At 46.4% G+C, this 62,936-nt stretch overlaps 2 protein-coding genes across 2 annotated transcripts; both read right to left on the reverse strand.

Annotated features, from left to right (window-relative positions):
• Positions 1-6,947: 6,947 nt before the first annotated feature.
• On the reverse strand, positions 6,948-31,339 carry LOC115459571 (testis-expressed protein 47-like; the record flags this gene model as incomplete). Its single annotated transcript, XM_030189382.1, has 6 exons — positions 31,256-31,339; positions 23,435-23,507; positions 18,553-18,656; positions 16,559-16,623; positions 11,523-11,724; positions 6,948-7,110 (listed from the first exon to the last, which is right to left on the reverse strand). Coding segments are annotated over exons 1-6 (691 nt in total), but the record flags the coding sequence as incomplete, so codon positions are not given.
• Positions 31,340-46,285: 14,946 nt separating this feature from the next.
• LOC115459570 (sodium/myo-inositol cotransporter 2-like) lies at positions 46,286-59,047 on the reverse strand (the record flags this gene model as incomplete). The annotated part of the gene is made up of 7 exons (XM_030189380.1): positions 46,286-47,001; positions 48,295-48,463; positions 53,544-53,759; positions 54,225-54,393; positions 55,050-55,200; positions 57,950-58,057; positions 58,912-59,047. Coding segments are annotated over 7 exons (1,164 nt in total), but the record flags the coding sequence as incomplete, so codon positions are not given.
• Between the last annotated feature and the right edge of the window lie 3,889 nt (positions 59,048-62,936).

Consider the following 62,936-nt stretch of genomic DNA (forward strand, 5'->3'; position numbering starts at 1 on the left):
ACATGTAGACATGTTACACACGAAAGAGGTAAAGACAGCTGGTCCCTCAGTGAATGATGTGAACCCTAGATCCAAACGAGGACTCCTGTCCACTTCTACCCACCACAGAACAGCTGTAATACCAATATCCGGCTTTTTCTTAATAGAGAGGCATTCTCGTTTAAAATTGGAAATACACACAATTTATGTTCTGCTCACATCTGTTCCTTTTACATGTGTAAATGGTTTCCTAAAACTGTGATTAGCACATGTTGACCATGACTTCTATGAATTGTGCATAAGCCTTTAAAATGACCTCCTCTATCTGTAACAGGTTATGCTCTGTACAGATTTGTAAATATCCCACCCTCTCTTGCTTTGCTTGCCATTATTATGTGGTCCCCCCCCCCCCCTTCAGGGGGTTTAATATATCCAGCTTTTAGTTAAGCTCACTAGGTTAAACTGCTGCCCCTGAATGAAGACCAAGTAAAATGATTTTTCTGCCACAAAATGTGCTGTGATCAGCAGCAATGTAAAACTTCACAAAACACACCAAGTTATGTCTGTTACTTTTTGTGTTATGAGCAATGCAAGGCTGGGGTGAAGAGGCTGTACACATGTATACTCGCTTCCTTCACCTCTCTCCTGTCACCGAGAATGAAGATCAAACACACTATATGCATTTGACTGTGCTTAAGCTCAAAGACAGCAGAATGTACAAATGTTAAGCTACTTTTTTTGCAAGGGATAAAGGCAGTGGTGTGCTGGAGCAGGCTCTCACAGACTCGCAAGAGCCGGTTGTTAAGTTTTTAAGAATTTTGGGAGCCGGTTGTTAAAGTAGGGCCCTCCATGGCTACTTTAACAACTGGCTCCCAAAATGTGGGCTTGGGCCCCCTGCTGAATTCTTTTTTACTTTGCTGGTGGGATGCTGAGCCCTGCCAGCCAAGTAAATAGACTGCTGCTGCTCCCAGCTCCTTGTTTCCAGCTCTGAGCAGCAGGCTGGGACTTCTCAAGCATGTGAGAGAAGTTCCAGCATGCTGCTCAGAGCAAGGACATTGGGAGTGGTGGCAGTCCATTTATTGGTTGCCAGCAAAGGTATACCTAGCGTGCCCGCACGAAGGGAGGGAGGAGAGAGAGGCAAGCGTTGCTACCCCCCCCCCCCCCCCCACCTGGCCACCCCTGGCCCTTTCCAACTGCAGAGCTGGCTACGTCCGGAGAAAGAGCCTGTTGTTAAAAATTTACCAGCACACCTCAGAGAGACTGCACAGTATTCTGAAGCATGCTTTACGTGAGTACATGTCCTCACCCAAGGGAAGCATGCAGAAACCTGCCGTCCTTGCAGGCCATGAGAAAATCGTTTTTACTTTTATTTTTCAGTTAATTGAAGGTAAAATTTCCTAAAAATGCACTGATCATACAGTTTTAGGAGTGTAATTGCTGTTCAGTGCGGATACAAAAAAAACTGAATACCCCAGAATAAAATATTCTGAAGTTATCTAAACTCTTTATAGAAAATGTAACAAACTAAGGAGCCAAGCGAGCTGTCTGTCTTTATTTCACACGATGCTTTCTATTAGTTCTGTTACGTTGCACCTCTTACCAAAAAGGTGACCAGGCACAGGCCAAACATCAGCTGAAAACAACAGTAAGAAATGAGAAATTGATCCATATGCTTGTGACCTTGTCGCTACAATTCTCCTGCTCCCTCCCTCCAGCACCTCTTGGGCTGATGTAGGCCCTCTAAACTGCTTTTCCCTTACCCCACTCTGATCTTCATTGTCGAAACCAAATTTAAGCAGTACCAGAAGAGCAGAGGTAGCCAAAAAGAAAAGGCGCGACCAAGAGATGTCTCCCAAAGTTTTATTATGGACCCCAACTTGACTAGGTTTTGGTACAAATGCCTGCAGCAGGGGTCCCACAGTTTCCCAAGGATGTGTATTTGATCTCCAGTGTTTAATGACAAGTTTCAAACAATGAGGCAAGAGTGCTGGTCTTGGCTTAACCAGCAACTGCCCCCTTCTTTTTTGACCACCTGCTCTTGTGCTATGGGTGTGGAGGTTACTTTCCTGTTTGTTTTGTTTTGCCAAACCATCTTTAAGTTGTTTGAAAGCAGATAACACTAAGAACATATGCAATTTTTTATAACCCCTGCGTATATAGCCGATTCTGCTGGAGAAGCAAAAACATATCAAAAGATCAAAAGTGCATCCCCTTGCACCTTAGAGAGAATTCAAATCAAAGCATTAAAACACAAGTGTATAAATTCAGCAATATTAATTACCTAGAATGTCCTACCATCTACCTGTGAGTACTACATCAGCTTTGGTCAAACCAGTGAAGGACATGTGTCCACAAGAACCTGCTATAAACTTCTTTCTCTTAAATGAGATTCACTACCTAACAAATGGCTGTGACACAGATGTGTGAATTATCTATTGTACAATACACAAAGCCCAGCTGTGCAGACTGAATTGAATCCCTGTCATGGTTATTCTCCTCTTCTTCCTAGAAAAGGTTCTGGTATCCTGCTCAGGCCTAGATTTAGGAATAAGTGATGTAGGCAATGGCCCTCTGGTGCCCAATCTTTATAGGCCTGCTTCTTCCATTCAGGTCTGCCAATAGCACTTGAAGAAAAGCCAGCATGAACATTCACGGGTCCTTCAGTAATTACTGTTTTTGTGATAACGAGGCACCTGTGCTTGGGTGGACTGGATTTATACACTCGATACACCACTTACTACAACTGTGTTAAAGCGGTGTGCAATAAAACAACATCAGTAATAATAAATTAGACACAGTGTTTGAGTTCAGCAACAGGTTTCATAATCGAACAAAAGCAAGGGTTGCAAATCCAAATTTTCAGCACTTTCTGAAAGCCTTGTAATGTGTTGCATAATGAAGGTCCACTATAGCTAAAAGCTCTTTTCCTTGTGGTAGACAGCTTAACAAACGGTGCTGAGAAGAACTCAAGAAAAAAACACTGATTATCTTGCGATACTCGGGTAAATTGAAAAAGAGAGCTTTAAACCCAGACATAATATTTTTAAAACCAATTCTAGCAGAGAGAAGGCAGCCAATGGAATTCTTTCAAAATGGGAGTTATGTGATCCGTTCTCCTTCCTTGCTGCGTTATTCTGGACAAGCTGTCGGACTATTCAGAGTAAGTCCATGATACAAAGGAGGAGGTGAGGCCACTGCAGGGCCTAAGACTAGAATATGTCTGCTGGCTTGTCTTCAAGTTGCACCTATTGAATATCTCCCAAGGTAAGGGAAAGAAACAAAACACCCCTTGGTCCTCGCCTCTGGGCACCTAGTTCTTAAATCCAGCCCTGAACCTGCCTCTCAGATAATTCCTCATCTCTTATTGTCCAGCTAGACCAGTCCACACCACCTGGTTATATTCCTCTGACCAACAGATAGAGGTAGAGAAACAGATTAGTTCCAGTGTCCGTCGTCATATAAAGCGGGTGCTGCCTGTGCTAGTCAGTATTTCTCTACCCTCCAGCAGGTGGTGCAATTTGGACTGGTACAACCGTTCCTTTTCTTTTTGTTTACCTGAGCTACGGCCAGTGTCTTGCTGGTCAAGTCCTGTGGATCATACCTTTCTCCTAGGGCCAATCAGAGCCCAGAGCACAAACTTTGAAAGTATCTGGCCAATGGCATTGCAGGTTGTCTTCCTGTAATAAGCCATATGCGAACAGATTGATGTGAACATTGGACACTAAAGGGTTAAATTACAATGACTTTAAAACAGAAAACAACAGCACCTGCTGGTCAAACAAAAGAAATACACTACACTGAAACATGAATACAGTTGACAGGTTTGCAAACCCCCTATTTTGCCACAATTGTGGATTAAAAACTGGTTAAAAGATAGAAAACAGAGAGTAGGGTTAAATGGTCAGTATTCTCCATGAAGAAGGGTAGATAGTGGGGTTCCCCAGGGGTCTGTGCTGGGACTGCTGCTTTTTTAATATATTTATAAATGATCTAGAGATGGGAGTATGTGAGCTTGATCATCCTAAAAGTGTCTGTGACTTGCAGATCTCATTTGGATGGTACCCAGGCCCAGTCGTTCTGGAGGACCTGGATCCCTTCTGGTTAACAGCATAGCATGGCTCTTGAAGGGTGAGGCTTGAGGCGCAAGGGCTATCCAGTACAAATGGTGAAAACCTTACTTTGAGCATGGAAGGTCTCACTTCTTGGCTTTATGTGTCAGTTTGGAGGATCTTCAAGGTTGGTGTGCTCAGAGGATACATTCTCCTTGGAAGGCAGACATCCCCAACCTTCTCTTCTTTCTCCATGAGGGTTGTGATGGAGATCTGGCTCTGAAATGTCTAAGGTTCAGGTGGAAGCTCTGCCTGGGAGGGGGCCAATCCTTGGTGTCACTGCCTGTTGTCATCTAGTTCTTGTAGGGGAGGGGAGAAGCTTTGGACCCCACTTCAACTACTTTTTCCTAGCTGGCGCCACCCCTTTGAATACCTCAGATTAGCATCTCTGAAAGATCTTCCTTGAAGATGGCCTTTTTGGTGGCTATCTGTTCAGCTTTCCTATAGGGATCCTTACTTATCTTCTATGGAGGACACTGTGACTTTCTTTCCTTTCAAAAGTGGTAGAGTGGAGGAGTGGCCTAGTGGTTAGGGTAGTGGACTTTGGTCCTGGGGAACTGAGGTCGATTCCCACTTCAGGCACAGGCAGCTCCTTGTGACTCTTGGCAAGTCACTTAACCCTCCATTGCCCCATGTAAGCCGCATTGAGCCTGCCATGAGTGGGAAAGCGCAGGGTACAAATTGTAACAAAAATAAATAAAATAAATATCTTCATATTATCAGCTTATCTCTGCTTTTACACAGGAGTCCAGGAAGGGGGCAGATTCTTTGTTACAATAAATTGGATGGCTGCAGTGTGCTGGGCTGTCTCTGCAGAAGACATTTGCTGTGCAACAACATAGTCTTGTCTTAATTCCTTTGTGAAGCATTACAAATTGGATCTGTGGGCTAGAAATGATAGCCCTTTGGTAAAGTTATGCAGGGCGCTTTCTTCCTCCTGTCCAGATGGATGAGCTTTGGCACATCACACTGGTGTGGACTGGTCTAGCTGGGTGATAAGGAAGATTAAATGTATTCTTGCCTGTTAATTTCCTTTCCTTGAGTTCTGCTAAACCAGTCCAGCTTCCCATTCAGAAGACTAGGTATCTCTGTATTCTATGGTGGCAGCTTGAGTAGTGGCAAGTCCGTTCTATGTTACATTACATTGGGCTTATATTCCACTACCACTGTTTTCACTTCTAAGCAGTTTATAAACAATCCAAGAGAAAACAACATAGTAACATAGTAGATGACGGCAGAAAAAGACCTGCATGGTCCATCCAGACTGCCCAACAAGACAACTCATGTGTGCTACTTTTTGTGTATACCCTACTTTGATTTGTACCTATGCTCTTCAGGGCACAGACCGTATAAGTCTGCCCAGCACTATCCCCGCCTCCCTCCACCAGCCCGCCTCCCAACCACCGGACTCTGGCACAGACCGTATAAGTCTGCCCTCCACTATCCCCACCTCCAGCCCCGCCTCCCACTACCGGCTCTGCTATCCAATCTCAGTTAAGCTTCTGAGGATCCATTTCTTCTGAACACGATTTCTTTATGTTTATCCCACGCATGTTTGAATTCCGTTACCGTTTTCATCTCCACCACCTCCCGCGGGAGGGCATTCCAAGCATCCACCACTCTCTCCTTGAAGAAAATACTTCCTGATATTTTTCTTGAGTCTGCCCCCCTTCAATCTCATTTCATGTCCTCCTTGAAATCCGATTTCAAGAATCGGAACATTTGCTCTGAGGATTCCAATTATTACTTTGGAAACGGCAAAAATCAAATCATAATACATATTTCTTAAATAGGAAAGTTTTTATCTTCTTTCAAAACAAAAGATATTATTGTGAAAGGGAAAGCATTCCAGCAATATCTTTCCAGAGTCCCGGCTGTTTGAGTGGCAAGAGATTTGTCAAAAAGCACTAGGTCTCTCCTCATACCCTTGGCAAAAGGGAAAGTAAAAAAAAAAAAATAAATAAAGCAGCTTCATGTCTCCTAGTTCTGATAAGTTGCAAAGCAAAATGAACTAAGAAATAACTAGGGATCAGTCCCTGTAGTGTTTTAAAAAGAAAGCATGCCAAGTTAAAAAAAAAAAAAAACCCAACTTTTGCCTCAAAGGGCAGCCAATGGAGTTTAATGTAAAAAGGAGAAACACGATCCAATTTTGATAATGATTTCTCTCTCTCTCAAGTAGAGGAGTGTGGTAGCCGTGTTAGTCCACTCTTAAGGTTATCAACAGAAATCAAACAAAATAAAACATGGAAAGAAAATAAGATGATACCTTTTTTATTGGACATAACTTAATACATTCTTGATTAGCTTTCGAAGGTTGCCCTTCTTCCTCAGATCGGAAATAAGCAAATGTGCTAGCTGACAGTGTATATAAGTGAAAACATTCAAGCATTACTATGACAGTTTGACCTCCCACCCTGTCAGACTGTCATAGTAATGCTTGAATGTTTTCACTTATACACTGTCAGCTAGCACATTGGCTTATTTCCGATCTGAGGAAGAAGGGCAACCTTCGAAAGCTAATCAAGAAATGTATGAAGTTATGTCCAATAAAAAAAGGTATCATCTTATTTTCTCTCTCTCAAAAAAGCCTTCTTTATAGAGACCATGAAAAGAATGAAAGTATAGCTGAGTTTATGGGTTTCCTGGTGAAGTTTCAGAGGACCATTCGGGGTCTTGGTTCGGTTTAGGGTTTGTTAGAATACTGATTAGCTCCAGGCTACACGTGCTATTGTACTGGTGATGTCTGTTTCCTCCTCCTTCCATCTGTTGGGCACTGGATCTAATCATTGGTGTGGATTAGTCTAGTGAGATTTAAGGAAAGGAAATTAGCAGGTAAGAATAAATTTCACCTTTACCTACCTGAGGCGTCAGAAACCTGCAGTGGCCTGTTAAATGCCTGCAGGAACTGTTCTGGTGTCAGTAACTCTTTGGATTTGCATAAGTAGCGGATGACATCCTCCCGCACAAGAAGGTCTGGGATGAGTGCATGCAGGTTCTCTCCAGGGCCCTGCCTCCCTGGAATCTGTGAGCAAGAGAGAGACACGCTTGACCGTAGTTCCAGTACATGCAATATCACATGGTGGCCTGTTTCTGTGTGTTAAGTGCTTAACTTCTGTTAGTAAAAGGGCCCCTGTATCTCTTTCCACCATAGGCCTGATCATTGGTATTTTTATCTTGGGGGTTTTTTTTCTGTCCTATATCTAAGGAGAGGATAAGAATTTATTAATAAATAAAATTATCCCTAGAATATACTGATTTGGTGATACTAGATAAATGGTCTGATAGCCATGTTATGAATAGAAAATAAACAGAACCAAGAAAAAAAAAATATTTTTTTTTAGTGGACAATACGTTTTAATTAGCTTTCAAAGGCAAAACCTTCTTCCGATCGATACCACTGTGGATGGGTAGACTGGTATAGGCTATAACATCCTTTTGTGTTCTCATGTTTCTTTGTTAAACTGCAGCTCCTCTTATCAAGAAAACTTCTCACTTTAATCTTGTTCAGAGTACTTTAGGTAGAAGCAAAGACAATGTGGTGCCTCCCTTGATTTTTGCCCGTCAGACTCAGTAAGCACTAGCGATATCCATTCGTTTCAAATGACCTGTTATTTAATGCTGTTTTGAACCCACAACAAAGGAAAGCCCCCTCTAATTTGAGGTTTTATTACATGTTGTTGGTAGTGTCTCTTATTGATGACATTACTTCCCCCCCCCCCCCCCAAAAAAAACTAAAAAATCCTGCAAATGATATGGGAAATGAAACAGAATAAAAATTTTGGCCAGCATCCCCATCCCTACATCGTCATTGTGGGCAGGAAGGGGGGGGGGGGAATTACCCAGTCTAACTTGAGAAAAACTGCCCTAGAGGGCAAAGGAGAAATCGATTCCTGCCATTTTATTATGTCATAATAGACAACACACAAGTGGTCACAGATTTTTTCAGAAGATACCTAATCACACACACATATATCCAAACAGAAGAGCAGGTAAACTCTATCAAGGAGCTGTAATGAGACATTCAAGCACCACACTGAAAGGTAACTTTAAAACCATACAAGAACGTAAGACCTTTGAAGTCAGAATGACTGAATATTTTAACACCCAACAGAAAGGACTTAACAAGGATCTGGGGTTCCTAGCCCATTATAAACCATAAAGCTGTATGTCTCTGTTGATCACCCCACCCCTCACCTATCCACACCCATCCTGTTAGAATATCAATGATATGCTTTGATGTCCCCATGAATACCTCCTACCCACCCCCATCCTCCCACCCTGTCAGACTGTCATAGTAATGCTTGAATGTTTTCACTTATATACACTGTCAGCTAGCACATTTGCTTATTTCCGATCTGACGAAGAAGGGCAACCTTCGAAAGCTAATCAAGAAATGTATTAAGTTATGTCCAATAAAAAAGGTGGTATCTTATTTTCTTTTCCATGTTTTATTCTGTTTGATTTCTATTGATAACCTTAAGAGTGGACTAACACGGCTACCACACTCCTCTACTTAAGCACCACACTTAAACTTCATCGGTCCGTTTTCTGTTAGCAAAAAATTCCTTTTCTTCAGTTCATAATTCACAAATAAACTTCATAAACTTTTCAAATCTTTAATACTGAGTAACCAAGTACCTTAACTTTTTCAAATTTTGAGCAGTTAGACTGCCAAGAGTCATCTCACTGAACTGGTATCTGCCAACAGAAGATTATATCAGCTGCTCTTGTATCATAGCTCCAACATAGCACTATGTTTCGCTATGCATGGATACCTGCTTCAGGGTTTTTTTGGTCAAAAACACTATGGTGCTGAAAGCTGAAAGAATGGGCTCTTGGTGGACAATTTGGAGGTTTGTAAAGCAAATTGAGTGTGTATCTGAGCCGGCCTATTTGAAAAACCCGCCAGTCAGAGGTTAACAAAAGGTCACCATTGGTGAAAAAACTTTAACCTCCCCCCAACCGGCAAGTCATCTGGGATGGACACTTTTACTGTGGCTATGCTCTGCTGTAGCCAGACAAAAGCTCGTCCCTTGCTTTTGCTGGGGAGCGGCAGGGGCCTTGGGTGCACGCTGCTGACGAGAATGAGCGCACTGGGGAGCCTGAGCAGGTTGGCGAGCCGCAGGAGTGTACCTACTCCTAGAGTAGAAATAGGGAACACTTTGTGACTTTCCAAATACCTCCCGGATAAGGAGACAGTTGCAGAAGACTCCTGCTGGGAGAGAGAAGACATTGCATCAGTATGCTTCTTGATTTGGTCAGTGACCGCCTCAACCTTCTCTCCAAAAAGATTATCCCCCTCCCCGCCCGACAAGGGGCATCCACCAACCTCTGCTGAACAGCATGGTCCAGGTCAGAAACATGCAGCCATGAGAGTCTGAGCATTGCTATACCTTGGGTAGAGATCCTGGATGCCACATCAAAAGTGTCGTAAATGCCTCTGCCCAAGAACTTGCGACACACCTTCTGCTGCTTGACTAACTGCCGAAACAGCTCGGCCTGCTCCGGAGGACGAGCATCGGCCAAGTCTGACAGCTATTGTACCGAGTTCCACAAGTACATGCTCGTGAAGAGCTGGTATGATTGGATACGGACTATGAGCATAGAGGCCTGATACATCTTTCACCCAAAAGAGTCCAGGGTCCTAGCTTCTCTGCCTGGGGGAGCCGAGGCATAGTCCCTAGTACTCCTGGCTCTTTTGAGAGTGGAGTCCACCACCATGAATTTGTGGGGTAACTGAGACCTCACCATTCCAGGTTTCCTGTGGATCCGATACTGGGTGTCAATCCTCTTGGGGACCAAAGGGACAGAGGGGATGCCCAGTTCCTAATGAGGACTGCCTTGAGTACCTTGTGGAGATGAGCCATCACTGCCTCCTTAGGAGGGGAGGTGCAGTCCAAGGCCTCAAGCATCTTGGCCCTGGGCTCATATTCTACTTCTACAGGGAATGGAATGGCATCAGCCATTTCCTGTACAAAAGAAGTGAAAGAGAGACTCAGTCTCCTCTCAGGTGGAGGGGAGGACTCAGAAGGAATCCCATCGGACTCATCGGAGGAAAAGTAACTGGGATCCTCTTCTGATTCCCATGAATGCTTCTCCTTGGTGTCGGACAGCACCTCCCTCAGGGAAGTTCGAAACCGGGCCCGCCTCGATGCCGAGGAACCATGTCTTCGAGAGCGGCATTGAGGAACCGTCTCATGCCTCAACTCCAGCGAATCTTCCTCCACCGCCATTGCGGAGGTGCCGGCTTGGGTGGCAGTCGACACCGGGGCTGCAAACAGCACCAACATCGGAGGCTGCACGCTCCGGGCTAAGGGCCAGGTGGGGCCGCAGTGGGAGGTACAGTAGGCATAAGCACCCCCAATACCAACTCACATCGCTGCACAAGGCCATCCAAGAGCTCAGGGAGCAAGGCCCAGATGTGTTCATCGAGGGCCGTCATCGAGAAAAACTACAGAGTCAGCTGAAGCGCAGGCTACAGAATTGCCGGGGCCAGTGCGGGAGCAGCATCTCGGCTGCTTGGAGACGCACACATCGGCACCTCCTGGATAGAGGGAGAGCGGTCCTCTCAGCAACGCTTCTCTGGTGCCGAATCTCTCAGCGTCCCGGAGTTCCTAGCAATGAAGATCGGTAATGGTGCTTCTTGGCCTTCTCCCGATACACATCACCCATGCTCCTCGGTGATGACAATGTTGAATCTTCATGTCACCCTGGGGTTGGGCCCAACAATTGTCAGTCCCGGGAGGCCTACATAGCATTGTGGAAAACAAGTAGACCCCACCGGAGAAAGCATTGTTTGCTGCTTTTTTGAGCACATGCCTTTTTGGCTGCCTTGGTTGCACTACAGTTCTTTTGAATCAGCAACAATAAAAGTATTGCCTCACACTATCTCCAGTGTTGGATTCGTCTTTTGGTCAGACTCTGCTCCTGCTTGCTTGGATTTCTTGACGTAGAGGTTCTTCTCTGCTTTGGAGTCCCACAATCCCCATTCCCCTTGCAGCTCTCTAGTTTCTATAGCTGAACTAGCCCATTTCCCTGCAGGAAATTTAAAAGAATGTTGAGGGTTGAGAGAGCGCATGAAAAATATAAAGCAGAGTCCGTGAGACAAACACTTCAATGACGCTAAATGATTGAATCAGAAGTTATTAGCAAACAAGGTAACAAAACAGGCCACCTGAGCAAGCTAAAACCATGATGGTTTCATAAGGCCAGCTTGCCTATAGTAATGTAGGTTCAAAGCATAATAAATAAAATAAAGGAAGGAATAAAATTAAAATGTTTCGGGAAGATACTGCTTGGGAGCTAAACTTAGAACTGAAGCTTGAATGTCGCAGGTCAGCAGAAATGTGAGGTAAATATCAACGCTTTGCTATGCTAGCATCACACAATACACGTCTAAGAGCAGCAAAGGGCAGATTTGTCTCTGTGCCTTACCTTAATCATCTTCGATACATACACTGCCATTCTGAGCATCAGGGTGAGACACTCACTGAGCACAGTCTCCAACGGCTGCTCATGTGTCGTGTCCTCCAGATACAGCATTGGAACATCTATAATTCGGTATGACCACTGTGAGAAAAGTCTGGCGGAGATGTTGTGTGAAATCACAAGAATCTTTATATCCTTTAGCAGGGAGCTGAATGAGAGAAAGGGAGCTGTCAATGATGTTGACAATCCAACGATCCTTGCGTGTAGACAGCAAGCTCTTATCTGGTTCCTGTGTAAACTAACTCTGCTAACCTGCTCTTGGCCTCAGCCACCACCAATAACTCTCATCATGATTAATAACCATTCTATGCAATTTATAATCGTGTGGTAAAGAAATGTGTTTTAAATAGAGAAATCATGTCGAATTAGTGAATCAGAATAGGTTAATTTGGTCTCTGAAACAGTACATCCTGTCCCTTACAGATTATCCTATATGTGTGAGGATAGATACGTAGCTGCATTGGAATCAGTGTGAGTTATTTTATAAATCTGTATTAGGTGGCTGATGGTGGACAGTCAGATATGTCTTTTAGAGTGCTGACTACTGAAACATAATGAATATGGATGTAGTCACTCTCTGAATTTAAGCAGAGAGTGGTCTGTATCTGGAACCAGAGGTACCCGGCACAGTTAAGAACTGACATTGTAGTCCTGGAAGGAGTAGAACCATTCCACTGCATCTACCAATGTAAAAAGAGATTTCTTTATTACTTTAAAAGTTAATACATAGACATAAAAGAAAACAAAGAAAAGAAAATAAGACGATACATTTTTATTAGCTTTTGAAGATAACACTTCTTCATTGCATCACTTTATTACTTTAGAAAGACAAACACATTTTAAAGTGGTATCCGGCACCCTATAATCAAATTATATGGCTTTTCTTAACTATGTATTTCCAAGATAAGCTTCTTTTGCTTTACTTCTCTGTTGTTCCTCTGCCCAAACTGATTACATGGTGATCCATTACTGAATGAGAACTGTTCAGAAAACCCACAAACATGGTTGCTCCTCCACTAAGCCCAATAGCCAGGAAAAGTGGAGGCCTGGTCCATTATAATGACTGGGACCTCAGTATCTAAATGAAATGGGATACTTTTGCATTCTGTACTATTTCAGGTATCTGTCCTACATTAACCAAGTAAGAATATTTTTCTAGGGAAGCAGTTTTTTTTATACGTTTTAGTTTCCACACGATTTGGAACATTTTCTTCGTAGTGTATGAGATTTGTTTATCGAAGGATAGGTAGCGGTGAATAGTGACTCCTAATATTTTCAGATTGTCGGTTATTGGAAGGGATGTGCCCATGATGGTAATGTTTGAGAAGGGATTGGTGTCGTGTGATGATGTGAGTATCAGGCAATGTGTATTTTTTTTTGTTTAGTTTGAACTTGAACGCTGCCGTCTATGATTCCATTATGTTTATGCTGTCCGTTATCCTGGTCGTGATTTCTTGCAGATTCTTTTTGAAAGAGATATAGATTGATACGTCATCAAGATATACAAGAGGGTTGAAACCTTGTTTGGATAGTGTTAGAGGGGTCATCATCAAGCTGAATCCAGTGTTGGTGAGAGTGGTGATCCCTGGGGAACCCCACATTCTGCTTTCCATGGAGGGGAGAGGGAGGAGTTTGTCTTCACTTGGTAGGATCTGGTAGTCAGAAAGCACTGGACATATCAAATTGTAGTAGGAGAATGTTTTTTTTGCATTGGTAATTTCCTTTTTGAGGTTGGCCAATAGTGTAATCAACACTGTTTCTTCGGTGCTGTGTTGTGGTCTGAAGCTTGACTGCAATGCGTGTAGTATGGAGTGTTTGTCAATATAGTAATTTAGTTGTTTGGTCACTAGTCCTTCCATTATTTTTGTCGTTAGGGGGGTGGATGCCACTGGTCTGTAATTGGAGGTATCCTTGACGTTTCTTTCTTTATTTTTTTTGTTACATTTGAACCCCGCGCTTTCCCACTCATGGCAGGCTCAATGCGGTTTACATGGGGCAATGGAGGGTTAAGTGACTTGCCCAGAGTCACAAGGAGCTGCCTGTGCCTGAAGTGGGAATCGAACTCAGTTCCCCAGGACCAAAGTCCACCACTCTAACCACTAGGCCACTCCTCCTTTTGGTGTCTTTTGGGATAGGTGTGAGCAATATGTTCCCTTTTTCTCGTGGGAAACAGCCTTCCTGAAATATGTAGTTTAGATAGGAGGTGAGTTGATCTACAAGTTCCCACCACAAACCATCTTTCTCTTTTGATCTAGGCAAAGGAAAAAGATTTTACATGCTCCAAGGTTTTAACCTAAATCATGTTTAATGTGGGATATAAATGTTGTAAATACATAAATAAATAGAAACTTTGAATGTTGAGCACCTGATTCTCATAACATGATGTCTGTTTTAGTGGTGCTTTACCAAGAGAAAAAAAAAATCTCTGCACGAATACAACACATGCTAGGGTGTCCCCTATAACCAGCCCCTCCAAATGACACACTGATTACGATTTATAATAAATTATTACTCTGCCTATGAAAAGTAATTCCGTTATTATACTTCCTGTGTACATCCGTATGCTGCACAAGCTGGCATGTTTGAAAAATATAAGTGAGATTAATAAAAATGCTACTATCAAACATATAAATGGCAAGAGGCGTACTCACTCGCAAATGCGCAGTAGAGACCCTCTCTGTCCCACCCCCGCATCAATACATGATGACGGGGGCGTGACAGAGAGGGAACCTGCGCACCTACGAGTGAGGGAACCGCCGTCGCCACCGCTCCCCCCCAGGGTTGTCGCTAACGCTCCCCCACCCACCCGGAGTCGCCGCCGCCACCCACCCTCCACCCGGCCCGGGTACCTGGCTTCGCTATTCAAACCGCCGGAACGCAGCACACAGCTCATCTGAGCTGCCGTTGGCCTTCTTTACCTGCCTGTGTCCCGCCCTCGCTGACGTTACGTCACACGAGGGCGGAGCACACGCAGAGAAGATGGAAGGCCGACGGCAGCTCAGATGAGCTGTGTGCTGCGTTCCAGCGGTTTGAATAGTGAAGCCAGGTACCCGGCCCGGGTGGCGGAGGAGACTCCGGGGGGGGGGGGTGACGGCGACCTATCCGGGGGGGGCCTTTCAAACCCCCCCTTCCTTTACTAGCCCGTTTTTACGGGCTCAACGGCTAGTTACAACAATAAAGCACGTCAACATAGATGCAGCAGCTCATAACTCCGCTCCGGCTCCTCCCCCTCCTCCCGGAGTCACTCACTGCGCTTTCTCCTCTCTGGTGACAGCCACAGGACCCCTCGGCTGATGATCTGCTCTGACTCAGATCAGGAGGGAGCCCGCCACCAGAGCCAACACCGTCCGTCTCCTGCCCCTCGCTTCCTCCAACCTCTAGCAGAGAAGCGTGGCTGTGGGACGTAGCCCACGTGGAGACCGAGAAAGAAAAAAGGCATGTGGTGCAGCAGCATTTGAAACAGGGCCAGATCTCACCTACTATTGGTCCAATTAGGACCAAATAGGAAGGCAGTAGTAAATAAACATCCAACCCGCAGGCTGCAGCAATTAAAAATCACCCAACCCGGATAAAAATAGCCCCAAAATCCGCGACCCACGGGCATTCAAAACAACCCAGGGGAGGAGCGAGAAATAGTCCAATTCTGCGGTTCTATGATATATCTTTTGTATTGGTGCTCCCACCCCACCCCCTTTACAGCCACATCGCCTCCCAACCAGCCAGCTTCCCCGTCCATATCACCTGGTTTCCATCCATCCATCCATCCAGCTACCTCCCCCCTCCCCCCCAGCTTAATATCCCAACTCACCCCAGGTGCGATCCCTACTCTCATGTCCTGGTGGCTGCCTTCTTCAAAATGGTGCCACTGACCCCTAGCAATAGTCTCACGGTACTACAACTAGGAGTTTCAAACTGCCATATAAAGTAAAACCAGAGCGGGAGCAAGTGGGAATCACTCCTGCCCCGTCGTCCCTGGGACCCATCTCCTTCTCTCACCCTCTAGCTCTCCCATTTTCCATCACTCCTTCCCAGCCTCCCATTCCCTTCCAATTTTTCATCTACTCCCCATTACCACATTTCTACCCTCTGTACTTACTATCCTCTTCTCCTTGACATCCCCCCTCTGTGGCCTCTCCCACATGGTTCAAGCATTACCAGCATATCCCCTCACTCCACTCTTATAGCCCAGAAACTTCTCCCTCTCCATCTGTCTCCCCCTCCCACCCTTGTTGCCTGTCATCTTTCTATCCACCTCCACCCTACCAAAGCATCTTCCTGTCCCATCTATCTTCCCTCCTGCTTCCCCTCCCTGTGATTCAGCATCTCATCCCTCGCTCTTCCCTCCCTCCCCCTCCCTTTATCCAGTGTCTCATCTCATCTCTCTCTCCGTCCTCCCTTCCTTCCACCTCTGGGTTCCAACATCTCTCCCTCTTTCTTTGCTCTGCCACCTCCTCCCCTCAATCCCAGATGTCTAGTTCTCCCTCATCTGATCCAACACCCTCCTCTCTCTTCCCGCTGCTCTTTTTGGCATCTCACCTCTAACCCCCCCCCCCCCACCCACCCCAAGTTTACTTTCAAATCTGTCTCTTTATAGGTTCCCAGTGGCAGCAGCAACAGCAATAGCAATACATATGCACTGCCTGTGACCTCACCTGGAACCTTTCCTCTGACTCAACTTCCTATTTCCACATGGGCAGAGCTCATCAAAGGAAAGACTCTGGATCCGGTCCCAAGCAAAGGTAAACCGGAAGGTGGGGGTTGAGAGAGAGAGAGGGGATGCCGGACTACGGGCAGGCAGTGGAGGAACAGATACCTGACCAAGGGAGAGAAGTGGGTGGTTGGAAGATGGAGCTCAGCATGTGAAAATGCAGTGATGAGAGCAAAACACATTTCACCCTCAGCCAGTGCTTCACCTGGTGCATGCCTTGAGAAGGCCCTGTCTGCAGAGCAGGTTCCACTATGCACAAACATTTACCACTTACCTGGGGCCTTGAGCCTGCATCTGAGCGAGGTCTTTCAAGACCCAGTACAGGTTGTCACTGGAAGACTGAGAAAGAGAAATCAAATAGGAGTTTAAACAATAAATACAGAATTATTAATCTAAACTGTAAGCCACATTGAACTCGAGCTTGTTTTCGGGACAGTCCCTTTGAGCAGGGACTTTCTTCTATGTTTGTACAGCGCTGCGTACGCCTTGTAGCGCTATAGAAATGCTAAATAGTAATAGTAGTAGTATATTTATGTGCTGCATTTGTATCCCACATTTTCCCACCTCTTTGCAGGCTCAATGTGGCTTACATTATACCGCAATGGTAATCACCATTAACGGACTGAGAAGAACAGAGTATTATTACAATTAAGGTACATAAGATATTAAGAAAATTAGAAGTAAAGAAATAATTAGTTCATATCAGCTATGTAAGATGTAGGATAAAGTATAGCGTTAAATAATAACAGTGTGATTAAAGTAAGCAAATTAAGGAGTTCAGTGTTGATTAGTTCTGAAACAGGTTTGATGGTAAGTCTTTTATGAAGGATTCTTTTTATAAGTCTCGTTGAATAAGTTAGTTTTCATTTATGTTGGATATAAATGTCATTAAAAAGAAATACAATTATGGTCAGAGCACAGTTCTGCCTTTTTGCATTTTAGGACCCTTGAAAATTGCTTTATCTGCAGTTGAATTTTCTTAAAGGGACATTGCTAGCTCATGTGGCATGTTCTGTTGTGTCAGGTCTTCCATACCACGGCTTATATGTGGTTCAGGATGCTGCACATGCAGCATTCACAGACCCTATGGTGGAGGGCAGGAGTCACGGCCATGAGTGATAGTTTGTGGACAGAGTCCCGCCCATGACTGCAGGGTTCCAGAAGGGTCCCTGGCCCAGTACCATCATTGTAATGAGCAGTCTAGGTCTATTGGGAGAACATGTTATTTTACATTTCTATATCACCTTCTTTGCACACAGCCCCACCCAAAGTACTACTACTACTACTATTTAGCATTTCTATAGCGCTACAAGCGTACGCAGCGCTGCACAAACATAGAAGAAAGACAGTCCCTGCTCAAAGAGCTTACAATCTAATAGACAAAAAATAAAGTAAGCAAATCAAATCAATTAATGTGAACGGGAAGGAAGAGAGGAGGGTGGGTGGAGGCGAGTGGTTACAAGTGGTTACGAGTCAAAAGCAAAGTTAAAGAGGTGGGCTTTCAGTCTAGATTTAAAGGTGGCCAAGGATGTGGCAAGACGTAGGGGCTCAGGAAGTTTATTCCAGGCGTAGGGTGCAGCGAGACAGAAGGCGCAAAGTCTACTACTATTGGAGATTCTAGATGGAATGTTGCTACTATTGAGATTCTACATGGAATGTTGCTACTACTACTACTATTTAGCATTTCTATAGCGCTACAAGGCATACGCAGCGCTGCACAAACATAGAAGAAAGACAGTCCCTGCTCAAAGAGCTATGTAATAAAAGTGAGCCAAGTATAGGACAATCAAGCCATTGTGACATCACTGATGAGGTTGGCTCTTATTGGTGGACTGAGGCATTATGACATCACAATATTAGCTCTGGTTACAAGAGACTACTACTACTACTATTTAGCATTTCTATAGCGCTACAAGGCATACGCAGCGCTGCACAAACATAGAAGAAAGACAGTCCCTGCTCAAAGAGCTTACAATCTAGTAGACAAAAAATAAAGCAAACAAATCGATTAATGTGTAGAGGAAAGAGGAGATGAGGGTAGGTGGAGACGAGTGGTTACAAGTCAAAAGCAATGTTAAAGAGGTGGTTTACAGAGCAGAAAAATAATACAATAAATAATGATACATGATCTACGCAAATACACAATTTGGTATGGAATTCTGTATTACTATTACAAAAATCACTGCCTGATTTTCTGACCTGGACATTAAGAATAATTTATATTAAATTTATCACAAACGTTTTTCATTGAAAACTACTCGCACCCACCTCTAAGACATGAATGATGCAGCTCTGATACAGTAGTAGTAGCCCCGAAATAGATTCTCCTAGGTGAGACTTCTGGGAATTATAAAACAGCCTGTCGTAGTAAACTTCATCAAGAAAATAAACATACTCCAGTTGTAGACTTCAGCAGAGATGTATCATTTCTTTAAATACATGTGGATGATTGACAATAACCTCGTTTCCCTTGCCTGTCTGATCTGAATTCTGGGGTTCAAATGATAGCTTTTACCCCCCCCCCCCCCAAGGACAAATTCTAGGTCAGGGCCAGATTTATGTATCAGCTACACAAGTGATATAGCCAGAGAGAGCTAATTTTGGGTGGGCCTGAGCCCAAAGTGGAAGGGCACAAAATTCTCATCACCCTCATACTCCCCACCCCCAACCAAGGGCAAAATATAAATACTTGAGCAGGTGGGAATCCCCAAACTGCCACCAGCTGAAGTCTTCCTACAATATCAGTCACGTTTTCTCACCTCAGCAGTATCCTGAGCTGCCCCCTCCACATGTTCAGATTTCATGCATTTGCGAATATTGAGCATACATGGGGGCTGGAGCCAGCAACAGTGGCAGTTCATGAATAATGCCACCAGCTGCTAAGGTGGAAAAACATTTTGGCTGCTGTTGGAGGTCTTCAGCTGGTTGGGAATCCCACCAGCCACAGGCAAGGTGCTTCAATTTTGGGTGGGCTGCTGCCCATGTGTGGCTACGCTACTATGCTACACAAGCTAGAGTTTAGGGGCTCACACTTCACTAGCATGGAAAACTATTAAATCTAAAATTTACTTCCTACTTTATCGAGGGGGCTTCTTAAATGTTAAAGCTTAGGGGGCCACAACAGCATAAATTCAGCCCTGTAGCAGTTATGTGGACCTCCAACCTATACAGCTCTGGAAATACAGCAGTATCATAAGCAGTAGTAGTATTTCCCCACCTCCACCTCCCCCAAACATACACACTCACTCCCACTCATACATTTCTCAGTACCCCATGGGACTTCTTGTCTAGGATATTAATACGCTTCTCTCATGCAGCAGCAGCAGCACACTACATCTGGCTTCTACTTGTTTTTAGAGGAGTTGGGAACGGAGAAAGGCATGATCCACTGGTCCCCCACCCTGCTTGAGTTTACCGTGCATTTTAAAGAAAAACTATACATTAATTTCTTCCATGCTGTTGTCAGGGTCAGCTCTAGTATGTGCTTGAAGGTGTCACATGTGTGCAGTACTTCATCATTTTGACAAGACTAGGTATTTCGGTTAATTTACAGTGGGGGAAATAAGTATTTGATCCCTTGCTGATTTTGTAAGTTTGCCCACTGACAAAGACATGAGCAGCCCATAATTGAAGGGTAGGTTATTGGTAACAGTGAGAGATAGCACATCACAAATTAAATCCGGAAAATCACATTGTGGAAAGTATATGAATTTATTTGCATTCTGCAGAGGGAAATAAGTATTTGATCCCCCACCAACCAGTAAGAGATCTGGCCCCTACAGACCAGGTAGATGCTCCAAATCAACTCGTTACCTGCATGACAGACAGCTGTCGGCAATGGTCACCTGTATGAAAGACACCTGTCCACAGACTCAGTGAATCAGTCAGACTCTAACCTCTACAAAATGGCCAAGAGCAAGGAGCTGTCTAAGGATGTCAGGGACACGATCATACACCTGCACAAGGCTGGAATGGGCTACAAAACCATCAGTAAGACGCTGGGCGAGAAGGAGACAACTGTTGGTGCCATAGTAAGAAAATGGAAGAAGTACAAAATGACTGTCAATCGACAAAGATCTGGGGCTCCACGCAAAATCTCACCTCGTGGGGTATCCTTGATCATGAGGAAGGTTAGAAATCAGCCTACAACTACAAGGGGGGAACTTGTCAATGATCTCAAGGCAGCTGGGACCACTGTCACCACGAAAACCATTGGTAACACATTACAACATAACGGATTGCAATCCTGCAGTGCCCGCAAGGTCCCCCTGCTCCGGAAGGCACATGTGACGGCCCGTCTGAAGTTTGCCAGTGAACACCTGGATGATGCCGAGAGTGATTGGGAGAAGGTGCTGTGGTCAGATGAGACAAAAATTGAGCTCTTTGGCATGAACTCAACTCGCCGTGTTTGGAGGAAGAGAAATGCTGCCTATGACCCAAAGAACACCGTCCCCACTGTCAAGCATGGAGGTGGAAATGTTATGTTTTGGGGGTGTTTCTCTGCTAAGGGCACAGGACTACTTCACCGCATCAATGGGAGAATGGATGGGGCCATGTACCGTACAATTCTGAGTGACAACCTCCTTCCCTCCGCCAGGGCCTTAAAAATGGGTCATGGCTGGGTCTTCCAGCACGACAATGACCCAAAACATACAGCCAAGGCAACAAAGGAGTGGCTCAGGAAGAAGCACATTAGGGTCATGGAGTGGCCTAGCCAGTCACCAGACCTTAATCCCATTGAAAACTTATGGAGGGAGCTGAAGATGCGAGTTGCCAAGCGACAGCCCAGAACTCTTAATGATTTAGAGATGATCTGCAAAGAGGAGTGGACCAAAATTCCTCCTGACATGTGTGCAAACCTCATCATCAACTACAGAAGACGTCTGACCGCTGTGCTTGCCAACAAGGGTTTTGCCACCAAGTATTAGGTCTTGTTTGCCAGAGGGATTAAATACTTATTTCCCTCTGCAGAATGCAAATAAATTCATATACTTTCCACAATGTGATTTTCCGGATTTAATTTGTGATGTGCTATCTCTCACTGTTACCAATAACCTACCCTTCAATTATGGGCTGCTCATGTCTTTGTCAGTGGGCAAACTTACAAAATCAGCAAGGGATCAAATACTTATTTCCCCCACTGTATGTACAGCCAGTTCTTAATGCGCCTTTTAGCGTGTCAAAATTGCAATAACATGCTATTATTGAATGTTAAAAAAAGGATTGCAAAGTGCAAGCCTGGGTAAAAACCACAGAGGCGGACAAACAAAAATGATTCGCTTGAAGTAGCAGAAAACCTAGAGCTGACCTGTCTATTGGTTAAAACCAGTTTATTTGTGGAAGGCACGCAGGGGTCCTTTCACTAAGCCACGGTGAAAAGTGGCCTGCGGTGGCATGGGCATGTGCTAAAATTAAAACTAGTGCACATCTATTTACAGCTTGAGCCCTTACTGCCACCCATTGATCTAGTGGTAAGGGCTAACCCGCTACATGCTCGATAACCATTCAGCGCGTGCCAACTGTCGATTACCACTGGAAATGCCACGTGCGGTAGAAAATTAAAAAAACATAATTTCTACTGCCAGAATGAGCAAGTGCCAAATACGAAATTACCGCCGGGGGGGGGGGGGGGTGCAGTAGCCTGGCGGTAGTCTCGTTTGGCACGCGCTGCACTCATGTAGGCCCTACCCTAGCTTAGTAAAAGGCCCCTCAGTCATCTTCACATTATATATAGTGGCTTGAAATTAAACACAGCCTTGGTATTCTGCCTAAAAATTCATAAACTTTCTTTCCTCTCAGGTCTAAAAATGTACATTAATAACCAGACACAGTCATAGGATATGTAGAAATGTTGTTTTAATGTCTGAACTGCTTGCTCAATATTCACGAAATATAAGCCCAAACCAATCATTCAGCCTTAATATCAGATGCCGCGATGATAAAACAAAAACTCTACTAGAAATTTGTTATATATGTAACTAGTAAAAGAGGCCCGTTTCAGAGCAAATGAAACGGGCACTAGCAAGGTTTTTGTCGCGAACACCCCCCTCCCTCCCTGGCCAACCCCTTCGTTGTTCTGCCATTGCTCCGCCCCCAACGTCATGACGTTTGACGCGAGGGCGGGGCCCGGGGCGATTTCCCACCCCCCCGCCTCCCTCCCTGCCAATCCCTTTGTTGTTCTTCCATTGCTCCGCCCTCGAGGGCGGGGCCCGGAGCGATTTGGTGGCTTCACCACCATGAACCTTCGAACCTTTTTGAAGGAAGTCAGGGCTTGGCTTCACTGACGTCAATGTCCTCAGAACGTTGAGGGTGAGTTTTATTATAGTAGGTGGGTGGACTTCAGGATGAAAGCATGTGGATACCAGTGCATTTCTGATGTTTGTGAGTATTATGTAGGAATCCCTGGCTTGCTGATGCAGATAGATAAACCATGATCATGTTGGAGGAGGGGGCCCACTCCGAGATTAGCTTAGCCGAGATTGGGTGGCAGAGCCGGTGGCAGGAGGCGGGGATAGTGCTGGGCAGACTTCTACGGTCTGTGCCAGAGCCGGTGGTGGGAGGAGGGGCTGGTGGTTGGGAGGTGGGGATAGTGCTGGGCAGACTTACACTGTCTGTGCCCTGAAAAGGACAGGTACAAATCAAGGTAAGGTATACACAAAAAGTAGCACATATGAGTTTATATTGTTGGGCAGACTGGATGGACCATGCGGGTCTTTTTCTGCCGTCATCTACTATGTTACTACATGGTAAGTTTGTTTAAATGATTTTTGAATTACATTTCAAAAAGAAACAAGTTTTGCAGACTGATATTGTTATTTGGGACAATTTGGACACCAGTAGCACATATAAAGGGCTTAACGGGACTGATGGTGAAGTTGTGGACAAGGCTGTGATTGAATTTTTGTACCCCCACACCTTGAAATACACCCGTTACATATATAAAAAATGTGTAGTTAAGGTTGGGTCTGGGCTTATATTAAGTGAATAAGTCATAGGAACCATCTTTTCAAACTGATTGGGGGTGCTAAACCCAATGGAAATTCCTCCTCCCTGGACACGGTCAAGGAATTTGCTCAAGCACCCATTGCATTGGCTCCTATGGCCACAGTGGTCAGAAAATCAGATACTAATAAAATACAGTGATTCATACTTGCCAATTCTGTCTTATCTTCCTGCTTTGAGGACATATTGGCAACATAAAACAGTCGGTGCAGGACACATTTCTAACCAGAACAGAAAACAAAAGAAGGAAACATGAACCTCTAGTACAGGTTATCTGTATTCTCAAGCACTTTTAGGGCAGGCAAACCATTCCATCTCCTTACTGCTTTTTTTAGGGCCTGACCGTATACACCCTCCTTCCTTACTAATGCTCATTTAGCTTTTATCAGGGAATAAGCTAGAAGTACCCAAGAGCTATTTTGAGAAGTGAGGGCACCATAACAGAAAAATAAAGTTGTACTGTGTACCAATCACATATATAATTGTTCAAATCTGAGGAGGTAAACTACTGTCTCTAGCACTCCTGCTCCCATGTTAGCAGCGTGCCAACAGCTTCCTGTATTTCTAGTGGTATTACCCCACACACTTCTGTGCTATAGGAACAGTGGACTACAGTCACCTTCAAGGGGTTATTGCCAGGGGTGTAGCTACGTGGGGCCATGGGGGCATGGGCCTCCGTAGAATTGGCCCTGGCCCCCCACCGCCGATGCTCTCGACCCCCCTCCTGCCACCAACCCACCCCCGCCGCCGTCTCCATTGGGTACCTTTGTTGGCGGGGGTCCCCAACCCCCGCCAGCCGAAGTCCTCTTCTCTGGTGCACCCACGTTGCTGATCTGCAAGCAAGGCTTCTATTCTGTGAGTCTGACGTCCTGCAGAAACAGAAGCCTTGCTTGCAGATCAGCAACGCGGCCGCGCCGAAGGGTTGGCGGCAGCAGGAAGGGGGGGTCGAAAGGGGGGGGTACAAAATGGCGAGGGGGGTCGGCGGCACCAGGGGAGGAGCTAAAATGTGCCCCCTCACCTCAGGCTGTGGACCCCCCTCCCGCCAAAGTCTGGCTAACAGCAAAAAAAAAAACCAGCCTACTCTGTAACTAATTAAGACCGGAAACTGGTCCCTCTTCACAAAAGTGGTGATAGGGAAGAAGCTGGAAACTACAGGCCGGTAAGCCTCACTTCGGTTATTGGAAAAGTAATGGAAGCCATGCTGAAGGAAAGGATAGTGAATTTCCTGGAAGCCAATAAGTTGCAAGATCCGAGACAACATGGTTTCACCAAAGGGAAATCGTGCCAAACGAATCTCATTGAATTCTTTGATTGGGTAACTGGAGAATTAAATCATCGATGTGCTATAGACGTAATCTACTTAGATTTTAGCAAAGCTTTTGACACGGTTCCCCACAGGAGGCTCTTAAATAAACTCGATGGGCTGAAGATAGGTCCCGAAGTAGTGAACTGGATTAGGAACTGGTTGACAGACAGACGACAGAGGGTGGTGGTAAATGGAGTTCGCTCGGAGGAGGGAAAGGTGAGTAGTGGAGTGCCTCAGGGATCGGTGCTGGGGCCGATTCTGTTCAATATATTTGTGAGTGACATTGCCGTAGGGTTAGAAGGTAAAGTTTGCCTATTTGTGGATGATACTAAGATTTGTAACAGAGTGGTCACTCGGGAGGGAGTGGAAAGCATGAAAAAGGATCTGAGGAAGCTAGAAGAATGGTCTAAGGTTTGGCAATTAAAATTCAATGCGAAGAAATGCAAAGTGATGCACTTAGTGAGTAGAAACCCAAGAGAGACTTATGTGTTAGGCGGTGAGAGTCTGATAGGTACTGAGGGGGAGAGGGATCTTGGGGTGATAGTATCCGAGGATCTGAAGGCGACGAAACAGTGTGACAAGGTGGTGGCTATAGCGAGAAAGTTGCTAGGCTGTATAGAGAGAGGTGTGATCAGCAGAAGAAAGGAAGTGTTGATGCCCCTGTACAAGTCGTTGGTCAGGCCCCACCTGGAGTATTGTGTTCAGTTTTGGAGGCAGTACCTTGCGAAGGATGTTAAAAAAATGGAAGCGGTGCAAAGAAAAGCTACGAGAATGGTATGGGATTTGCGTTCCAAGATGTATGAGGAGAGACTTGCTGACCTGAACATGTATACCCTGGAGGAAAGGAGAAACAGGGGTGATATGACACAGACGTTCAAATATTTGAAAGGTATTAATCCGCAAACAAATCTTTTGCGGAGATGGGAAGGCGGTAGAACGAGAGGACATGAAATGAGGTTGAAGGGGGGGGCAGACTCAGGAAAGATGTCAGGAAGTATTTTTTCACGGAGAGGGTGGTGGACGCTTGGAATGCCCTCCCGCGGGAGGTGGTGGAGATGAAAACGGTAACGGAATCCAAACATGCGTGGGATATGCATAAAGGAATCCTGTGCAGAAGGAATGGATCCTCAGAAGCTTAGCAGAAATTGGGTGGCAGAGCAGGTGGGGGAAGAGAGGTTGGTGGTTGGGAGGCGAGGATAGTGTAGGGCAGACTTATACGGTCTGTGCCAAAGCCGGTGGTGGGAGGCAGGACTGGTGGTTGGGAGGCGGGAAGTACTGCTGCGCAGACTTGTACGGTCTGTGCCCTGAACAAGGCAGGTACAAATCAAGGTAAGGTTTACACATATGTTGTCTTGTTGGGCAGACTGGATGGACCATGCAGGTCTTTTTCTGCCGTCATCTACTATGTTACTATGTTACCCTTTTTGTTGTTTTCTTACTATCTTACTGTAGTGCAAGAAAACCACTGTTGGTTGTGATTCGTTGAGGTCTTGTTTTTCTTGGCCAAAGCTAAGGCTTAGTCGGTTGCCCATTATATATTTTCCTTTATGGCCCTGGAAACGCCACTCACATCCCCTTCCCAACCCTCATCCTCCTTCTTCTGGCCAGGCTCGGCCGGGCGGGGGCGCGGTCACTGATTCCCGCCCAGCGCACGCGCGCTCTCCCGCTCTAGGAGCTCCTCCTCCCTCTCGTGCCGTAACGAAGAAGAGATTCTCCAAAGACAAGCAGGCTGATATTCTCACAAGTGGGTGACGCCACGTCGGCCCCGGAGGATTTTAAAGCAAAATCTCAAAATCTCTTTACGGCGTTCCGTCGCGCGAGCGATCGTACTGCGCATGTGCGCACACCTATTCCCGCTCGCCGAGCGGACACGCCCCTCAGTTTTTCTTTTTCCGCGTCTGAGGAGACACGGAGTTCGTTAGGGCTTCGTGTTTTCTTCAGGTCTTCGGAGTAAATCTCTTTTTTATTTTTTCATTTGTACTTTTTATGGCAGGCTCATTGTGGCTTATATATACAGGTATTTTTTGTACCTGAGGCAAGAAAAAATTTAAGTAATTGCCAGAGTCACAAGGGGCTGTGCCTCAACGAAGCATATAAGCTTCTCTTTTTCTTTTTTCTTCAAAAGTGCTGGTATATTGTTATCTGTGGGCTAGCCAGCAAATAAAACAAGCCCACATTTTTTGATCCATTTATTAAAACTTAAACAAATTGCTCTCGAGAGCTGTGAGAGCCTGCTTCAGCACACTACTGTCTTTGAGCCTCACAAGTGGTGAAGGTGTATGTCACAGGAAAAACCAGGAACCTAAGCAGGTGCATCCCTGGTTAGCCACTGAATGGGCAGCCTGGTGACACAATATCAGTGGTGTAACCTTTGAAGTGAGTCTCCACCCGTCTCGGCGTCTCCTGCTCTGCAGGTCATTCGGACGCATCGGCGGAAGTGTCTTGGGCCGGATCATCTCCCTGTGAAGCGCAAGTAGTGTCTCAAAGTACCGAGACGTATTCTACTCTGCCAGGGATGCCCAAAGGACCGGATCATCTCCCTGTGAAGCGCAAGTAGTGTCTCAAAGTACCGAGACGTATTCTACTCTGCCAGGGATGCCCAAAGGACCGGATCATCTCCCTGTGAAGCGCAAGTAGTGTCTCAAAGACGAGACTTATGCTACTTGTCAGGGATGCCCAAAGGAGTTTCTGGAGTCCGACAGAGACCGATGCACGCTGGGTATAGTTATGCATCGAGTAGGTCTCCACCTGCCTCGGCGCCTCCTGCTTGGCAGGTCATTCAGGCGCATCAGCGGGTGTCGGTACCATCGGTGCCCAGAGCTTTGCTCCCTCTGTTATGGAGGTATTCGGGCTTCAGACATCAGTCGGTGCCGAGAGCGTTGCTCCCTCTATTATGGAGGTATCCTGGCATTGGACGTCGATACACCGCATCGCGGGTGTCATGGGTACCGTCGGTACCGAGTATCATCGGTACCGGGTGTCATGGGTACCGTCGGTGCCGAGTATCATCGGTACCGGGTGTCATGGGTACCGTCGGTACCGAGTATCATCGGTACCATGGGTGCCGTCGGTACCGAGTATCATCGGTACCATGGGTGCCGTCGGTGCCGAATGTCACCGGTGCGTCGGTACCGAGGAGTATCGGTACCAGGAACATTGGTACCATGGTCGGTGCCATGGGTCCCGTCGGTACCATGGATTCCGTCGGCACCGGGTATCATCGGTACCATGGGTACCATCGGTGCCGAGTGTCTTCGGTGCATGGGCACCGTCGGCACCAGGTATCACCATCGGCATCAGATATCATGGGCACCATCGATCACAGGTATCATCGCCCATCGGTACCGAGTATCACGAGTACCATCGGTATCGGGTATCGTCGGTACCATGGATAGGTATCATGGATACCGTCGGTACATGAGTACCGTCGATACAAAATATCATGACCAGGTACCATCGGTACCATGGGTGCCATTGGTACCAGGTGTCTTGAGCACCGTCGATACCATGTGTACCATAGGTACCGTCGGTGCTGTTGGTGCCGAATATCATGGGTACCATCGGTACCACATGTCAAGGGTCCCTTCGGTACTAGGGTATCATGGATACCATCGATACCAGATATCATGACTATCATCGGTACCAAGTACCATGGGTTCCATTGGTACCGGGGGTCATCGGTCCATGTGTATCATCGGCACCGTCGGTGCCATGAGTACTATCAGTACCATTGGTCACATCTCTGTTATGGAAGTCATCTGGCAGTCTGGTTTCGATTCCCTTGCATTGCCAGATGTTGTCCTTGGCTTCGAGACCATGGGTACCATTGGATGCCATGGATGCTACCGCCTCCCGCGGCATCTAGCTTTTCAACTGGTCTCCTTCACCGATGCTGCCTCTGGTAGGGTTTTCGCTCGTAGAACTTACCGCGCCTCCATACCTTGGCTTCCAGGCCCAGAAATGCAGGTTATGCTCTCTGGGCTTACAAGATACTTCTACTCACTTTGCGTCCAGAGTATGTTTTTCCTAGTGCCTAGCTGTTGTTGCAGCGTATCTTCATGGACTGGGAGTGCAAGTGTTCCCTTAACACGTTGATTGCCCGTCTCAACAGATTACAGCACAGTAATATTGAGACTTCTAGACACATGGCTTCCACTCCCTTAACACTTTTGCACATCTAGAGGATGTAACCCAACTGTTCGCCAGTCTTCGGAATTCCCCTCAGAGGTGGTTAATTCTCTCCATTTTGATTCTGAGGTGTCCAGTCCACCTTACTCAGTCAAAAGCTGCTGACGAAGGTTGCATCCCTCCTGGCTATCCAACCTAATTATTTTAATCAACCACACAATCGGGTTGTGATGTACTCGATAACAAAGGAGTACTGGATCTTGTCCTCTGAGTCAAGATGCCATGCAGATGTAGCGGTGGGCTCGCCAACGCGGCTTGTTTTCTCCAAGCCATTTATCTAATTGGCGTAAACAGCAGTCTGGCCGACAGGCTGAGCAACTTAGTTCATCACAAAGTCCCTCAGTTCTGTTCCAGGCTGCAGGTTCACGGCAGACTACCATCGGATGCCTTTCTCCTTCTTTGGGGGACAAGTTTTCTGTATGCGTATCCTACCATACATCTGGTGGAAAAGACTTGCTGATTCTCAAGCAAGATTGTGGAGCCATGATTCTCATTGCTCCTTTCTAGCTACGTCAGATACGATTCCCTCTTCTTCTGGAGTTGGAATGTTTTCCAGCTCTCATTACGCAGAACGAGGGGGCACTTCTACATCCCAACCTCCAATCTATGGCTCACACGGTCTGGATGTTGAGAGTGTAGGTTTCGTTGACTTTTCCAGAAGAGTGTCTCCCGACTCTTGCCTGCTTCCAGAAAAAGATTTCACAAAGAGGTGTTATTCTTTTCATGGAAGAGGTTTGCCGTCTGGTGTGACAGCGAGGCCCTAGATCCTGCCTCTAGTCTTATACAGACCTTGCTTGAGTTCTTTCTACACCTGTCTGAATCTGGTCTCAATACCAACTCGGTCAGTATTCATCTTCGTGCAATAAGAGCTTATCATCAACGTGTAAAAGGTCAGCCTTTAGCTGTCCACTTCATGACGTTTACTTCTCCCACAGTATTGAGAGAATTCCTTGTATGTGTCTAAGGGGGATTATTTCTGTTGGGCTTAGCACCCCCAATAATTTTTACAGTTGGCTCTTATGCTTCGGTCAGAGCCCCTATCACTCCTTATTCAGTATCTTGGGGTCTCAATGTCGTTTTCATCCAGCTGCTGCAAGCTCAATTCGGGCCACTGGATTCCTGTCATCTGAAGTATTGGACCTGGAAGGTCATTTTCCTTGGTGGCTGTTCCTTCAACTCGAAAGGTCGGTGAGCTTCAGACTCTAGTAGCTCAAGCTCCTTACCTTACTTCTCATCTTAACAGAGTAGTTCTTCGCATGCAGCCAAGGTTCTTACGGGCGCTGGTATCAGAGTACCATCTGATCCAGTCAATTGTCTTGCCAACATGCTTTCTCCCTCATCTTACAAGCCCTGGCGAAAGCAAGCTGCGCACTTTTTGCGTGGAGCAGACGAGCTCCCTCGCAAGGTCCGCCCAGTTGTTTATTTCTTTTAATGCCAGTTGCTGTCGGAAACCGCATCATTTCTTCTTAACTGGCAGATTGCATCTCCTTCATTTTTGTCCAAGCTGGACTGACTCTAGAGGGCCATGTCACGGCTCACAAAATTAGAGCCATGGCTGAATCGGTGACTAATCTAAAATCAGTCACTATTGAAGGGATCTGCAAAGCTGCGGCGTGGTCATCAGTCCACACATTCACATCTCACTACTGCCTTCAGCAGAATAGCCGACGCGTCAGTCGGTTTTGGGCAGTCGGGGCTGCAGAACTTCTTTGGGGTTTAGAATCCAACTCCAACCCTCCTAAGCCCATGTTTGTTCTGTTCCAGGCTACACTCATTTAGATGTTTCTTCTTTTCAGGTCAATTTTTATTCTGGCCTCGCCGTTGCGAGACTCTATTGACCACTGTTTGTTGTGTAAGCCTGAAAGCTTGGGATACCCCACTTGTGAGAATATCAGCCTGCTTGTCTTTGGAGAAAGAGTAGTTACTTACCTGTAACAGGTGTTCTCCGAAGACAGCAGGCTGCATATTCTCACAAACCCTCCCACCTTCCCCTTTTGGAGTTGTCTCCTCCATCTTTTGGATATAACTGAGGGGCGTGTCCGCTCGGCGAGCGGGAATAGGTGTGCGCACATGCGCAGTACGATCGCTCACGCGACGGAACGCCGTAAAAGAGATTTTGCTTTAAAATCCTCCAGGGCCGACGTGGCGTCACCCACTTGTGAGAATATGCAGCCTGCTGTCTTCGGAGAACACCTGTTACAGGTAAGTAACTACTCTTTATTAATATCTCCAGGAGGCTTAACCGCTCCGCCCCCTTTCTGCGAACGCCACCAGTCCTTGTGCACCTCGCGCATGCGCACTCCTCTGCTCTAATTGCTGGACTACTCTTTTGTATCTGCTCCCTCCCCGCCGTCACCTGGTTTTGCGCAAGCGCACTAAACCGTTGCCGCCCATTCCATTAGCCCCGCTCCGCCCCCTCCGCTTCGTCCGCAGGCGCAGTGCGCAACTCGTCTCCCGCCACCACCACTTCCGTACCCGGTGTTGTCCTCGCCAGCTGTCTTCTTGAGCCTGCATCAGGTTGATGCGGTTGAAGCTCGGAGAGATGTGAAGGATCGACATTTTCGACTCGTGTTTCCCGCCCTGGGTGGTGCCAGGCAAGGCCATGACTACGGCTCCACAGCGGGCAAAGACTGGGGGATTCAAACCCGGTATTAAGAGCCACTGACCCCCCCCCTGTTACCATGGCAACCAGCGCCATCATCACTGCCGTGACAGGGATCCTAGGAGAGACATTGTCAATGCCCTGAGCACAGAGACAGCCTGGGAGAGACGTTATCACTGCCCTGAGCACAGAGACAGGAAGCCAGGCAGAGACATTATCACTGCCCTGAGCACAGAAACAGCCTGGGAGAGATTGTCACTGCCCTGAGCACAGAGACAGCCTGGGAGAGACGTTATCACTGCCCTGAGCACAGAGACAGGAAGCCAGACAGAGACATTATCACTGCCCTGAGCACAGAGACAGCCTGGGAGAGACGTTATCACTGCCCTGAGCACAGAAACAGGAAGCCAGACAGAGACATTATCACTGCCCTGAGCACAGAGACAGCGACAGCCTGGGAGAGACGTTATCACTGCCCTGAGCACAGAGACAGCCTGGGAGAGACGTTATCACTGCCCTGAGCACAGAAACAGGAAGCCAGACAGAGACATTATCACTGCCCTGAGCACAGAAACAGCCTGGGAGAGATTGTCACTGCCCTGAGCACAGAGACAGCCTGGGAGAGACGTTATCACTGCCCGGAGCACAGAGACAGGAAGCCAGACAGAGACATTATCACTGCCCTGAGCACAGAGACAGCCTGGGAGAGACGTTATCACTGCCCTGAGCACAGAGACAGGAAGCCAGGCAGAGACATTATCACTGCCCTGAGCACAGAAACAGGAAGCCAGACAGAGACATTATCACTGCCCTGAGCACAGAGACAGCGACAGCCTGGGAGAGACGTTATCACTGCCCTGAGCACAGAGACAGCCTGGGAGAGACGTTATCACTGCCCTGAGCACAGAAACAGGAAGCCAGACAGAGACATTATCACTGCCCTGAGCACAGAAACAGCCTGGGAGAGATTATCACTGCCCTGAGCACAGAGACAGCCTGGGAGAGACGTTATCACTGCCCTGAGCACAGAGACAGGAAGCCAGGCAGAGACATTATCACTGCCCTGAGCACAGAAACAGCCTGGGAGAGATTGTCACTGCCCTGAGCACAGAGACAGCCTGGGAGAGACGTTATCACTGCCCTGAGCACAGAGACAGGAAGCCAGACAGAGACATTATCACTGCCCTGAGCACAGAGACAGCCTGGGAGAGACGTTATCACTGCCCTGAGCACAGAAACAGGAAGCCAGACAGAGACATTATCACTGCCCTGAGCACAGAGACAGCGACAGCCTGGGAGAGACGTTATCACTGCCCTGAGCACAGAGACAGCCTGGGAGAGACGTTATCACTGCCCTGAGCACAGAAACAGGAAGCCAGACAGAGACATTATCACTGCCCTGAGCACAGAAACAGCCTGGGAGAGATTGTCACTGCCCTGAGCACAGAGACAGCCTGGGAGAGACGTTATCACTGCCCTGAGCACAGAGACAGGAAGCCAGACAGAGACATTATCACTGCCCTGAGCACAGAGACAGCCTGGGAGAGACGTTATCACTGCCCTGAGCACAGAGAAAGGAAGCCAGGCAGAGACATTATCACTGCCCTGAGCACAGAAACAGGAAGCCAGACAGAGACATTATCACTGCCCTGAGCACAGAGACAGCGACAGCCTGGGAGAGACGTTATCACTGCCCTGAGCACAGAGACAGCCTGGGAGAGACGTTATCACTGCCCTGAGCACAGAAACAGGAAGCCAGACAGAGACATTATCACTGCCCTGAGCACAGAAACAGCCTGGGAGAGATTATCACTGCCCTGAGCACAGAGACAGCCTGGGAGAGACGTTATCACTGCCCTGAGCACAGAGACAGGAAGCAAGACAGAGACATTATCACTGCCCTGAGCACAGAGACAGCCTGGGAGAGACGTTATCACTGCCCTGAGCACAGAGACAGGAAGCCAGGCAGAGACATTATCACTGCCCTGAGCACAGAAACAGGAAGCCAGACAGAGACATTATCACTGCCCTGAGCACAGAGACAGCGACAGCCTGGGAGAGACGTTATCACTGCCCTGAGCACAGAGACAGCCTGGGAGAGACGTTATCACTGCCCTGAGCACAGAAACAGGAAGCCAGACAGAGACATTATCACTGCCCTGAGCACAGAAACAGCCTGGGAGAGATTGTCACTGCCCTGAGCACAGAGACAGCCTGGGAGAGACGTTATCACTGCCCTGAGCACAGAGACAGGAAGCCAGACAGAGACATTATCACTGCCCTGAGCACAGAGACAGCCTGGGAGAGACGTTATCACTGCCCTGAGCACAGAGACAGGAAGCCAGGCAGAGACATTATCACTGCCCTGAGCACATAGGGAGCCTGGCAGAGACATTATCACTGCCCTGAGCACAGAGACAGCCTGGGAGAGACGTTATCACTGCCCTGAGCACAGAAACAGGAAGCCAGACAGACATTATCACTGCCCTGAGCACAGAGACAGCCTGGGAGAGACGTTATCACTGCCCTGAGCACAGAGACAGGAAGCCAGGCAGAGACATTATCACTGCCCTGAGCACAGAAACAGCCTGGGAGAGACGTTATCACTGCCCTGAGCACAGAAACAGGAAGCCAGACAGAGACATTATCACTGCCCTGAGCACAGAGACAGCGACAGCCTGGGAGAGACGTTATCACTGCCCTGAGCACAGAGACAGCCTGGGAGAGACGTTATCACTGCCCTGAGCACAGAAACAGGAAGCCAGACAGAGACATTATCACTGCCCTGAGCACAGAAACAGCCTGGGAGAGATTGTCACTGCCCTGAGCACAGAGACAGCCTGGGAGAGACGTTATCACTGCCCTGAGCACAGAGACAGGAAGCCAGACAGAGACATTATCACTGCCCTGAGCACAGAGACAGCCTGGGAGAGACGTTATCACTGCCCTGAGCACAGAAACAGGAAGCCAGACAGAGACATTATCACTGCCCTGAGCACAGAGACAGCGACAGCCTGGGAGAGACGTTATCACTGCCCTGAGCACAGAGACAGCCTGGGAGAGACGTTATCACTGCCCTGAGCACAGAAACAGGAAGCCAGACAGAGACATTATCACTGCCCTGAGCACAGAAACAGCCTGGGAGAGATTGTCACTGCCCTGAGCACAGAGACAGCCTGGGAGAGACGTTATCACTGCCCTGAGCACAGAGACAGGAAGCCAGACAGAGACATTATCACTGCCCTGAGCACAGAGACAGCCTGGGAGAGACGTTATCACTGCCCTGAGCACAGAGACAGGAAGCCAGGCAGAGACATTATCACTGCCCTGAGCACAGAAACAGGAAGCCAGACAGAGACATTATCACTGCCCTGAGCACAGAGACAGCGACAGCCTGGGAGAGACGTTATCACTGCCCTGAGCACAGAGACAGCCTGGGAGAGACGTTATCACTGCCCTGAGCACAGAAACAGGAAGCCAGACAGAGACATTATCACTGCCCTGAGCACAGAAACAGCCTGGGAGAGATTATCACTGCCCTGAGCACAGAGACAGCCTGGGAGAGACGTTATCACTGCCCTGAGCACAGAGACAGGAAGCAAGACAGAGACATTATCACTGCCCTGAGCACAGAGACAGCCTGGGAGAGACGTTATCACTGCCCTGAGCACAGAGACAGGAAGCCAGGCAGAGACATTATCACTGCCCTGAGCACAGAAACAGGAAGCCAGACAGAGACATTATCACTGCCCTGAGCACAGAGACAGCGACAGCCTGGGAGAGACGTTATCACTGCCCTGAGCACAGAGACAGCCTGGGAGAGACGTTATCACTGCCCTGAGCACAGAGACAGGAAGCCAGACAGAGACATTATCCCTGCCCTGAGCACAGAAACAGCCTGGGAGAGATTGTCACTGCCCTGAGCACAGAGACAGCCTGGGAGAGACGTTATCACTGCCCTGAGCACAGAGACAGGAAGCCAGACAGAGACATTATCACTGCCCTGAGCACAGAGACAGCCTGGGAGAGACGTTATCACTGCCCTGAGCACAGAGACAGGAAGCCAGGCAGAGACATTATCACTGCCCTGAGCACATAGGGAGCCTGGCAGAGACATTATCACTGCCCTGAGCACAGAGACAGCCTGGGAGAGACGTTATCACTGCCCTGAGCACAGAAACAGGAAGCCAGACAGACATTATCACTGCCCTGAGCACAGAGACAGCCTGGGAGAGACGTTATCACTGCCCTGAGCACAGAGACAGGAAGCCAGGCAGAGACATTATCACTGCCCTGAGCACAGAAACAGGAAGCCAGACAGAGACGTTATCACTGCCCTGAGCACAGAAACAGCCTGGGAGAGATTGTCACTGCCCTGAGCACAGAGACAGCCTGGGAGAGAAGTTATCACTGCCCTGAGCACAGAGACAGGAAGCCAGACAGAGACATTATCACTGCCCTGAGCACAGAGACAGCCTGGGAGAGACGTTATCACTGCCCTGAGCACAGAGACAGGAAGCCAGGCAGAGACATTATCACTGCCCTGAGCACATAGGGAGCCTGGCAGAGACATTATCACTGCCCTGAGCACAGAGACAGCCTGGGAGAGACGTTATCACTGCCCTGAGCACAGAAACAGGAAGCCAGACAGACATTATCACTGCCCTGAGCACAGAGACAGCCTGGGAGAGACGTTATCACTGCCCTGAGCACAGAGACAGGAAGCCAGACAGAGACATTATCACTGCCCTGAGCACAGAGACAGGAAGCCAGACATTATCACTGCCCTGAGCACAGAGACAGCCTGGGAGAGACGTTATCACTGCCCTGAGCACAGAGACAGGAAGCCAGGCAGAGACATTATCACTGCCCTGAGCACAGAGACAGGAAGCCAGGCAGAGACATTATCACTGCCCTGAGCACAGAAACAGCCTGGGAGAGACGTTATCACTGCCCTGAGCACAGAGACAGGAAGCCAGACAGAGACATTATCACTGCCCTGAGCACAGAAACAGCCTGGGAGAGACGTTATCACTGCCCTGAGCACAGAGACAGCCTGGGAGAGACGTTATCACTGCCCTGAGCACAGAAACAGCCTGGGAGAGACATTGTCACTGCCCTGAGCACAGAGACAGCCTGGGAGAGACGTTATCACTGCCCTGAGCACAGAGACAGGAAGCCAGGCAGAGACATTATCACTGCCCTGAGCACAGAAACAGGAAGCCAGAGAGACATTATCACTGCCCTGAGCACAGAGACAGCCTGGGAGAGACGTTATCACTGCCCTGAGCACAGAGACAGGAAGCCAGACAGAGACATTATCACTGCCCTGAGCACAGAGACAGCCTGGGAGAGACGTTATCACTGCCCTGAGCACAGAGACAGGAAGCCAGGCAGAGACATTATCACTGCCCTGAGCACATAGGGAGCCTGGCAGAGACATTATCACTGCCCTGAGCACAGAGACAGCCTGGGAGAGACGTTATCACTGCCCTGAGCACAGAAACAGGAAGTCAGACAGACATTATCACTGCCCTGAGCACAGAGACAGCCTGGGAGAGACGTTATCACTGCCCTGAGCACAGAGACAGGAAGCCAGGCAGAGACATTATCACTGCCCTGAGCACAGAAACAGGAAGCCAGACAGAGACATTATCACTGCCCTGAGCACAGAAACAGCCTGGGAGAGATTGTCACTGCCCTGAGCACAGAGACAGCCTGGGAGAGACGTTATCACTGCCCTGAGCACAGAGACAGGAAGCCAGACAGAGACATTATCACTGCCCTGAGCACAGAGACAGCCTGGGAGAGACGTTATCACTGCCCTGAGCACAGAGACAGCCTGGGAGAGACATTGTCACTGCCCTGAGCACAGAGACAAGAAGCCAGACAGAGACATTATCACTGCCCTGAGCACAGAGACAGCCTGGGAGAGACGTTATCACTGCCCTGAGCACAGAGACAGGAAGCCAGGCAGAGACATTATCACTGCCCTGAGCACAGAAACAGCCTGGGAGAGACGTTATCACTGCCCTGAGCACAGAGACAGCCTGGGAGAGACGTTATCACTGCCCTGAGCACAGAGACAGGAAGCCAGGCAGAGACATTATCACTGCCCTGAGCACAGAAACAGGAAGCCAGACAGAGACATTATCACTGCCCTGAGCACAGAGACAGCCTGGGAGAGACGTTATCACTGCCCTGAGCACAGAGACAGGAAGCCAGGCAGAGACATTATCACTGCCCTGAGCACAGAAACAGGAAGCCAGACAGAGACATTATCACTGCCCTGAGCACATAGGGAGCCTGGCAGAGATATTATTGGTGCCCTGAGCACAGAGACAGAAAGCCAGGGAGAGACGTTATCACTGCCCTGAGCACACAGACAAGAAGCCACACAGAGACATTATCACTGCCCCGAGCACAGAGACGGGAAGCCAGACAGAGACATTATCACTGCCCTGAGTACAGAGACTGGGAGCCTGGCAGCGATATTGTTGGTGCTCACAGCACAGAGACAGAAAGCCAGGGAGAGACGTTATCACTGCCCTGAGCACACAGACAAGAAGCCACACAGAGACATTATCACTGCCCCGAGCACAGAGACGGGAAGCCAGACAGAGACATTATCACTGCCGTCAGCACATAGGGAGCCTGGCAGAGATATTATTGGTGCCCTGAACACAGAAACAGAAAGCCAGGGAGAGACGTTATCACTGCCCTGAGCACACAGACAAGAAGCCACACAGAGACATTATCACTGCCCCGAGCACAGAGACGGGAAGCCAGACAGAGACATTATCACTGCCGTCACATAGGGAGCCTGGCAGAGATATTATTGGTGCCCTGAGCACAGAGACAGAAAGCCAGGGAGAGACGTTATCACTGCCCTGAGCACACAGACAAGAAGCCACACAGAGACATTATCACTGCCCTCAGCACAGATATGGGGAGCCTGGGAGAGACATTGTCACTGCCCTGAGCACAGAGACAAGAAGCCAGACAGAGACATTATCACTGCCGTCAGCACATAGGGAGCCTGGCAGAGATATTATTGGTGCCCTGCGCACAGAGACAGAAAGCCTGGGAGAGACGTTATCACTGCCCTGAGCACAGAGACAGGAAGCCAGACAGAGACATTATCACTGCCCTCAGCACAGAGACAGGAAGCCAGACAGAGACATTATCACTGCCGTCAGCACATAGGGAGCCTGGCAGAGATATTATTGGTGCCCTGAGCACAGAGACAGAAAGCCTGGGAGAGACATTATCACTGCCCTCAGCACAGAGACAGGAAGCCAGACAGAGACATTATCACTGCCGTCAGCACATAGGGACCCTGGCAGAGATATTATTGGTGCCCTGCGCACAGAGACAGAAAGCCTGGGAGAGACGTTATCACTGCCCTGAGCACAGAGACAGGAAGCCAGACAGAGACATTATCACTGCCGTCAGCACATAGGGAGCCTGGCAGAGATATTATTGGTGCCCTGAGCACAGAGACAGAAAGCCAGGGAGAGACGTTATCACTGCCCTGAGCACACAGACAAGAAGCCACACAGAGACATTATCACTGCCCCGAGCACAGAGACGGGAAGCCAGACAGAGACATTATCACTGCCCTGAGTACAGAGACTGGGAGCCTGGCAGCGATATTGTTGGTGCTCACAGCACAGAGACAGAAAGCCTGGGAGAGACGTTATCACTGCCCTCAGCACACCGATAGGGAGACTGGGAAAGACATTATTACTGCCCTGAGCACACTGACAGGGAGCCCGAGAGAGACATTATCACTGCACAGGGACAGGGAGCCTGGGGAGAGTCATTAACACTGCCTCAAGCATAGAGACAGGTGAGCCTTGGAGAGACATCTGTGCCCCCAGCACAGAGACAGGGTGCCTGGCAGAGACATTATCACTGCCCTGAGCCTGGGAGAGACAGTATCACTGCCATGAGCGCCTAGACAGAACCTTTGAAAGTGACATTATTATTGCCCTGAGCACCATGATAAAAAGACATGTCTGCAGTGAGCACAGGGGTGCCTGAGATCTTATCACTGCTCTAGTTACAGGGCACCCAGGAGAGACATTATCACTACACTAGGCACCCACTGAGAAGTGTATCTTATCACTTGCGCTCCGTTAAGTCTTTATTGCAGGCTGGGACAGAAGGAGCCTTAGAAACTGCAAGATAAATATTTTGCTTTATTAGCCATTTTATTTCCTATTATGTTATTTCTATGGAGCAGACATATTTTTGAAGTGTTTTTATTCTACATTCCACAAAAAATGGCGGAAGATGAACCAAAACAGACCAGAAAAACCATAAGGAGTAAGAGCACCAGAAAAGTTTAATGGGACCCTACACGGTTCGTGTTTCGGCCAACAGGCCTTCCTCAGGGGTCCTGAATCTGACGTTTACAGGTGCACCTCCAAGATACTCATGAAACAAAAAGCCGATGATAAACCAGTGCGAAGAAAAAAATTATTTTACTGGGGAAGGGAGTGAGCAACTTTGTGGGATTATAGTATTTTGCTTTTTGTTTCATGAGTATCTCGGAGGTGCACCTGTAAACGTCATATTCAGGACCCTTGAGGAAGGCCTGTTGGCCGAAACACGGACCGTGAAGGGTCCCATTAAACTTTTCTGGTGCTCTTACTCCTTATGGTTTTTCTGGTCTGTTTTGGTTCATCTTCCGCCATTTTTGTGGTTTGTGTTTGATTTTACGGGAGATTCGGACCTTCCTTTTGCTACTATGATTCCACAGCTGCAGTAAGGGACACAAAATTCAACTCTTGCCACCGAATTTACTTATTTCTTTGGAAGCACCACTAGAGACTATGAGCCAGGCTCAAGAAGCTTTAGTGGTGGCCATGTTGAAGGCAATGCATCACCTCTCTTCCTTTTGCCTCCAATCCTGCATTCCCCTCACTCTCCAATGTGTGCCATCTTGAACCTTGGATGGGAGCAGTGGCAGTGCAGTGCCTCAGGCTGCCCACTAGTCTGCTGTCCTTGACTGGAGCATTGCACTTTGAACCACATGGTCCTCTAGCCTTGGACAGCAGGAGACAGGATGCAGCCCAAGGTACTGCACTTTTGCTGTCCCCTCTGAGCTACAAAACTTGTGGAAACTTCAGGAAGGGTGGGCAGATGGGAAGAACTATTGAGGGGATCACAGTGGCAGTGATATGATAATGGTGGAGTGAGGAGAATGCAGGGCATCTGAGGAAGAGTGGGGTAATGAAGAGGGAAAGGACCACAAGGGAGAAAAGAGTAAGTGAGCGTATTGTCAGGGGTTGGAGAGTGAGTGAAGGGATTGCAGGGCAGAGCATTGTGAAGAGAGAAAGTGAGCGAAGGAGGAGACTGGAGGAAGGGATCTGTTGGGGATTTAATATCAAGGAAGTCCGTAAAGCCTGAAGCTAGACTTGGAGAAATCCACTGGTTATCCCTGGAAACCACAGGCAGTGGAAGGGGGTGGGTGGGCCATGGCCTGAGCAATATTTTGCCCAACAGTGTCAGCAACTGGAGAGCTTGAGGACGGGGATGGGAATTGGCTTATTTAGCCCCTCCAACCAAAAAGATATTCCACTGCCCCTGGTGGATATTGTCTACTTTTTGGAATGCTACTTGTGATCTGGATTCATCACTATTGGAAATAGGGTACTGGACTTGATGAACCTTTGGTCTGACCCATTGTGGCAGTTCGCATGTGCTGATGTGTAAGGGTGGATCCTTTCCTCTTCTGATCCTGGATTTCACCTTTCCTGATCCATGAGTTCTCCTTTTTCTTCCCTCATTCTTTTTCACCTTCCCTGTGATCCTTCGTCCATCTGCTCCCTCCGTCTTCTCCTCACCTTCTTCTATTCTTTGACTCCTCTGTTTTTTTTCTTCCCTCTTCCATGAGATCCTTTGTCCATCTCTGTCTGAGATCTCTTTCTCTCCCACTTCATTATCTATCCCTCTTCTTTCTTCCCAGCACTGATCACTAAAAGCCTTTTCCGCCACTCCATCAATATGTTAACCAGGTACACAGGAAATATCAGAAAACAATTTTATTTTTACAAAGTAAAATACAGATTGATACTTTTTGATATGCACATCCATTCTAATTTAAGCAAATGTATCAAACATTTGCTGCAGAATCTTGAAAAATCTGCCACAGGCTGTCAGGAGCTGTGATTATATTATAGTAACCTGATGTGTGAAAGTGATTCGTACCAGTAATGTGAGCAGATATTATTGTATGAGCCAGGAGCCAGCTAAGCCACAAACATTTACTGGAAAAAAAACACTCTTCTGTGTAGACCTTGACCTCTGCAGGACAATTCAAGTTAACACTAAAACCAAACTAATTATTATGATGTAAGTACACTTTTACAACTTTACACTTGGATGGTCTTGGTTTCTGAGATAATGAAGCACTTCAAAGGAATTCTGATGGCCATCCAAACTTATTTCTTAAAACTCAATGACAGAACACATGATAATTAGCAGAAGAGTCTGTGGAAAGCTGCGACATGAATGCATGCAGCATTAAAAACATGACCTCGGGATAATAAAAAGCTTTAAGTTATCAGATCAGTTGCTGTGTAAGTGCTCTAGTCCTCCTGGTTTTATAGTTTGTTTCAGCTCTGTCATCTGTTCTCTATTCCCTTTCTCATTTGATAGACATACACTCTTGGCAGGATTAGAAGACATTCACCTTCATTAGAGATGGGTGTTCTGTCCCTGAAACTTTATATCCCTTGTCATCAGCAGCATACGAGTCCAGAAACTGGTGGTTATGACAGTCTACCAGCATGTGGAGATAGCACAACTGAACCCTCTTATAGGATGGTGAGGCTTCTGGTCAGTATATTTCTATCTCCAGCAGGCAGTGGATGGTTTCCCATTAGCTTCTGGACTCTTCAAAATTTATGGCTCCTGTTCTGGTCCTGGTTCTGTTGAGCCTGGGGATATTTTGGGCTGCTGCTGGAGCCTTGTTGGGGTACACCTGGTGGTGCCAGGTCCCTCCCCCACTGCCACTGCTTCTCTTTCCCCACAGGATTAAAAAAAAGGCTGTTTGAGAACAATTGCTCACTTGTGGCACAGTGAATTCAATATGTGTGGTTTTCTATGAGGAAGGGGATGAGACTGATGACCCCACTGCTGTGTGCATGTTCCATCGAAAAGAATTACCTTTGTTTATTAGTAAGGCTGTAGAGGTTTTGTACATTTATTCTCCTGCGTCTCGAGCATCTTCTTCTAATCCTAAAATGGCTAGTACTAAGAGACCCCCTATATCCTTTCCTATCCATGAGGCTGTACAGGTGTTAATTTCCGCTCAGTGAGAAACTCTATGGCCCGTATTTATTATTTGTCCCAAGATGAGTTGGACAAACTGAACTTATCTAAGGTAGATAGATGCCTTTGGTGGCAGCAGTGACGAAGAAAACTACCCCCCTCCCTGTTGAGGGAGGTATTGCATTTAAAGATGTTCAGGTTAGGAAACTTGAATCCTCTTTGAAGCTCTCTTTTGAAGTGACTGCCTTGTAATTCTGTAATTCGTATGCTGCTAGGTCATGCTTATCTTTGGTTCGATGTGCTGCTGACACTCTTTTAAAGCCAGCTTCTCATACCTCCCTTGAAATTCCTAGTATTGAAATAGGTTTGGCATACTTTGTGGACTCCTTGTATGATCTTATTCAGGCATTGGTGAAGCAGATTACCCCATTTTTTACTGCTAAGGACCTATTGTGGCTTCACCACTGGTCTGCTGATGTTGTCTCCAAGCAGCAGCTTACCAAGCTTCCCTTTAAATGCAAATTACTCTTTGGGGATGATTTAGAGAAGTTAGTTAAAGACTTAGGGGGCTCTAAGACGCAGCAGCTACGTTAAGATACGCGTAGGCAATACTTCAGGTCCTCTCAGTCTTAGCCTCGAACTTAAAGAAGTGAAAAGGTATAGACCCGGGCGTTCTCCGTCCTTTCAGAGACCCAAATAGCAGCCCGAGCAGTCCTTTTGTGGGAACAGAAGAAGCTCCCAAAAGACCTCTGGAGCTGCTCCAGACTCTGACTCCACACTGATGGGGTTCTGGTCCACTCTTTGCAGTCAATGAGAGGGCAATGTATGTCCGACTTTCACGAAGATTGGACCAAGATAATATCAGACCAGTGAGTCTTAGATATTATCAAAGCAAGTTACAAATTAGACTTTGCCTATCCCATTGCAGATTCTTTTTTGGAATCCCCGTGCAAAGCCTTGCACAAAAGGAAGGCAATTCTTGCCACCCTCCACAACCTTTGCATCTTGCAGGCTATTCTTCCCGTTTCCCCTCAAGAACAAGGACAGGTCTGCTATTTCATTTATTTTGTCATTCCAAAGAAAGGGGGGTCCTATCATCTTGTTCTCAACCTCAAAACGGTGAATAGGTTCCTTTGAGTTATGCACTTGCACATGGGAATCTTGCGATTAGTCATTGTAGCTGTCAGTCCGGAGGAATTTCTTACATCTCTAGACCTCATGGAAGCATATTTACATATTCCAGTTTGGCCTCCTTATCAATGTTTCATGAGGTTCACAGTCTTAGGGAGACACTTCCAGTTTCAGGCGATGCCCTTCAGTTTTCCACAGCTCCCAAACCTTCTCCAAGGTAATGGTGGTCATGGTTGCATTGCTGTGGAAAGAAGGAATACAGGTTCATCCTTATCTGGACAACTGGCTCATCTTTTCAGGAGAGTCTGGCTGTCATCTCTCAGGTAATCGGTCTTTTGCAATCTCTAGGGTAGATTGTCAATTTGTCCAAGAGCCATTTACAGCCTTTTCAGAGTCTGGTGTACTTGGGGGTTCGATTTGACACATTGCAGGGTAAGGTCTTCCTTCCAGATTAATGGAGGCTCAAATTCTAATCCAGATTCGCATTTTGCTGCAGCTTCAGAATTCCAGTGTCTGGGATAATGTCCAGGTCTTGGAGTCCATAGTGACGACTTTCAATGTGGTTTCCCGGGCAGGAGCTCACATGAGAGCCCTCCAACAGTCCCTCTTGTCTCAGTGGTCCCCTGTTTCTCAAGAATATGATCACTGTCTTCCTTGGACTTCAGGCACAGCTCAGCATGGAATGGTGGCTTCACACTCACAATCTCAACAGAGGTACCTTTTTGGCAAACTCCCAGTGGATGGTGATGATGACAGATGCCAGCCTGACTGGTTGGGGAGCACATCACACTGCTCAAGACCTGTGGTCCAAGGTGGAACCCCTCTGGACAATCAATTGCCTAGAGCTCAGGGCCATCTGTCTGGCTCTGAAAGTTTTTCACAGCATTCTCCAGGGACGCCCAATAAGGATTTTATCAGACAATGTCACCGTGGTAGTGTACATAAACAGGAAAGGGGGTACCTGCAGTTCCCCTCTAGCTCAGGAGATGCACCTCTTGATTTAGTTTGATCTCAGCAGCCCAATGTTCAAATGAATTATCTCAGCAAGAATGCTATGGATCCCGGAGAGTGGTAGTTATCACAGAAAGTGTTTTATATTATCTCGCAGAGGCAGGGGACCCCAGCGTTGGATCTCATGGCAGGCACAATTCAAAATTCCCAGATTCTTCAGCAGAAGAAAAGAGTTTGGGCCAGAAGGCCTGGATGCGCTTCTTCAAAGATAGCGACAAAAAATTACACTGTGTATTTTTGCTCTGGCCAGTGATTGGAAGGTTTCTCTGAAAGACCTTTTTTCATCTGGACCTGGTGATCCTCATTGCTCTGGATTGGCCCAGAAGACCGTGGCATGCAGATGTGATCCAACTCCTAGTCGGCAATCAATTCCAGCTTCCCCTTCTTCCAGACCTTACTGTCTCAGGGTTCCATTCGGATGGAGGATCCACCCCCCTTGGTCTCACAGCCTGGCTATTGAGAGGTCAAAGTTGAGAAAGAAGGGGGTATCCAGAGGACTTGATTGCTATCTTACTGCAGGCACATAAGTGTTCTACTTCTTCAGCTTATGCTCAGGTGTGCTGCTTATTTGAGTCCTGGTGTGCAGAGAGAGTAATCGTTCCCTTTTCTACTTTTCCACAGATTCTAGCCTTCTTACTGGATGATTTAAAGAAGGGTTTAGCTCTGAACATCAAAGTTCAAGTTGCAACCTTATCTTGTTATGGAGGCCGTGTGCCCTGCTGTTCCTTAGGATCTCATCCAGATGTGGTCTGTTTCCTTAAGGCAATCATGTTAAGCCTCCTGTTATCCGCCTGGATTTAAATCTGGTATTCCTGGCTCTCCAAAAAGACCTTTTTGAGCCCTTGAAGAATATCTCTCTAAAAGATATTACCTTAAAGGTGGTATTTCCTGTGGCTATCACTTCGGCCAGACGAGTTTCCGAGTTGCAGGCCCTGTCCTGTAGGGAACATTTTCTTTCTTTCACAGAGGCTGGGATCTCTATTAAGACAGATCTTTCCGTTTTGTCTAAAGCCTTCTCGGCTTTTCATCTTAATCAACCTCTGTTTCTGCCTTCCTTCGGGAAAGATGACTTGGGGGGGGGGGGTACAAGATCTTACCTGCTCTTGATCTGAGGTGTATTTTAATTAACTATTTAACTTATACTTATGATTTCTGCCAATCTGATCATCTTTTTATCCTTTTTGGGGTCCGAAGGAAGAGCCACACTGCTTCCAAGGCTAGGCGAATTAAGGAATCCATTTCCTCTGCATATATTGAGGGTAAACAGTCTCCTTTGTTGTTGAAAGCTCATTTTTACAAGAGAGCTTTCTGCCTCCTGGGTGGAGTCTTGTGTTTTTTCGCTCAAAGAAATTTGTAGGTCAGCTATTTGGGCTTCTTTACACACATTTTCGAAGCTTTCCTGGGAGGATGTAGCGGCTCATTTGGATGCATTGTTTGGGTCCTTGTTCTTCTGTGCTGCTGTCTCTGCTCCCCCCCCCCCCCCCCCCCCCCCACCAATTTAAGAGACTGCTTTGCTATATCTCATCAGTTTCTGGATTCATATGCTGTTCATAACAAGGAAGGAGAAATTATGTTCTTTTCTTTAGTTGCAGCATATGAATCCAAAAGCCCACCCTGTTTATCTGCTTGTTTCTCTGTTCAGGTTTGCTATTTCATATTTCCAGATTGCTCTGTTAATGATGTTATTGTGGGGCAGATTAATGTTTCTTTCTGCTTTGTTATGAGAAATACTAACTGACCAGAAGTCTCACCATCCTATAAGACAGAGTTAAGTTGTGCTATTTCCACTTGCTTGTAGGTGGCTATAACCATTAGTTGCTAGATTCATATGCTATGACTAAAGGAAAGAAAATTATCAGGTAAGAACATATTTGTTTCCATTAACTTGTTGCATTGTAACAACAAAAATGTAGATCTTGTGTACAGTAAAATAAATTCCCTTTCCTGGAATTGTGTAAATGGATGTGATCTTTTCTTTTCTATGCAAAGTATCCCCACAGGAAGATGCCAGCACTGATGCACACGATCATGTTCACATCCAGAATTTGCTTTACAAATGAATTCTCATGTAGCAAAACTTCAATGGGCTCCTGGACTACTGGTGCCACATTGGTCTGTGCATCCTGATTGGTCTCCATCCCACAGAGCCAGTAGAAAATTTTCTTCAGCCTGGATCGAACAGTAGTTGTGTTACCTGAAATGTATTAGCAGAAGAAAAGATTCAAAGAAAGGAAACTCACTAATAAACTTCTCTGGTGAACTCCTATAAAAATTATAAATGTTTTTACCCAGTTTTCTAGTCCTTCCTTTGAAATTATGTTTAAATTCAGGTGAAAATACTTTTGTCTGTTACAGAAATTAGTGATTTTAATATATGAATAAGTAAAGGAACGAGGTTCCTTTTTGTGACATATATGTAACTGGATATTCCCCTCCCCCCCCCCACCAGATGTTTAAAGAAGCCGTACTTCCCAACCATGACCAAAGTTCATTTTGTTGTGAGTAGGAAGGAAATGTAGACATTGCCTGGTCTATGGTCATATTGCCACCTTTTTGTCTCCTCTCTCAATTCCTCCGTGGCCAGTTAGTGGAGCTGCCAGTGAAGAACTGCTTCCTTCCCACTTCTAGTGGTTCATTTCTATGCATACTGATGATACCACAGCTCTGTAAACTATGAATACTGGGGGAGTTATGGTCAGTGGCCCTCGTAAGTTACTCTAGGGTAAAGGTTCAAAGACTTAAGCCACTGAAGTTTGTAATCTGTAGGAGGTGCATTATTAACCACCCAGTAGGTTGTATGCACTTTCATTACATGCTTACTTTTGGTCACATGGAAAAGAAGTGATCTTCCAGAGAGTTTGCACACTAAGCACATACACCAAATTTCTAAAACGTATGTATATGCGTTGTCGATATGCCACTAGCATCCTAATTTAAGGCATCATTTTGAAATAGATAAGGATATCTGAATCCTTTTCGCCATCTAACACCTTGACAGCATGCCAGTGCCTTGTGTTGGAAAATCAGTTTGTTTTGTGTGAGCTTAAAAGTATGTACTCAACTTTTCAGAAAGACATTCTATTATAAAGGTAGTCCAGGTGCATAAATAACATTTTTCACACTCAGATCATTTTGGGATATTTTTGACTAATTTATGTACAGTTTTTCAGTTTACGTCAGAATGTGTGTAAATTTTGATTAACATGCAAAAAATGTTTAATGCACAAATATCAACTTCAGTTGGATTAATTCAGAGGTTTTAGGCACATCAAGCTGCTTTAGTGTGTGCTCTTAATGCATATAACATTTTCCAAACCAAAGCCCCAAACCGAATGCACATTGATAGATTGCTTAGAAGTGGTTGTGAACCTGTTGTTTCATAGGATGAGATGCTAGGACTCTACCACCAACTTATTTCTCAAAGCAAGGTCCCAGGACATTTTCTGCATACAGAGGGTTTCAACAAGCCATTATCATAGAGTCATACTTGGTTCACAAGGAGCATCCTCAGAAGCAGCATTCATGTCCACTGTAGCAGGCGGCCTCTCTGCTTCTCTTGGGTCTTCGGAGTCTGGGGCAGATGTGGTTGGGGTTGTTGCTCTTTCAGGTGTTTTGATATCTGAATCCCAACGTGTGAACCATGTAAGACGGCTTACCTTGAGAAGGAACACAGGAGATTTTGTTTGTAAGCGAGGCAATGGGGGACTGCCTTAGCATTGTGTTACAAAAGATGGACAGAATTCCCCACCACTTTCCAATGAAATCAGACCCTCCCTCTATAGTCCTAAGTTTTATACTAACTGAAGAAAAAAATTGCCTCCACTGGTGAATCAGAAACAGCAATTGTTCAAAGAAACTGAATTTCTAAACCAAGTGGTCAAAATCAAAAACAGAACCAAATAATTGAATCCTGTAGAGAGTAGCATTTAACCCCTATGTATATTTGATGACTGCAGATGAGTCTAATAAAAATTGTTTTAGAAATTAAAAATAATGTTGAAGGAGCTTGATATGGAAAAACGTGCCTATGAAGCAAGAGATCTGAGAATGTTTTGGTATATATGACATTCATCTAATATCTGCCATAGGATGAGAGACATGTTTTGAAGCTCCTAGAAAATGGCCTGTTTTGAATTAAGTATTGTGAGTAGAATGTTGAAAATGAGTCATACATAAGGTTGTGGAAATTGGGTGGATGGATGGGGGTATGTTTTGCCCAGTGGTGTAGCTGGGGGGAGGGGTGCGGGGGGAGAGGTTGCTCCCACAAACAGATTTTCAAAGAAAATGGTGCCTATTCATCATAGGTTAAACCAACTCCGCCCCTGAAGGAACTGCAAGCTTAGCTTAGCTTCCCTTCCCTGCTCCTTACTGAATTGTACTACCACCTCCCCGACCTGGTTGCAAACACAACGAAGCCAAACGCAGGGTCATAGCTCCAGTTTCCCTCATCTACCAGTCCTGAAACAGTAAGTTACATCATAGGAGGACAGAGGAGAGAAACCGGCAGTGGCATACATAGAGCTATGACCCCCGTGTGCACCTTTGTTGTGTTTGCAGTCAGGTTGGGGAGGCAGCTGCGCGATCCAGTGAGTGAGGGGTAAGGCAGAGACGGGAAGCTAAGTGTATGGCTCTTCTAAGCCTTTGTGGACTCAAGAAGGCAATGGTCGGGAGGAGGTGTCAGTGAGCAATCAGGAGGGGATGGAAAAAGAGAGTGAGATGGGGCCAATGGTGGGGTGAGGGGAAGCGAGAAGGGATGAATGGGAAAAAAAGAGTATTGGGGGAGAGACAAGCAAAAAAACTGGATGGAGGGGAGGAGAAGAGAAAGGCATGGTAAAATGATGCAGAGGGATGAAAGCAGAAGGCAATGTGATGGGGAAGAGAAAGAAGTGATGGATAGTGAGGGGGTGAAAGAGACAGTGGAGTGATTTTGGATGGGGGATGAGAGTGAGAAGAGATCTTGGATGGCTGAGAGTGAAGAGTCCTGCATGAGAAAGAGAGAGAGAGATGGGGCCACTGGTGGAGTGAGGGGACGAGTGATGGTACAATGTGTGATGAACAAGGAAACAAGAGACAGGAGTATTGGGGGAGAGAGGCAAAGCTGGATAGAGGGGAGGAGGAGAGAAAGAAAGGGTAAAGCTGGATGCTGGAAGATGAGAAACAAGGCGGTTTCAGTTCACAGAAGAGATATGCTGCGGACTAACTCTTACAGACCCGATGGAGAGAGAAAGAGGGGGCAACTAGCCCAGCATCCACAAAGAACAAGGCAAGCCAATAGAAAGAGTCCTAAAAGACACAGGCAATGTAATCTGTTACAGACAATGCTTAACATCTATATTAATAATTATCACCTCCAATTCTGAAGCTCACAGTGTGGCAGGGAACCACTGAAGCCCTGCACTGCTGTACCCTGTCAGCACCACTCACTCTCACTCTTACACCCACCCTCAGCCACGCCCCCAGCCATGCCCCTTCCGGACATAATTCGCTACCTCAACGTTCTATTGAGGCCCCAAGCTCCAGCCACTTCCGTGAAGGGTTCGTGGATTCATGGTGGTGAAGCCTCTCCATGGTGGTGACGCCCTCGCGTCCAACGTTATGACGTCGTGGCCGGAGCGATTTTCAAGATGGCGCTGAACAGGAACGTGATGACGTCGCTGACGTCGCGATTTTCTGCAACGCGAATGGCGCCGAACAGGAATGTCAGGACGCTGTGCCCGCACCGATTTTCACCAACGCGACGAAACGAAGATGGCGCCAAACACCGGCGCAACACAAATGCACAAAACCGCTTCGGGGGCGACGCAGCCAGCCACACACACTTAACGTCGGACGGTGCGAGGGACGGATGACAACGTGGATGCAACACCTCACAGGTTTCCTCTTCTGTCCCTGTATGCCGATGATGGGAGAGGGAGGGGAAGGGAACAGGCATTTATTGCTAGTATATACATAAACAACAAACAGCCTGCCTCCATATAAATGGGGGCAGAAAGGGTATTTCCCTTGATGGATGCTGAATAGCTTTTCGGTCAATCACTGTGTATTGTGGATAAAGGGGTTAGAAATCAGGAGATAGTGGAAGAGATGGATGCAACACTGGGGATAGAGGAAGAGAAGTTGCACTGATAGATTGTCACTTCTATTTGACCGTGGGGAGAGCGAGAATAATATTCAGCTGGAAGGGGAGCAAGTGAACTGCAGAGACTGAGCTGTCTAACAGAAGAAGAGGGATCTTTAAGGTTTGCCTCTGACAACAGCTACTGTTGAGTCATGGACATTAACATGACTGTGCTTGCTGTAGGTTTTGCACGTTAAATATATATTTATTTTAAAAAAACAATTTAGGATTAAATGATTGCATTTGTGAGCCAAAATTGATTATTCTGTAGAGTATTCCAGTTTCATCCTTAGTATTCAATTTTTTTTAATTTTTAATAGCTGGTTTATAATTCAGTTTTATGGCATTGTTTATTATTCTTTATGGCTGTTGTTTTCTGGAAACAGAACATGTTGGTCTAAGCTGTAATTTCTTGGCTTAGAGTTTGGGAACAGGACTAGAAAGTAACAATGAGCAGCAGGAAAGAAGAGGTGGACAGCTGGCCTTGCTGAGTTTAAAGGGGGTCTGGACAGATTCCTGAATGAAAAGTGCACTGATCGTTATTACATTTTGGGTTTTTGCCAAGTTCTTGGGGCCTGGATTGGCCGCTGTCGGAGACAGAGTGCTGGGCTTGATGGACCTTTGGTCTTTTCCCAGCGTGGCAGTGCTTATGTACTTATGGACTTCGAGACTCAGTCTAGACTGGACATAGTGGAGGAGTGGCCTAGTGGTTAGGGTGGACTTTGGTCCTGAGGAACTGAGTTCAATTCCCACTTCAGGTACAGGCAGCTCCTTGTGACTCTGGGCAAGTCACTTAACCCTCCATTGCCCCATGTAAGCCGCATTGAGCCTGCCATGAGTGGGAAAGCGCGGGGTACAAATGTAACAAAACAAAAAAAAATATGCAAACTAAGGGCCCCTTTTACTAAGCAGTGTAGACCCCTACTTGTGCCCAACACACGCCAAAATGGAGTCACTGCCCGACTACCGCGTGGCTCTTGCACTAATTTCATTTTTGGTGCACATCCAATATGCGCATCATAAAAATATTTTTTATGCTATGCGCGCCAAGTGGCATCTGACACGCGTAGGTCATTACCACCCAAATTCTATACCACTGAGTCTATGGCTGGTGGTAAGGTCCTCAGACCCAAAATGGACACATGGCAATTTTGATTTTGCCGCACGTCCATTTTCGGCAAAAAAAAAGAGAGGGCTTTTTTACAGGTACGCTGAAAAATGATTCTGCGCGTGCCCAAAACCCTCGCCTACACTACTGCAGGCCATTTTTCAGCACACCTTAGTAAAACGACCTCTAAGAGTGCCAGTGCTGATATGAAGGAAAATATCCCAATTGTTTTGTGCCTGGGTATGGTTCATATTACTGGTATTTAGGGAGGGAGATGGTCGCTGATTCTTTGTGCCTAATAATGACGATATTACTAGTAATTGGGGAAGGAGGTGATCACTGACTCTTTAATGAAGATATTACTAGTACCTTGAAAAGGAGATGGTTACTGATTCTTTGCGCCTGGGTAATGATATTACTAGTAATTGGGGAAGGAGGTGATCACTGACTCTTTAATGAAGATATTACTAGGTACCTTGGAATGAGATGATTACTAATTCTTTGCGCCTGGGGTAATGACGATATTACTAGTACCTGGAGAAGGAGATTTTACTGACTTCTCCACACTTAAGATCAGTAAGTCATTAGCACTGTAGAAAAACACACCAGAGGGTCATTTTATAAAGCTAGTCCCAAGCATATGTGACACATAAGAGCGCAAATTACCTCTTATAAAATACCAGTTGATATGAAAGTACGTACCATGATATGACGATGCATACCTTGCCAGAGGCATGGTCAGGGCTAGAGCAAGGGCGGGGTTAATTGTGTTACATGCATGAAGTACCACTCTTTAAACTAGCTCTCCAGCAGTGTAAGTCATTGCGTCTACACTCAAGGCTTGATCTCTGCCACATGTGGTCAACTACCTACCCCCAGAGCCTGTTATAAAATTACCCTCTTTATGGAGAGTCCCGTATTTTCCACGGATTACAAACCAGTCCAGATATACAGACAAGCGACAAATCAGAGGCTTTGAGCTAAGACCAAAGGCCATGACTGAGACCGATGTGAGTTTCATATCAGAGGTTTGTAAAGAAAGGGAGCCTGAGGAAACATCTAGTTTACCCACCAAGTCTGACCCTGATTCCTGATGTTGATTGCCTTGGAGACATGGCTGCTCTGCTGAGGCTCACATACATACCTTATACCTTGTATGTATAGTGTGTTAAGACGTGGCTTAGTGTGTTAGGTCATAACAATCCATCATGACTCCTGCCTCCTAGTATCATCCATTATCCTTTCCTTAATGTTTTTAGTCTCATGCATTACACCAGTGGTCTCTAATGTTTCTCATACCTCACACTAACACTATTTGCTTTTGTCTCACCTAGAATGTAAACCACACTGGAAAGGGGATATTAGCGATTACAAGAACTGATTTGAATTGAATTTGAACTGAAAAAGGTCCAAGACGTGGAACATACTCTACTCCTTAAGTGTCCCATTTAGTCAGGTTTTTCCCCTTCCTGTTCGTCACATACTCACCCGTGTCCACGGGATGACTTACCATTTCCTGGGAGGGAGGCTTAGTGAGCAGGCTGATTATCACCACCACTATGAGTGTGAACACTGCAAGAATAATGGCAAAGTATAGGTAGTGCACATCTTTCACCACTGCTGGTCGGGTGTCTGTCTCGTCACACTGAGGGGCCACATAAACAAAGTCCAGCACCATTCGGCAGATACCCACAGCTAGTCCAGTGATCAAGCCCCAGAATGCACCCTGCAAAATCAAGAGAAGATCTGTCTTAGTGAGGTGGCACCATACCCATGGATGTTTCTAGCATAATGTAAAAACACAGATCTGTCGTAGACAACTTTAGAAGATGTCTGTCCCAGGAGAGCAGCAGAGACAAAAGCGGTACACAGTAAATTAAGCTCACAGGTCCCACTTTATAACAAGCTGGACTTGTGCTCTGTATCCTCTCTCCAAATTTCTTCCTGTCTTTGATTAGATCCAAATGAGTTTGGTATAGGAAGTACCCACTCCGTGAGGCCTGAGAGTCCTGAATAGGCATGGATACTGTATTTCTCAATCTGGCCACAGCGGAGTGGAAAGCGAGAAGAAATATTTCTGACCTAATGGTGGCACTGTGATATTAAGCTATACTCATACTGCTTAGGTTTCCCATTAAGTAGGAAACAAGCTTGATCTTTCACTGTCTCACCAGCTAAAGAAAGATTTTACCTTTTCATTTGTTCGCTTCCAGAAGCAGCCAGCAACGAAGACCACAGCCACGGGGGGTTGCAGGTAGGAGCTGATGGACTGGATGTAAATGAACAGCTGCCCACCCTGACTGGACTGTACCAATGGGATCCATAGAATGGACACAACGACTAACACCAGCACGAAGACCCTGACAGGATGAAAGAAAGTCATAACATGGCACACAGTCAGGGAACACAAGATGTAGCACTGAACAACACTTCAGCCATCTCAGTAGCTCAGTTCTCATCTTGGCTGCCACAGAATTCTTGTGACTGTACACAAGGCTGGTCCTGTGCATTGTCTGCTGACATACGTTACATTTCTAGCAGGCTTTTTTTTTGCTTTTATTACTGTTTTCTAGGCAGTCCGAGATCTCACAAAATAGTAATCCTTGTCTGCCGGCATACTCTAGGTGTCTTGGGTTTATTTTTTGTTTGTATTACTGTTTCTTAGGCAGTCAGGGATCCCATAAAACAATGATCAAGTTACCAGAACTTAGTCTTCTAGGTTTCTGAGTCAATCAATGTCTGTGTGACCTTGGGTAGGTCGCTTTCTGAGCCTCAGTCTAATCCAACTCATTATAATATTGTCCTGATATTGGACTGTCACCCAGTGGTGGCTGTTGACCTGCTGTTAAAGGGCTCTGCTACTAGGAAAAAACACCAAAACATGCCGGTAAGTATTTACTCATCTAAATTTGTAAAGCAAGGACAGGAGTTCGGTGAAAGACGTCCCTTGAGAACTCTGTATCTGTTATACGCTAAGGTCTGCTCTAAATAAATCCTCTGGGTATGCGGTTCTCACCTGCCCACAATCATGAGCTCCCACTCCGAGGAGCGAGGCCGAAAGTGACGCCACAGGTCGATCGTGAAGATGGTGCTTGCACTATTAAAAATGGAAGTCAGTGAGGACATAAGTGCTGCAATCATTACTGACATCATAAGCCCTCTTAACCCTAAAAGCAAAGGTAGATGGAAGTTTGAAAAGATTAATGTCTCTGAGGCAACAGATAACTCATCCTGGGCTTTCTTCACTTACAATATCTGAGAAACAGCAGTGTACTGGGAGGGACCAGGCCTGAGATGCTGTTACTGCCCAGTACAAAGGTGTTTCTACCTTTATACGTCACTGCATTCTTGCAATTATCCTGTCTGTACCAAGATTGTTTAGCTTTCTGGTCACATTTTCACATTAATCGGACTGTGGCAGTAAGTGTAAGTCATTCACAGGCATGGGTTGATTTAACCCTGGATATTCAATGTCAGGATTATGTCTGGCTTCTGGCATTGTATATCTGGGTTAGCTGACCAGGCACCGGCCAATATTATTTTTATTATTTATTGCATTTGTATCCCAGGCTCAATGTGGCTTACAATTCATCGTGAGTAATGGAAGTATGTTAGGAAAATAGATAGTTAGTGTTACAGCAGGAGTTTTGGTAACATGATAGTGATAAGACATGGTAGTAGTATAGCAAACAGATATTGACAAACAGTTCAGAATTTATGTGGGGGAGTTTTGTATATTCACATTGGTTGATTTTTGTGATATGCCATGTTAAAGAGATGGGTCTTCAGTAGTTTGCGGAAGTCCGTTATTTCGTAGATCGTTTTTAAGTTGCGCGGCAATGCGTTCCATACCTGTGCGCTCAAGTAGGTAAAGTTTGACGCGTGCATTGGTTTGTATTTTAGACCTTTGCAGTTAGGGAAGTGCAGGTTAAGGAATGTGCGGGATGATCTTTTGGCATTCCTAGGTGGCAGGTCTATCAGGTCTGACATGTAGGCTGGAGCATCTCCGTGAATGATTTTGTGGACCAAGGAGCATATTTTGAACGTGATTCGCTCTTTAAGTGGGAGCCAGTGTAGTTTCTTTCGTAAGGGTTTAGCACTTTCGTATTTTGTTTTACCGAATATGAGTCTGGTTGTAGTGTTCTGGGCTGTCTGAAGTTTCTTGATTATTTGTTCTTTGCAGCTGGCGTAGAGTGTGTTGCAGTAGTCTAGATGACTGAGCACCATAGATTGTATCAGGTTGCGAAAAACTGACCTTGGGAAGAAAGGTCTTACTCTTTTTAATTTCCACATAGAGTGGAACATCTTCTTGGTTGTGTTTTTCGCGTGGTTCTCGAGTGTTAGGTGTCGATCGATGGTAACTCCAAGAATTTTTAGGGTGTCTGAAATTGGAAGATTCAAATTTGGTGTGTTGATGGCTGTAAATTTGTTCTTGTTGTGTTGAGAGGTGAGTATTAGGTTTTATCTGCGTTAAGTTTCAGCCGAAATGCATCTGCCCATGAATGCATGATCTGGAGACTTTGGTTGATATTGTTGGAGATTTCATTTAGATCGTGTTTGAATGGGATGTAGATCGTTGCATCGTCTGCGTATACGTATGGGTTGAGGTTTTGGTTTGATAGTAGTTTGGCTAAGGGTATCATCATTAAGTTGAATAGAGTCGGCGAGAGAGGGGATCCCTGCGGGACTCCACATTCAGGTATCCATGCGGCTGAAGTAGACGAGTTAGATGTCACTTGATATGATCGTGTTACCTCCTATTCCGAAGTATTCAAGGATATGTAGAAGTTAATTTGGTGCCTTTCCGCTGTCCAAACTTTATCTGCTCACTTAACCAGTTAGCAGACTGAACTTCTCTGCTAACTGGTTATGTACTGGCTCTGCCCCCGAACCACCTCTAACCTAGGCAGTCAGAGGGGATATTCAGTGGCCCTATCCGATTACTAACCAGGCATAGCCAGCTCAGTGGGGTTTAACTTATAGAAAGGCACGAGAAGGAAGATACAGGGTTTACGCTCCCTTATAGAATTACCCTCATATAGTCAGGGTACTTTGTAAAAGTCCTATTTCTATGTTTTACCCATGGAAATGCCTTTAAATTACAGGATGCACTAAGGTACGGTATTGAACAGCAGTGTGGGGGGCAGGGGGGGAAGAGGGGCTTCCTGAATAGAACTTGACAGACTTTATAAGATCTAAGGGAGGAGTGTAGAAAATGCCCCTCTGCAGCCACCCCATAACCTCCACCTAATAATCTATGTTGCAAATCTAAAGACCCAACATGTACTAACCAAAAATGGAAAGCAGTCAGTCACGCTCAGACTCCCATCCTAGTGCAATGTGTACTAGCAGGGCTTTTTTTTTGAGGGGGTACTTGGGGTACTGAGTACCGGCACCTTTTTCATTGTCTGCTAAATTTGACCCTTGATCCCCAAGTTTTAATGAAAGAGCTCTGGCCCTACACACCAATTCTGCCTTGCCATAGATTCTGTGACTGGTTGCAGGGGGCCTGGCTATTGTGTGTTGGGTCTCTATGTGATCACCCAATCCCTGAAGGGTGGCCTAGCATTTGAGTACCGGCACCTTTTATGCTGGAAAAACCGCACTGTGTGTTCAGCCCAGGCTGCTTCACTCATCTTCCCTGGCCATCCCTGACTCTCAGCTCCTCAGGACAGGCACTCCACTCTCTTCTCTGCCTACACCAGAGATCCAGCTTCAGTGCTTTACAGCTATAAATACTAGTAATAGCATCTTAGACTTGGTGGGATTAGGAAAGATTGTGCAGAACAGCAGGCTTTAAAGGTGTCTCCCTTTGTCCATCTCAGGTACACATTAGGTTTTGATTGGCTGCATGCTTTCCTACTTGATCACACATTGGCTGGATGTTTTTCTGTTTGGTTTACTGAATATTATTACCTGTAGGTAGAATCTCAATAACTAGCTTTGGGTAAGCAATATCGGAACATCCTGACGGGTTGCCACAGATACTCTTACAACTCTCTCGATCAGCACAGGCGACCATATCTAAAGCAAGTAAGAAATACGTAAAAATCCAGTCTCAAACACAGTGTCACAGACAGAAAAGCTGTGCTTGCAGGAGACAAGAAAACAGAAAGCAAGAAGTCCAGATGACAAAATAAAGAGTGTTCTATGTGGATTATTGTCCTCTGAACTGCAAAAAAAATGCCTTTTTGCTTTTTTTGCAACCCAACAGAAAGTTAGAAAGGGGTTGAAAATGTCTGTCCAAGGGCAGAATAACTCTTTGAAATATAGCAGAACAGGACCAGATTTGACATAGGTGGAAAACCAAAGACACATCAGCTTGAAAATGAACCCGATCATCAGACCAACGCATTTTGTGGGAGAGAGAGTTCCAGCAGCTGCAGCACAGAAACACTGATACATTGAACAAGCACTAGGAAATTGCTTCTTTCAAACTCCGTCTCTCTTCTCCTGGTCACAAACTCACAGAGAGCTAAATGTACTCACTGACCTGGAGGCTAAAGGCTTAGCAGTGGCATAGCCACAGGTGGGCCTGGGTGGGCCGGGCCCATCCACTTAGGGCTCAGGCCCACCCAACAGCAGCACATATTTAATGCTATAGCTAGTGGGGATCCCAAGCTCCGCCAGCTGAAGACCCTCCCCCTGATGGTGCTGAAAACACTGCTCTCCACTTCAGCAGTCTAAGCTTCCTAAGCTGCTGATACTGGCCTCATCGCATGGGGTGGGGGGGGGGGAGAACACTTGGTGCCCACAAGACTAGGCCCACCCAAAATCTGCTGTCTGGCTACGCCCCTGCTTAGTACCCTATGCCAGTCCTCTGGAAAATTTGGATAGAAGTGTGCAAGAAAGACACAGACAGGAACTTCCACTGTTACCTGGGAAGAGAACTCTGCTGATCATTCCTGGCAGCACCATGATGAAGAGAGGCAGAACTTTCAGATAGGCAGCCAGCAGCGAGCCCCCTTTGGCATGGGACAGGTTTTTAGCAGACAAAGACCTTTGAACGATCACCTGCATAGAAGGAAAAAGCCCAAGGCTCAGGGAAAATCAGACGGTGTATCTCAGAAAGCTCAGCTTGGAAAGTCTTAACACAGTGTTTAGAGAGTGAGGAAAGAGGACACAGGTAAACAGAGACTAGAAAACCAGGGATGCTGCTGAGCCTCAACACTTAAGAGAGATGTTTTATTCAGAACACACCTAAACAAGGCCAGTCTTATGGCTCAGGGCTGGGAAAGTGCTGTTGGATCAGCTGTTCACTGCAAGACACACTCTGCCTGAAGACCTGCTTGGTGTGGAAGGACTAGATTGAGAGCATAATGCCAGGACTGTGGATCTCAGTGCCAGGTTTGCTGCCATTAATATCAGCTGCTGGATGTCAAGGGGGTGGGGTTAAGGGTTAAGGGAGTCCAGTGGCACTACAGTTTAGAGAAGGGAGTAGAGGGGTAATGAGAGCAGAGCACTTTCTTAACTACATAAAAGTAGCCATACTGGGTCAGACCAATGGTCCATCTAGCCCAGTATCCTAGGAAAGGTATGGACAACAGGTGTGAGGATGTTATAATGCCGTTGTATCGCTCCATGGTGCGACCGCACCTTGAGTATTGTGTTCAATTCTGGTCGCCGCATCTCAAGAAAGATATAGTAGAATTGGAAAAGGTGCAGCGAAGGGCGACTAAAATGATAGCGGGGATGGGACGACTTCCCTATGAAGAAAGACTAAGGAGGCTAGGGCTTTCAGCTTGGAGAAGAGACGGCTGAGGGGAGACATGATAGAGGTATATAAAATAATGAGTGGAGTGGAACAGGTGGATGTGAAGCGTCTGTTCACGCTTTCCAAAATACTAGGACTAGGGGGCATGCGATGAAACTACAGTGTAGTAAATTTAAAACAAATCGGAGAAAATTTTCTTCACCCAATGTAATTAAACTCTGGAATTCGTTGCCGGAGAAAGTGGTGAAGGCGGTTAGCTTAGCAGAGTTTAAAAAGGGGTTAGATGGTTTCCTAAAGGACAAGTCCATAAACCTACTAAAGGCTTGGAAAAATCCACAATTCCAGGAATAATGTATAGAATTTGTACGTTTGGGAAGCTTGCCAGGGGCCCTTGGCCTGGATTGGGCTGTCGTGGACAGGATGCTGGGCTCGATGGACCCTTGGTCTTTTCCCAGTGTGGCATTACTTATGAACTTCCAACAGTGGCCAAACCAGGTCACAAGTACCTGACAGAATCCAACAGGGAAACAACATTTCATGCTACCAATCCCGGGGCAAGCAATGGCTTCCCCATGTCTGTCTCAATAGCAGACTATGGACTTTTCCTCCAGGAACTTGTCCAAACCTTTTTTAAACCCAGATACGCTAACTGCTGTTACCACATCCTCTGGCAACGAGTTCGAGCTTAATTATTTGTTGAATGAAAATATTTCCTCTATTTGTTTTAAAGTATTTACATGTAACTTCCTTGAATGTCCCCTACTCTTTGTACTTTTGGAAGTAGTAAAAGATCGATTCACTTCTACTCGATCAGGATTTTGTAGACCTCAATCATATTTCCCTCATTCATCTCTTTTCCAAGCTGAAGAGCCCTAACTTCTTTAGCCTTTTCTCATATTAGAGGAGTTCCATCTCTTTTATCATTTTGGTCACTCTTTTGAACCTTTTCTAATTCCACTATCTCTTTTTTGAGATATGGCGACCAGAACTGAATGCAATACTCTAGGTAAGGTTTCACCATGGTGCAACACAGAGGCATTATAGTATTTTCAGTCTTATTCATTATCCTTTTCCTAATAATTCCTAGCATCCTGTTTGCTTTTTTGGGCACTTCCGAACACTGAGAAGATTTCAGCGTATTATTTACAATGACACCCAGGTCCCTTTCTTGGTTTCTGATCCCCAAGGTGGACCATAGCTTCAGGTAACTATGATTCGTATTTTTTCCAGCATGCATCACTTTGTATTTGTCCTCATTAAATTTCCTGCAATTTTTCACAGTCCACATGTGTTTTGACAACCTTGAATAGTTTGTGTCATTTGCAAATTTAATCACCTCACTTGTCGTTCCGATTTCCATATCTTTATAAATATGTTCAATAGCAGCAGTCACAGTACTGATCCCTGTGGCACTCCACTGTTCACCCTCCTCCATTGAGAGAAATGACCATTAACCCTACCTTCTATTTTCTGTCCAATAACCAATTCCTAATCAACACCAGAACACTACTCCTATCCCATGACTCTTAAATTTCTCTCACGAAGAACTTGTCAAAAGCTTTCTGAAAATCTGGATACACTATCAGGCTCATTTTCGAAAGAGAAGGACGTCCATCTTTCGACATAAATCGGAAGATGCACGTCCTCTCCCAGAGACGTCCAAATCGGTATAATCGAAACCGATTTTGGACGTCTCCAACTGCAGTCTGTCGCAAGGACGTCCAAATTTCAAGGGTGTGTGTCAGAGGCGTAGCAAAGAGGGACTTGGGCGTGCCTAACACTTGGACGTCTTTGACCCATAATCAAAAAAAGCAAGGACGTCCCTGACGAACACTTGGACGTTTTCACCCGGACATGTTTTTATTACAAATTAGGCACAAAAGGTGCCCAAAATAACCAGATGACCACCGGAGAGAATCAGGATGACCTCCCATTACTCCCCAGTGGTCACTAACCCCTCCCACCCTCAAAAAATATCTTTAAAAATATGTCGTGCCAGCCTCAGATGTTATACTCAGTTCCATGACAGTGCATGAAGGTCCCAGGAGCAGTTTTAGTGGGTACTGCAGTGCACTTCAGACAGGCGGACCCAGGCCCATACCCCCCTACCTGTTACATTTGTGGAGGAAACAGCAAGCTCTCCAAAACCCACCACAAACCCACTGAACCCATATATAAGTGCCCCCTTCACTCGTAAGGGCTATAGTAGTAGTGTACAGTTGTGGGTTTTGGGGGGGGGGGGGTTGGAGGACTCAGCACACAAGGTAAGGGAGCTGTGTACCTGGGAGCATTTTATGAAGTCTACTGCAGTGCCCCCTAGGGTGCCCGGTTGGTGCCTGGCATGTCGGGGACCAGTGCACTACAAATGCTGGCTCCTCTTACCTCCAAATGGCTTGCATTTGGACGTTTTTGACATGGACATCTTTGGTTTAGAAAATTGCTGAAAGTCAGAAATGTCCATGTCTTCGGACATCCAAATAGGGACGTCCAAATTTGCACTATGTATGTTCAAAACGAAAGATGGACGTCCATCTTGTTTCGAAAATACGGGTTTCCCGACCCTGGATTAGCCGTTTTGCAAGGACGTCCAAATGCAACTTGGGCGTCCCTTTTGAAAATGCCCCTTTATGTCAACCGGCTCACCTTTATTGACAAGTTTATTCATGCCTTCAAAGAAATGAAGCAAATTGGTGAGGCAAGACTTCCTTGGCTGAACCCATGCTAACTATGTCCCATTAAACCATGTTTATGGGTTTCATTTTTATTCTTTAATAGTTTCCACTACTTTACCGGCACTGACGTCAGCCTGTAATTCCCAGATCACTGGAACCCTTTTTAAAATCGGCGTTTCTCACCACTAATGAATCTTTTCTTCAATGAGGCATTTCTGAGAGAGAAACCCCTTTCTGCTCATATCTCTACTAGGATCCTTCTTCAATTCTTTACTAGCCCCCCCCCCCCCCCATTTTTCTCATATTTCTACTAGGGGGGCCCTCCTCTTATATCTCTACGGGGCCCCTTCTTCCCATCTCTACTAGGGATCCTGTTTTTTTCTCTTTACTAGGCAGATCTCCTCTCCCTGTCTCTATCTTGGGGGACCTCTTTCTCTTATCTCCACTAGTCGCTTTCCTCACATCTCTGTAGGTGGGACCCTTGTTACCTGTATCTCTGTCAGGGGATCCCTTCCTT

The sequence above is a fragment of the Microcaecilia unicolor genome, unplaced genomic scaffold (assembly GCF_901765095.1).
Source record: "Microcaecilia unicolor unplaced genomic scaffold, aMicUni1.1, whole genome shotgun sequence".
NCBI lineage: Eukaryota > Metazoa > Chordata > Amphibia > Gymnophiona > Siphonopidae > Microcaecilia > Microcaecilia unicolor.